Source organism: Ascaphus truei, chromosome 1 (genome assembly GCF_040206685.1).
Source record: "Ascaphus truei isolate aAscTru1 chromosome 1, aAscTru1.hap1, whole genome shotgun sequence".
Lineage (NCBI taxonomy): Eukaryota > Metazoa > Chordata > Amphibia > Anura > Ascaphidae > Ascaphus > Ascaphus truei.
Genome location: NC_134483.1, coordinates 43,175,673 through 43,247,761, shown reverse-complemented (window position 1 = coordinate 43,247,761; position 72,089 = coordinate 43,175,673). Strand labels below are relative to the sequence as shown.

General features: G+C 46.2%; 1 protein-coding gene across 2 annotated transcripts; it reads left to right on the top strand.

Moving 5' to 3' along the window:
- Positions 1 to 24,570: 24,570 nt before the first annotated feature.
- Positions 24,571 to 59,581, top strand: FECH (ferrochelatase). 2 transcript variants are annotated; one of them, XM_075586998.1, is made up of 12 exons: positions 24,571 to 24,777; positions 27,691 to 27,808; positions 29,346 to 29,465; positions 30,501 to 30,649; positions 38,733 to 38,867; positions 40,141 to 40,247; positions 45,626 to 45,724; positions 45,963 to 46,040; positions 49,103 to 49,210; positions 50,738 to 50,902; positions 52,565 to 52,624; positions 53,068 to 59,581. In XM_075586998.1, the coding sequence occupies exons 1-12, from the start codon at positions 24,714 to 24,716 to the stop codon at positions 53,200 to 53,202; spliced, it is 1,338 nt and encodes a 445-aa protein (XP_075443113.1). In that variant the 5' UTR covers positions 24,571 to 24,713; the 3' UTR covers positions 53,203 to 59,581. The 2 variants fall into 2 exon arrangements, with proteins under 2 accessions (XP_075443113.1, XP_075443123.1); XM_075587008.1 differs by lacking the exon at positions 45,963 to 46,040 and having other exon boundaries at positions 24,573 to 24,777.
- The last annotated feature ends 12,508 nt before the right edge of the window (positions 59,582 to 72,089 follow it).

The window sequence follows — 72,089 nt, the reverse complement described above, 5'->3', positions numbered from 1 at the left end:
GAGAGAGAGATATGCTGCAGTACATTGCCTGACTGTCAGCGCAGCTAGATGGCTGAAAGGAGATCTGGACTCAATAGTAGAGACTGTTCCCGAAGGATCATCTGGCTGCGGGTCCCTCCCCAGAGGAGTCAGACGGTGGAATCATCCACGCAAGGAGCAGCGCGCCACGCAGCAGGACCACGTTGCAGAGCCTCTGATTGTTGCTGATTATCCTGGTCAGGACTATGACCAGGGAGGTATTATAAGTGCACCACCGGGCCCCAACACAGGGAAGCACTATCCCTCACACTCACACTATTGTTTGTGGACACTCGGGGGTTAAGTGCCCAGGCACATTGCTACTGAAAGGACAAAGGTTGATGCAATGATTGACAAGTGGGGGGATGCCATGATTGACATGAGGAATGATGCATTGAGGTCTATGTAAGAAGTTATATTCATATGTTTAGTAAATACTGTTCTTATCCTACTGTGTGTGTATTTACTGTGAATGTTGGTTCTGGTGAGGGAACACTCCCACCCCGTTGAGATCCCTCATCGGTGGAGGCACTGCACCATGTATAAGTATACCCCAGGCTCCCAGTGGCAGAGGTTCAGGCCTTCTGTTAGCCACACAGGTGACAGCAGCACGCGTAGTTGTAGTACCCCGGGGGTACAAGGGCTACATTTGGAGGCGCTGCTGAGATGTCAGACCTGGGGTGCCCGAACTCAGTAAAAATGTCGCTAGATTTCACGTTACCTTCCCGCCAAGTGGTGTACGCGTGGGCGGTAAAAAGGTATGTCCCGCCCTCACAAACCCTTGCTGCAGGACAAGTTCCCGCCAACACCTAATCCTAAGAGATATGCTTAATACTAATGCAGTATCCAGGCCTAGAAGAGGCCCAAATCCTGGGTCGCTGCACAGACACCGGCGGATTATGGTGCCCACTGGGGGATGTGAACTGTCCGCAGAGCAAGGCCCATCCAACTTGCGGCTCCACGGGGCCCTCAGCTCAGGGTGTCCTCTTATCTATCATGTGCTAATTGTCGCTCAAGTAGGCGGAGCTCCAACCCCAGCCCCCGTAGGATTGGAGATATTTAACTGCTCGCCCAAGCCATACAACAATTGGGTGGGTCCAAGCATGAATCTCCTTCCCCGCAGCCATACCGCAAATTAGAGCTCTTTTCAGGGGTAAAGCCTACTCCCACTGGTGAGGAGGCTTTTGAAGTTTGGAGAGAATATACTTCACAGGTACTGGAAGAATGGACCTGTCCTGATGCGGTGAAAAGACAACGAATAATGGAGTGTCTATGTCCCCCAGCGTCCACTACCATAAAGATGTATAAAGATTAGTATACGGAGGTTGCGGCACAACAGATGATTGATTCTCTTATAGGGGCCTACGGTAAGGAAGATGACGTGAGTGAGTTATGGACTAAGTACTACAACCTCCGCCAGAATGAGGGGGAAGATCTGTCAGAGTTCATACAACGGATCCAATTGATCTTGTGAGATCTACGCTCCCGCCAAGTCATTAAGGCCTCAGAAGTGAATGAGTATAGGCGCACTCAATTCCTGCGGGGAGACATACCCACACATCATATTGTAGTAATGATCAGATGCTCGCTACTTAAGGGGGACCCCCTACGCTAGAAGACCTACTGGACGAGGAAGAGTCATGAGGCCTACACTAGATTGCAAACGCCCAAGAAAACTAAAGACCCTCGCAAGGACAAGACCAAGGAAGTACCCGTACCCAAAGCAAAGCGAAGCAAGAGCGGAAAGGACACGGCCACCCGGAGGTGCCTGGGTCCGCTCCCAGGTCACCTGGCAGTCCGGGTCCCCGCCCAGACTTCCATTGCTTCAACTGTGGCGAAAACGGCCATGCTGCAAGGGTCTGTCCGAGCCCCAGAAAACCCACTAAGGCCCAGACCTACACCGTAAATGTACAGAAATCACTCTCTTCCTTATCAGCAATACCCGAGGAGGATGAGGGAGAGTCTGAAGCCCCCACAGGAGAGCTTCTCTCACAAGATGCTTACTATCCCCAAGGTACACAAGAATAGATCCCATCCCCCCGGACGCCCTATTGTATCCGGGATAGGCAATATCACAGAAGGACCGAGTGTGTACCTTGATAAGGTCCTTAGACCTTTTGTCCTAACTCTCCCATCCTATGTAAGAGACACTCAAGATGTGCTCAGCAGACTAGAAGGGATAACGGTGGATAAAGGCACCCTTCTGTGCAGCCTGGACGTGGAATCATTGTATACCAGTATACAACATCAAGTTGGTTTACAAGCCACATCATATTTTCTACGGACCAGGGGCACTCTACATACCAATCACAACAAATTCATCTGTGATCTCTTACATTTTGTGCTAACACACAATTATTTCTTGTTCAATGATAAAGTCTACCTCCAGGTACAGGGTACTGCTATGGGGACAACATGTGCCCCCACCTATGCAAACCTGTACCTGGGGTGGTGGGAGAAACACACCATTCTAAGCGATACTTTACAGGAATACACAGATAACATCATATTATGGCTACGCTATATCGATGATGTGTGTATATTATGGAAGGGGAGCCAAACTTCATTCAACAAGTTTGTGGAAATCCTCAACACCAATACACACAATCTAAGACTCACACATTAGATTAGCAACAAAAGCATTGTATTCCTAGATTTATGTATCAGCATTAGCAATGAGGGTGTAATTACCACCTGTACTCACACCAAAAAAACTGCTACAAACAGCTATCTCAGAGCAGACAGTCATCATCCTGTTTCCCTTATTAAGGGAATACCGACAGGACAATTCCTACGTATAAGGAGGAACTGCTCTGAGATAGCTGATTTTAAGCTACATGCAGAGGCCATGAGCCAAAAATTCCTACAACGGGGATATAGCCATAAAATCATCAAGAAAGCTTACCATAGGGCACTCGTGACATCGAGAGAATCCCTCTTGCATGTAAAAGAAAAACCTGAGGACAAGAAAATTGTTCGTTTCATTGGCACCTACAATGCACAATGGGGGAATATCAAAAGTATTTACTCCAAATATTGGCACATACTAATCCAGGACCCAGACCTCAAAGAGGTTTTGAATGATAAACCTACTTTGGTAGGCAGACGAGCTAAAAATCTGAAGGACACTTTGGTCCACAGTCACTTTGTCAAACCCAAAAGTGTCTCCTCGAATACATGGCTTCCACCCAAACCACAGGGAACATACAAATGTGGTTCATGTAAGGCATGTCAATACATAAGAACTAGCAAAACCTATACAAACAATGGAAAGGAGTATACCACACAGGGTTTCTTTAACTGCAAATCAATGAAAATTGTGTATCTCATCACATGTTGCTGTAACCTACAATATGTAGGAAAAACAGGCAGGGAATTCCGCCGCCGGATCCTAGAGCACATTAGCTCCATCAAAAACAGTGCAGACACCCCAGTATCGAGACACGTGAGAGAGTATCATCAGGGTGATGTCAAATCACTGGTATTGCAGGGCATTGACAGGGTTTTTTCTACCAATAGAGGGGGGGACTGGAACAAAAAACTCCTGCAGAAGGAATCCAGATGGATTTTTACATTATCCACACTAGCCCCCGGAGGACTCAACGAGGGGTTTCTATATACCCCATTTCTATGAATAATATACTGCTTGTAAGCTAGAAGGGTAGTTTCTTTCCCTCCAGATAGGTATTCTATATCTATCTATATAGCTAACACCATAGAAGCAGAAGGTGTGCAATACATATGTATATATCCTACTTTACCTGCAAAAGGTTCTGGAGACAAGTCTCTTAGTAGGTGAGAAAATCATACAACATCATACAGAAGTATATGTACATTGATGCTCTACGAATCACCCTAGAACACCCCCAACATACCCTTGTCATGCCACGTCACCACTCCCTTGCTACTAATATATAAGCATCTATTGTTTAACATCTATCGTTTGTTTTGGATAAGGTCTCTGTAAACACTGTATTTTACAGACATTAATCACACAGAGTCTTAACATCATGTTTGCTTTATTTACCATAGAAATACATCTCTACCATGAAAGATCCAATTTAACTTCACTTACCTCACTATATGGATCAATAGGTAAATGGAGATACAGTACCCTCCAATGTATATATGCAGAGGGATATATATGTATATTAGTAATCCTGAACGTAGGACTTAAACATCCTGGGTAATATATCTGTACTTAATTAACCATGTATAAGGGTCAAGGGATCCCTGACCAGTATTTGGTCTGTTTTGAACGGCTTAGGAACAGGATACATACCCTGCATGTGTGTCTGTTTACATTCGGATGCCGTCTGTAGTTATCACTAGCTCCGGCCCTCATACAGGAGGAGGAGCAACAAAGCACTGAGCCGCGCGATTGGCTATGGGGTTTCCCTAGCAGCCAACTAGACAATAAGCCGGCTCAGCAGAGGAATACAGCCTCCTCCCCTACACACAGAGGGGGAGCGTCAGTGTATGACGCCGCGCGATAGGCTGCTTCAGGTATCCAATCAATAGAGCCCTGAGATTTGCTGCTATAGCAACAGGACCCTATAAGAACACAGTTTAATCATCTGGAACCCGCCCCCGATGAAGCCAGTTACGGTGAAACGTACGTCGGGTACGTCTGACGTCACCGTCACGTGACGTCGGCTCATCGGTGAGGTGTGGGTTATACACTGAGTGCTTCGTAGACTGCGTCCGTGGGCAGCAAGAGCACTCAGACCCTAGGGTTGATTCTATTATATATCAGCAGTGAATGTGGCTGGTCTCACAACAGACCAGTTTATTAAGTATTAATAAGAGAGGTATTTATATATAATCATACCTCCACTAAACACCCTATCACACCTCTCCGTCTTTTAAATATTATTGTATGTTTGTTTTGTATGTGGTTATTCCAAACAATTTATTTTAATCAGTTATAATAAAATCAAGTTTTAATTAGGGTGAACCTTCTTAGTGCCACATTAAAGGGATTCTTTCTTTCCTTCTATTCACTGTGTGTATATATGTAGTCATGGTTGTTTATTTATGTGTGTATGTATGTATGTGTGTGTATGTGTTAGTGCATGTGTTCACTGATTACATCTCAGTTGGTGCGCTAAGTAGTAATGAGACCTTATAAAAAAAATAACAAATATGTTGTTTCTTATTCTCACACACATGTACGCATACATCCATCAATACAGATACATTTCTGCGCAGGCATTTGCGATACAATTTACTCACACATACACATGACTTACATGTCACGGCACTATATACATGAAAACTATGGCTCACTTGCACGTGAGTTCACAAAGCAACGCGCGTCACAGTAGAAAATATCACTATGCAGGCAAAAAAATAATTTGCGCGTGTACGTTAATAAGGCGAATAAACGTATCTTTGCATAGTACATTTCTTCACACGCACACTGATTCATTAGCAATTAACATGACAGCGCAATATGGATTACATTACAGTAAGACTTGAATCATTAAATACATAATACTACTTATAAGAGAAACAAATCACAAGCCTTACTCCGTATGATTGATGATATGCAAATTGTGTGGATCAACTCTAATTGCAAGCATTTTATCATAGCATACATATGTTTGTGTGTCATATTAAAATAGGATTGATAATTGTCACAAACGTATATATGTTTGTAAACATGTCATGGACTAATTTGTCTAAATCATATTATATGATATTACAATTAAGCACGAACGTTATTTATATAAATTGCACATTGATCATAAAAAAAAATTATTTCTATTTACCAGGGTTCCATGAATCCATGTTCTTACTGGAATCCATTCAGAATGGATGTCATCTCATCTGCATACATATTGGAATCTAGCATTGAATATTCAGCTACTTCCATGTAGTTGGCCATGTCGTTTTGCACGTATTCCAGGTTTGTCTCAAGGTACTGTGGCTGATCAAAGCAAGTATTTGTGCTTCTGTGTTCACATGCATCCTGGTATTCTTGAGGGCAGTTTGTACAGTTTGCAAAGTTATTTTCATCCTGTGCTTGTTGATACTGTGACCCGTAAAGTAGGTTTGCCTCATTAGAGAATTTGCTCTGTGAAGTCATTACACTTCTGTTTTCTCTCCTTACTAATAGATTACTCCTACGATCCAACATAGTGTGACAGTTGTCGTCAACTATCCAGAATCCAAGCCTCTGACCAGAACGTGACACTATTCTTTGAAAATTATCTCTCATACACAAAGTATGTTTGATAGCATTCATCAATTTCTGACGATTACTGGACTGTCTGTAGAACGCGTAATTTTCGACGATATATTCAAAAATCTGATGAACTGTTGCTTTTTCACCCGGCTGATATTTTATTGCTTTGTATATTATAACGGCATAGGTTTCAGCAGGACGAACTGGAGTGTAAGTAGGAAGCGACATTTCAGTGTTCCAAAAAGAATGTCTGATGAACTATTGAGGTAAGCATGTTTCATAAGATACATGGATACATTTCGTATATTTGTGCTCTCCACTTCAAGGTTAAAAGACAATACCGGCCTTCATTTTTTACTCATATCCCCATTGCGGCTTTATACTTGAACATTTGTTTCACTGTGGGACTTGTCCGGGACTTGCTATACCGCTCGATTGCCTATCGCTAAGGATTGACGCATCAAAGACGCGACCGGCCGAGAGACGCTGCTGGATGACGTCACACGCCAACGTGGACTAACCAGGAAGAAACGCGGCGATCAACCCCTGAGAACAACTGCTGAGAGCTCCGTGAAGGCGCGGGAAGGTTCCCCAACGCTGAGCTACATATTCTGAATCCGGATACCAGCATCCTGAGGGAGGACGTACAATACTTGGTGTCTGCATCCTGCTGTGCCTGCCGAGTGGTAACATGTCCCTAACATGTCTTGCTATTAACCCTTTTTTTTGATGTACGTGCAATACTCACCTTCACATTATAAAAAATTATTTTAATATACTACACAATGTTTTTTTTTGCGCTGTTCTCTTTTTGTTTCTATGTAGCTTGGTGTTTGAACCATTCCCACTGATCAGCAGCATAAAACCTCACCTATCAGGTTGTATTATATAACTTATTCCTAAGTCACTATTTCTATCACAGACCACATTTGAGCGCAAGTCTTTTTCTGTTTTCATTTGTAAGTTTTAGTTATTTTTTTTTACTAACAAACATTATACAATGAAGTTAGGTATCGATATGTATGTATTTGCTAAACATACTATGTTGTGTCACTATGATTACAAAATAAGCGCACAAGTCAAATATTCATTTCAAATTTTATTTCTTTTCAGACAACAATGTTTGCGATCTTGTCAATGGACGTTGAGTTGAAGGTGGCCGTTCGAGACGTGTGCGCACTCTGACACGACCACGTAACATGAGGGGTCTCACTATAGCAGTTTCTGGTGAGAGCTGTTGCATATTTGGAAAGGCCAGCGTTTGTAATGGGTGTGTACTTGGCATAGCCATTGTTTCACATGGCTGTGTATTTGGAAATAACATCGTTTGAGATGGATGTGTACTTGCCACTGGCATTAAATTACATGGATGTGTACTTGGCATAGCCATTGTTTCACATGGCTGTGTATTTGGAAATAACATCGTTTGAGCTTGCTGTGTACTTGCCACTGGCATTAAATTACATGGATGTGTACTTGGCATAGCCATTGTTTCACATGGCTGTGTATTTGGAAATAACATCGTTTGAGCTTGCTGTGTCGGGTGTAATGTACCTGACATGTGTGTATATGTTTGTGTATGTGCCAAAGCACACACCTGATCATTTCCCTTTTTTGGGTTACCTACACTCTGTTTTTTCCATGTACCCATCACAGGGCACCAGTATTTGCGTAAGACATTTCTCTTACTTGTTCCTAATCTTTTTTTTTTTTGACTAGCATAAAAAGGTGGCACCAATGTTGCAGGAGCAGAAGAAGGTGCAAAACTTGCATGAGAAGCTGCGAGGAATTGTGCTGCAGCAGCGGGATTGACGGTTGCAGGAGAATCTGACACCAATGTTGCAACTCCAGAAGCCATATACGTTGCAGGAGCAGAACCAACAAACGTTGCAGGACACTCCGATACCAATTGTGCTGAAGCATTGACGTTATCAGGACACTCCGATACCAATTGTGCTGAAGCATTGACGTTATCAGGACACTCCGATACCAATTGTGCTGAAGCATTGACGTTATCAGGACACTCCGATACCAATTGTGCTGAAGCATTCAACGTTGCTGAAGATTTGGATACCAAGTGTGCTGAAGCATTCAAGGTTGCAGGAGAAGGCCAAACAAATTTACCACATGCAGAGGTGTTGAATGTTGCATGAGAACCCGCTACAAATTGTGCTGAAGCATTCAAGGTTGCAGGAGTATCCGCTCCAAATTGTGCTGAAGCATCCAAGTTTGCAGGAGTACCTGGTCCAAATTGTGCAGAAGCATTCAAGGTTGCAGGGGAATCTGCTAAGAATGTTGCAAAAGCAGAGGTGTTGAAGGTTGCAGGAGAAGCTGCTAATAATTGTGCTTGAGACGACACATTCAATGTAGCAGGAGAAGCTGCCAATAATGGTGTGTGATAAGATGGCAAAGATGCTGCCGGAGAGGAGGACAATGGTGGAGATTCATGTTTTGACTTTGGTGTCGAAAATATTCCAAGACCATGATCAAATGATGAAGAACCAACATCATGTCTTCTCGACAATATTGCACATGCACATAGCTCATTCTGTTTTATCAGACTTTCATCTATCGAATGTAACGAAGAATTGTGTAAGTCGAATGCAGTACTATTCCTGTTTAAAATATTTTTTATGCTGACCAGCTCAGCTACAATTTCCTTTTGCACAGCCATCATTTCTTGGTGACGTTTGTTTTGCGAATTAATAAAATGCTGCTCCGATTTCTGTTGCTTAGACAAGTGTCGTTTTTTCTCTTGTTTCTTTTTGGGAGACTTAACTTGTGAACTAAGTGACTTAGATACCACCGATGAGGAATCAGAAGAAACCAAGACAGCAGTTGTTACATCTAAAATGAAAATGCAAAAAACAAACAGCTTAGACAAATTTAATAATTAACATAATGAGATTTGATAAAGCATGATAAGATCCTTAGAAAGAACATATTGAATCATGAGAATATACCATATTTAACATTTGTTACGGCCAATTGTGCACTACCAAAGTTATGTCACATCAAAGCATACTTACAGATTGATAATCATAAGACTATATATATATGTTGTTATTTAGATATAATGTAACCAAAGACCATGTCTGTATTTTAAACTAATCATCCTCACATTGAAATATAGTATCCTATATCTGTTGTATATTGTCAATTGCTGGGATTTATATTAATTTACTCATGCTATTGTGCCATGCTAATGTGAATGTCAAGACGGGTATTTTGTAGTTGCTATTGTGTGTGATTGACAATGTGTACACACAACAAAGGAAGGTTGTGGTTGTACACATGTCCTATAGTATGCGGCCACGCACAGCAGTCATCATGTAGCGGGACAATGTTCCAACAAGAGAAACTATATGATTGCAGTATCACAATCTAAAAACACTGTGTATATTAATGTTCACATTGAACATGGAATTTAATAAAATATATAGTATTGGGTGTTCGTCAACTAATTTTAAAGTTGAAAAAGACACTGACATCAAACACACACCATTAACCCCTATACACAGTGTGCGTAACGTGACGCAGCGTTTACAAACAACCTTAACAAAGTTTTTTTTTTTATAATGGCTCACCTTCAATTGGTAAAGATGAGGCCGCAGATGCATGTGAGGATAGGGACGATGCAGATGATGAAACAGGTGATGCACGTGTTGATACACCTTTTTTTTTGGACACTATGTACAGTACAGAAAAAATAAAATTCTGCTGGTTACATACACGAAAAGGAAGAATATTACTGTATTGAAAGCCAAATTTATTCGATGTTAGTTCAAATAGTCAGCAAGTACATATGTGAAATTTGTATAGTCAAATACTACAATATAATCTTATTTGTTCATACATAGTATTATTAATCAATAATATTAATGTGTTGCACTTTATGACCATGACCTACAATGTTATGTATTAATTGTGAATTAAATCAACATAACATAAAAAATATTTCAAATATTGGTTTTGTTATGACTACAATAAATTGGCCACAATTATTTACAATCATCAATTGAGGCCTACATGGGAAAAAGTTCTAATGATTAAATGTTGACGTGATGTACAGGCAAAGTAGTAATTGTGCAATTACTTAGTACATGCTGAATATTAGTAATGTACATTTACTGACCTGGGGGAAATGTTCAGTCGTATATCCCAATATCCCGATCCCCAGCCAAACCCTCCACCAATATTGGGTTCATCATGCGAGCAACCTGCTCCTCCATCTCCGTCAATCTTACAGAAGGCCCAGGAGGTCCTCCGCCAGTAGTAGTTGCACTGACACGTATGGCGTGTAATTTTTTTTTTACATTACTTTTTATATCTTGGAAACGTTTCCGACAATTCATATAGGTTCACTGTTGATTTCCACACGCCGAAACATAATTGACCACCTCTTTCCACAATTCCTTTTTGACTCTGTTGGATGTCTTGCCTAAACAAGGCAAAACAAAAGTGTTATGAAATATGTTAATAACATATTAACATTTGTAAAATCTAATTAAACATAGTTATAACGAGCTTGAAATTGTGTAAAATATGTCAACATGTTTGCTAAATCCACACTGCAAGTGCATGCATGTCCGCCTAGCAAGCATGCGCAACCAGAAAAGCAGTATTCCAGACCTTCTAATATCCACTCATGTATGGACGCAAACAGACAATATTGAAACGTTAATCCTACTTCAGCACACATGGCTAAATACGTGCCTCAGTCATACGGACACACTTATTGGGTCAGCTATGCTGATGTTGTGATATCCTGTAAACCTTGACTGTTTGTGTAGATGAAATTATGGAATTATCCAGGGATGACCTATACCCTCAACTGCGGTCTGAAAGCGTAATTTTGATGTGCACGTCTCATAGACCATGTAGTTCAGGGTGCATGCTTCAAAGGGGGGTGGTGTGAACTTACGTGAGGGCCGCAGTAAACAACAAATAATGTTAAAGTTGCATTGTTTGTTTGAGTTTATAATGATGTTGTGAAATTAATTTTACACTTCAATAGTTTCATGTGTGCAATCTCTAATTACCTCAATCAATGTGTAGCTGAAGGTAAATTCGTTATGCATGTATTGTTAGGCGACATTTGGTGACATAATGACTGAAGGGATGTGTTTATATAATGCTTCAGTCCGTAAGTGGAAGCTCATGAAGATTCATGAGCACTCCTGCACTGACATATGCAAGAGGGAGGCCAGTGCTGACAAAGGGGTGTGCCAGGCCTTGTGACAGGACATGAAGGGGCAGAGCCTTAGGAAATGCTTCATAAAATATAATGTAATAATTTAGGTAATTAGAATTTTTTTTGGTATAAACGCATAAACAAAAAAATCCACATTTAATGACTACAGACCTGATTTATGTTACAAAACACACATGTAGTATATTGACTGAACTGCAGCTTTAAATGCCTTACGTTTGGAAAGGTAACAGCTGCCCTGTATAAAAAACAAAAATATTTTTCCGCTGGGTACAGTTCTTTTAATGAAACAAAGGTTTCTTATTGAACATGCAGCTGTGTCTCTGTTCCTTTAACAATAAATGAAATGATTCTTTAACATTATTTAAACGCAGCAACAACAAACATGAAAATGGTGTCTGTAGCCACGCCTCATCCCATATTTAAAATGAGTGATTGTGATTATGTGCATAGATGTCACAGCAGACTGAAGCAAACGCACGCCCTCCAACTCGTGCCTGTGGCACCCTGAACAAGGCATAAATATACATGTGTACCATTACATGAGGGCCGATGCAACAAAGCAAAATAATAGCAAGCTTATACCTACAATATCACATGAATATCCTTATGTGATATACATGTGTACTGAACAATATTCAATAATTCATGTTAAACATTATTTGTATGACATTGGCCTAATTATCTTACCAAGTAATTTTCCATACAGCTGATCATACCGCTGCATTATCTCCGTCGCGAGTACTTTATTTTCTTCATCATTAAATTTTGTATTACGTTTCTTTTCTGTACGCTTCTTCCGTACAGTCTTCTGTTTCACTACTGAGCTGGTCTGCTCATTACTGCACTCCCCTATTTCTAACGGAACTGACTGAAAGGCAGTCGCACTGTCCCCAACACGCACAGACATCCCACCAACAGATACCCCGCCACTCACGCTCCCGACCACCACCACGCTCACGACCCCGCTCACGTGCCCCACCAGCATCACGAACACGGCCACGGTGACCATCACCACGACGCTCACGGCCACGCTCACACTCACCCTCACGATCACCCTCACGACCACGCACACCCCCACGCCCACTCTCACGCCCACTCTCACCCTCACGAACCCCCTCATGCCCACGATCACCCTCACGACCACGCACACCCTCACGCCCACTCTCACCCTCACGAACCCTTTCATGCCCACGATCACCCTCACGACCACGCACACCCTCACGCCCACGCTCACGGCCACTCACACGCTCACTTCCACTACTGTCATCCATAACAACACGTTACACAATCACTGACAAATAAAAAATACACAACGAAATGGCACACCAAAATACAAATATACACACTAACTAACACACAATAGTTCTGCAACAATCACAACAATACACAATCCTTTCTAACTTACTATCAACTGCAGCTCTCGCAACGCAACTTGCCTGTGTGTCTCACTTCCGCACACCAACACAGACACTAATTAGAAGAACAGCAACATTTAAATACGCTTTTGGAAGTTTGATTGTCTCGCGAGAATCTCGCCGTGACGACAACTAAGTTCAAAGAAAGGTCAGATAAACATCGTCACGTATGATCATTTATGAAAAAAAAACAGTAGCGAAAAAATCACTGCGACATTATCGCCGAGTTTCAAAAACGGAATATGATTCCTCATCGTGGCTTTATGAATACCGTCATAGGATCACCGCAAACATCGCCATTTTAAAAATCATGGCGATTTTTTCTATGAATGTTCTGAATAAGGCCCTGTGTGTTCTGCTTCTACAGAGGGGAGCTAGAGAAACAAATGCAAACTATTGCAGCCCACCAAAGATCACAGGCGGTGAGGAGGGGTGCAGAGAGAGCAGTAAAACAACAATAAAAAAACGAAAATGATTAGATATTTTAAAATCTGATTTTGAAAGTGTGATTTTTTTTTTTTTTTTTTCAGTTACAGGCAGGGCTCTGGGGGTGACAGTCATTCTGCTTTGCTCTGCATGAGGGCACACATTGCATGTGTGATTAGATAAGGTGACAATGACGCGGCAAAGATAATACAAAGGTATGGGCGGTACAACCTCCCCTAATTTCTCATTTAATGTTCATAAGGGATGTCAGTACAGTATAATAAACTATGACAATGATTTAGCAAACACTTATGTCTCTGGTTATGTTTCTTTAAGGTATCAATGGTCTTGTTTTAATGTATGAATTACAGTATATCACTGTCTCTAGTTTAATTTGGTCTTATGTGGGCAGGTGCCAGAAAACTTAGGACCTAGGACAAACAGCGAAAAACTGGGACTGTCCCGGCTAAACCAGGACATCTGGTCACCATACCCACAGGGTTAATGGAAGTTGCAGAAAGCGAAGAAAAACAGAAATGGATGAGGAACACAGAAAAATCATAAAACCATATATTATGTACTTCCTAAAAACCTAAATATACATCTAATATAAGAACAGCACCCATTGTTTCCTTACAGGGGCCTGGCGTAAAGCTCACCATGCTTATTCTGAAGCCAGGGTCACGATTGATGTGTGAATGGCCCCCGATAGCATTAACTCAGCCCCCTTTCCAAATCACTCCAAGTCCTATAATATTTCCTTCACTTTATTGGAAAAGGCAGCAGAATACAGGTTCTTGTGAATGGTGTGTTGTAGTGATTTGTAGTTAGAAGCAGGTAGAAAGAAATGGCCTTGCCATAGGAGAGTAACAGGGATGCGTGCTGTACTCGCAGTCTGTAGGGTGGAAAAGGAAGTGAGGAGCAATGTGGGTAAAAGGAATAGTCTAGGGACAGACTATCTGTGAACAAAACGGGGGAGGGCAGACTAGCCCATTCTGGTATGGATCTCAGAGGCTGCAGTAGCAACTCACTGATTACATGGCCAGAGGCAAGAAATGCAACATTGTTACATATCACACAGGCACAGTGTGTGTGTGCAAACTCCATGCAGCTGAAAATAAGAACTGACAGGCAGAAGCTGCAAAGGAAAGAGGGGGGTGAAACAGGGATGTGGTTCTTGTTCTATGACAATGCTACATTTCAATATAATATATATTATAGATAGTAATAGAAAAAAAAAGATACATATTTTTGCATTTACTTTGCAATTTTCATATAATAATATTTTTTTTTCTTATATAACTTTATTTAGAGTTTTGGAGTCACTTCCCCCAATAACTTACAATCTAATTTTGCTGCTTAAGGCACAAGGAGATAAGGTGACTTGTCCAAGGTCACAAGGAGCTGACACCTGCTTCCAAGACATTGTTATGATCACCAAGTTACTCCTTTAGCCCATATACAAAGGAATTCATCACCTTTTCTTCTTCTTCGATGCCAGAGCACCCTGTAACACTGTGCAGGATCTCTTCCAGCTTTGGGCACAATCAGACTACAATTTAAACTACATTATCCTGTGTTTAAAAAACATAATGTATTTTAGGTATTGCACCTTTTATGTGCTTTGTATATAGATGCTTTTTAAGAGTATGTTGCAGTGGTGGAACAATAGCCATTATATTAGGTTCAGCTGACCTTAAGGGTGGCTATTTACTTGTGGTAATGTGGGGCACCCCTGTGTATTCTGGGGTACGCGGGTCCAAAAACATGCGAGTTATACTATTTCGTACGTTGCAAAACTGATAGGGTAGGAGAGTCTTATTCAAACAAATCCCCCTTTCCTTTGAAAGAAAAGTGGAAGTTTGAGTGTATATATAAAAAGATGGTGATACTGTACTCAGCATTTGTAATTAAACAATTAGTGGTAAATGTATCCCTAGCCCCACTATTCAACTTCAATCAAATTTATGTATGCCATTATTCTAATGGTCTTAGACTAGTAGAGGGTAAATAATTAGGGTGACCATTCATCCCGTTTTTGCCGGGACAGTCCCGGTTTTTGCTGGGCTGTCCCGGTTGCCCGTCCGTCTCTGGAATGTCCCGGTTTGTCTCCCTGGTTCGCGGGGGAGTCGGCGACGGGGGCCGGGGGGTGCGCGGAAGGAGCGCGTGGCGGCGGCGGCGCCAAGGAGGAGGATGATGCAGCAGCCGGGTAGTATTTTTTTCATGTTAGAATGCCGGGGGGGCTGGGCTTAGAGAGTAGAAGCAGGGGATTGGTTGGAGGTCAGAGGATCTTGGGGGCGGGGCTTAGTACCGGGCCGGATGGAGTGAGCTGCTTCTCAGTGAGAGAGAAAGGTGTGTGTGTGTGTGTGTGCTCTGTCTGTCTGTGTGTGTCCTTTCTGTCTGTGTGTGTGTGTGTGTGTGTGTGTCCTGTCTGTCTGTGTGTGTGTCCTGTCTGTCTGTGTGTGTGTCCTGTCTGTCTGTGTGTGTGTCATAGGAGGAGCTGAGGGGAAGGTATGAGGAGGGGGAGATATGAGAAGCTGAGGGGAAGGTATGAGGAGGGGGAGATATGAGGAGCTGAGGGAAAGGTATGAGGAGGGGGAGATATGAGGAGCTGAGGGGGAGGGATGGGGAAGGTATGAGGAGGGGAGGGATGGGGAAGGTATGAGGAGGGGTGGGGAAAGTAAGGAGGGATGGGATGGGGAAGGTAGGAGGGGTGGGGAAGGTAGGGGGGAGGGGAAGGTGTAAGGCCGCCACCCACGGCGCCCGCTTCTGCCCTTACCTGCGGCGTCCGGTCCCGTGGTCTTTCCTCTCTCCCATCGGCTCCCGCACATGCGCGCCGCCGGGGCAGACCCCCGCGCGCGTCAACGGCTTCTGCCTTCCTTCCTGGCATGCTCCCGCCTCCCCTTCAGTCACGCGAACGCCACTATGTCCATCTCCACTGCCGCCAATGTACTTGTTCCTCCCACACCTGCCCTGCATCCTGCCTCAGCCTATCAGCGCTCTACCTTCATCTGACATCACCGCTGGTAGTTCTCATTGGCTCCTATCAGTATTTAGTGCTACCAGCCCAGAGCTGATTGCTGAGCATAGTCAGTCTCTGGTTGTGCTTGCTACAAGCTACTTCGCAGTCTACTCTTGTATTCCGTTACAGACCCTTGCTTGAACCTGGACTTCCGACCTCTGGCTGTAAGGAATCCGCTCCTCGGTTTACTGTTTGCCTTACCTTGCAGACGTGTGCAGTCCTGGAACACTTCCCCTGATATTTACTGCAGCCTTGATTCACTCACCAAAGCAATACTGCCACACGCCCCTTCTGCCATTGGTTCTCTGACCTTTAAGTACTGCTTTCCCACAATGCTCCCTGCCGAGCATAGTCCTTCCTGGATGTCTCTGTGTTCTGCCATAAGCCTTGTCTTGTCTGTCTCCTTGGTTCCTGAGACCGGCTGCTAGTGTCACGCAGCGGTCTGTTCCTGTGCTGAAGCGGAGTACTCTCCTTGTTGTCTTCAGCTCCCTGGTTCCTGTGACCGGCTGCTAGTCTCATGCAGCGGTCAGTTCCTGTTTCCTGTGCTGAAGCTGAGTACTCTCCTTGTTACTTCAGCTCCTTGTTTCCTGTGACCGGCTGCTATATTCACGCAGCGGTCTGTTCCTGTCGCCTGTGCTGAAGCGGAGGTTTCCCCTGTGTTTCTTCAGCTTCCTGGTTCCTGGGGCCTGCTGCTCTTTCCCTATTGCAGAGGCCGTGTCCTGGTTCCTGCGCTGAAACAGAGGATTTCCCAGCCCGCTCAGGACTCTTGCGCTGAAGCACTGGTTTACCAGTGCAGCTAGGCGGTGTGCTACTCTGGTCTGTCTACCACCTCCTGAGACCAGTAACATGGGCCATGGTCGCCGCACGCGCAGAAGCCACTCCCGCGCTCCTAAGCTGAAGCGGGGCTCTCCTGACTACCTGTTGCCGAACTCCTGCTTGAACAACGTTTACCCTGATGTCTCCAGTCCTGACCCTGGCGTGTCCACCGATGATGCTGTCTTCTCCTATCCTGATCCTGCTACGTACAACTACGAACTGTGCAATCCGGATCCGCCTGCGCGGTCTAAGGTCGGTGCTTTTACAACCCCACCTCAGCCACGCGGTCCGACCCAGGTTTGTGGCGAGCACAGCCGTGACACTGGCACCCTCGAACCCCGGCTCGCCTTACGGACTTCTACCTTCTCCTCGACCTTGGCTTTGGTCTTCGACTACTCTTGATCTCTCCGACCCGGACTCTGGCAAGTACCTCTACGATTCTACACTCCTGCCCCAAACCAGGCTATCCACACTACTCTGCTTACCGGACCCGCTCACGCGGCTGTAGGGCGGTGGTTTTCCTGTATCCTCACCTCGGCCTTGCGGTCCAGTCCGGTTTGTGGTGAGCACTCCTATAGTCCCGTGACATTATGCTCAGCCCAACAGACCTGGACTCCGCCGAGGTGGGTCGACGCTTAAGCGAACACGATGGCCTGTTCAAAGAAGTAGAGACTTGTCTCTCTCAAAATAACCAGCGTATGGAACTGCTCCAAAGCTCCTTAGGTACCATTTCGGAACAACTCAAATCTCTTCTGTCCTATCCTGATACCGCTGCCGCTCCTCCTGCTCCTATCTTCTCCCCACCGGCACCTCAAACTCACCCTTCTGAACCTCGCCTACCAACTCCCAATCGCTATGCGGGAGAGCTTTCAGCATGTCGTGGTTTCCTGGGACAGTGTTCCATCCACTTTGAGCTTCTACCCTCTCATTTTCCTTCTCCCCGTTCCCAGGTCGCGTACATTAACTCGCTGTTGACCGACGAGGCCTTGGCCTGGGCTACACCCATATGGGAGCAACAGCCGGATCTGACTTCCAACCTGGACCGCTTCTGTGCTGAATTTCAGAGGGTGGTCGATACACCAGGTAGGAGGTTAACAGCCGCATCTTCTCTCCTCAATGTTATGCAGGGAAATCGCTCTGTGGCTCGCTACGCACTAGAATTCTGCACTATTGCGGCAGAAACAAGGTGGAATGATGAAGCGCTCGCCGCAATGTTCTGGCAGGGCTTAAATGACTCCCTCAAAGATGAACTGGATGCCCTGGAGCGACCTACAGCATTGGAGGAACTCATCGCGCTCTGTATCCGTATGGATCAGCGGCTCCAGGAGCGAAGAGCAGAGAAAGGAAAGTGTAAAAAAGGTAACCAACCACTTCCTTCCCACATACAGCTCCATTGGAGCCTGCCGCCGTATCTACTGAAGAACCCATGCAGCTGGGTGGGACTCGCCTTTCGTTGACTGAAAGACTACACCGGCGTCAGGCGGGCCTCTGCCTTTACTGCGGAAATAGTGGACACCTGGTGAGTACCTGTCCGTCTAAGTCGGGAAACGCCAGCCCCCAGTGAGTACTGGGAGAACTACACTGGGTATGGTAACCTCTCCTTCCTCTCCCAAACTACCATCTAAGATACTCCTTCCTATAACCCTATCAGGAGGCTTCGGGGACATCACCACACAGGCCTTCCTAGACTCCGGTTCTGGTGGAAACTTTGTCGATCAGGGTTTTGCTGAGAAGAACCAGATTCCTCTGATAGCCAAGGATCGGCCCGTGGGCCTTGAAGCCATTGACAGTAGGCCTTTGCAGCCCGCATTTATTTCACAGCAGACCATTCCCCTCCGTCTCAAGATGACTGGTCACCATTCCGAACATATTCAGTTGGATGCCATCCACACGCCGGCTGTAGACGTGATATTGGGTCTCCCCTGGCTCCAACACCATAACCCCCAGATCGACTGGCTCCAGTCACAACCCATTACCTGGAGAGACCGGTGTCGAGACATTTGTCTGGATTCACCTAAGGCTCTAGTAGGAGCCACACGTCCGGAATCTAAGAATCCCCTCCTTCCGGACCACTACTGGGAGTACAGAGACGTCTTCGACAAAATTCAGGCGGAGGAATTACCACCCCATCGCGCCTACGATTGCCCGATCGATCTTCTTCCTGACGCGATTCCCCCCAGAGGTTGTACCTACCCGCTTATCCCCCCCCCCCCGAGACCAAGGCGATGAAACTTTACATACAGGAGAACCTCCAGAGAGGCTTCATTCGTAAGTCTTCTTCTCCGGCAGGAGCAGGCTTCTTTTTTGTAAAGAAAAAGGATGGCACACTTCGCCCTTGCATTGATTATCGTGGCCTCAACAAGGTGACTGTCAAGAATCGGTACCCACTTCCCTTGATTGCCGAACTTTTCGACAGGTTACAAGGCGCCATTATCTTCTCCAAGCTGGATCTCCGGGGAGCCTACAACTTGGTTCGGATTCGTAAGGGAGATGAGTGGAAGACGGCTTTCAACACGCGGGATGGGCACTATGAGTACCTCGTGATGCCCTTCAGTCTCTGCAACGCGCCAGCCGTCTTCCAGGATTTCATTAACGACGTCTTCAGAGATCTTCTGGATCAACACGTGGTGGTCTACCTAGACGACATCCTTATATTCTCCCAGAATCCCTTGGAACATACACGGCACGTCAAACAAGTACTTCAGAGGTTTGCGGGAGAACCATCTGTCCGCCAAACTTGAAAAATGCCAGTTCCACCAGTCATCCACGTCATTTTTGGGATACATAATCTCAGACACTGGACTCGCGATGGACCCTACCAAGGTGAATGCTGTCTTGGATTGGCCCCGACCCCTCTCCCTGAAAGCGGTACAGAGGTTATTAGGCTTTGCCAATTATTACCGCAGGTTCATAAAGAATTTTTCCACTTTGGTCGCACCCATCACAGCCCTCACTCAGAAGAGAGCCAACCCCGCACTGTGGTCCCCCGAGGCCATCATGGCTTTTCAGGTTCTCAAGGAAGCCTTTGTCACAGCACCTATCTTGGTGCATCCTGATCTGGCACAACCCTTCACTCTCGAGGTGGATGCTTCAGACATAGGGGGAGGGGCGATCTTATCCCAGAGGAAGAACCCACAGGCCAGATTGCATCCCTGTGCATTCTTTTCGAAGAAGTTCTCCGCAGCAGAACGGAATTATGGCGTCGGTAACCGTGAGCTCCTCGCGATCAAGATGGCCTTGGAGGAGTGGCGTCACCTGCTGGAGGGCGCAGAGTACCCCGTCACCATCCTTACGGACCATAAAAACCTCTTATATATTGAGACTGCCAGCCGTCTGAGTGCCCGGCAGGCACGTTGGTCCCTCTTCTTCACCCGGTTCAACTTCCTTATTTCATTCCTCCCAGGTTCTAAAAATGTTAAAGCGGACGCACTGTCTCGTCAATTCTCTGTAGAAGATAAAACCGAGGACCTTCAAGAGACTATCCTTCCTCCTAAATGTGTCCTGTCGGCCAATACCTTTGACGCACTGACGGATATCACCAAGGTTCAAGATCAGATTCCTCAGGGTCTCAGGGTGCCAGTTGGACGACTCTTCACCCCCCCTACCTTCCGCCAGAAGGTAATGCAGTGGGGGCACGCGGCCAAGACGGCAGGTCACCCAGGGATCAAAAGGACTATCGACCTCTTGCAACGAACCTTCTGGTGGCCAGGCATGCGCAAGGACATTCAGAATTTCGTCTCGGCATGTCCCACCTGCGCACAAAACAAGATACCACGGAATAAACCTCTAGGACTCCTGCAACCCCTTCCCAATCCCGATCAACCATGGGAACATCTCTCGATGGAGTTTATTGTCGACCTCCCCAAATCTAAGGGTATGGACACGATACTAGTAGTGGTCGATCGCTTTTCTAAACAAGCGCACTTTATCCCACTCAAAGGCCTTCCCAGCGCTCCTAAACTTGCCGAGATATTTGTGAGGGAAGTCTTCAGGCTCCATGGGTCACCCCAAACCATAGTCTCTGATCATGGGTCGCAATTTGTCTCAAGATTCTGGGGGGCCTTCTGTAAAAAACTTATGTGGCGCTTCACTTCTACTCGGGATACCACCCACAGACCAATGGTCAAATTGAACAAACCAATCAGTCCCTGGAGCAGTTCCTTCGTTGTTTCATATCTGACTCTCAGGACAATTGGCTCGACCTACTCCCATGGGCAGAATTCGCTCATAATAATCTCAGGAATGAGTCCACACTACAGTCTCCATTCTTTTCTAATTTTGGCTTTCATCCCTCCACCCTTCCTCAGTCTGGACCTAGTACAGGAGTTCCGGCCGCAGAAGACAGGATTCGGGATCTTCAAGCTTCCTGGTCTAGGATTCAGGAGAATCTCAGACGGGCCACGGCTATGCAGAAGAGACAGGCTGATCGCCATCGTCAGAAACCACCCAATTATGCCCCGGGTCAGAAGGTATGGCTATCCACAAAGAACATACGGTTAAAAGTCACATCCCCGAAGCTGGCACCCCGATTTATCGGTCCATTCTCTGTATTGGAGAGGATTAATACGGTTACCTGCCGACTGAAACTACCTGCAACTATGAAGATTCCCTCTACCTTTCATTGCTCTCTATTAAAACCATTCATACCCAATCCTCAGATTCGATACGGCACACCTCGTCCCAGACTGGTCAATGGACAAGAAGAGTTTGAGGTACAGTCCATCTTGGATTTTCGTATCTCAAGAGGAGGTCTTCAATATTTGGTACATTGGAGGGGTTTTGGACCCGAAGAGAGGGCATGGATTCCGCAAGACCAGGTACACGCTCCCAGGCTGGTCCGGGCATTTCATCTCAAATTTCCGCTTAAGCCTGGTATGGATCGTCCGGAGTCCAACCCTGAAGGGGGGGGGGGTACTGTAAGGCCGCCACCCACGGCGCTTGCTTTTGCCCTTACCTCCGCCGCCGGGCCGCGCGGCGCCCGGTCCTGTGGTCTTTCCTCTCTCCCTCCATCGGCTCCCGCACATGTACGCCGCCGGGGCAGACCCCCGCGCGCGTTGACAGCTTCTGCCTTCCTGGCATGCTCCCGCCTCCCATTCCATCGTCGCGCGAACGCCACTATGTCCATCTCCACTGCCGCCAATGTACTTGTCCCTCCCACACCTGCCCTGTATCCTGCCTCAGCCTATCAGCGCTCTACCTTCATCTGACATCACCGCTGGTAGTTCTCATTGGCTCCTATCAGTATTTAGTGCTACCAGCCCAGAGCTGATTGCTGAGCATAGTCAGTCTCTGGTTGTGCTTGCTACAAGCTACTTCGCAGTCTGCTCTTGTATTCCATTACAGACCCTTGCTTGAACCTGGTCTCCCGACCTCTGGCACCCTCGAACCCCGGCTCGCCTTACGGACTTCTACCCTCTCCTCGACCTTGGCTTTGGACTTCGACTACTCTTGATCTCTCCGACCCGGACTCTGGCAAGTACCTCTACGATTCTACACTCTCCTGCCCCGAACCAGGCTATCCACACTACTCTGCTTACCGGACCCTCTCACGCGGCTGTAGGGCGGGGGTTTTCCTGTATCCCCACCTCGGCCTCGCGGTCCAGTCCGGTTTGTGGTGAGCACTCCTATAGTCCTGTGACAGAAGGTAGGAGGAGGGGAGGGGGAGATATGAGGAGCTGAGGGGAAGGTATGGGGTGGGGCAGGGATGAGGAGGGATGGGGCAGGTATGAGGAGGGATGGGAAAGGTATGAGGAGGGATGGGGAAGGTATGAGGGATGGGGAAAGTATGAGGAGGGGAGATATAAGGAGGGGGGAGAGGGTAGGTATGAGGAAAGGATGGAGAGGTATGAGGAGAGGAGAGGAGGTATGAGGGGCAGGTATGAGGAGAGGAGGGGGAAGTATGAGGAGGGGGGGCTGTGTGTGTTTGTCACTGTGTGTGTGTGTCACTGTGTGTGCACGTATATTGGGGAGGGAGGTTGAGTGTGGGGAGGGGAGAAAAATTTGTGGGGGTGGGGGTGTAAGAGAGAAGGGGGGAAGGAATGGGTGAGAGGGGGGGGGAGGAATGGGTGACTGGGGAGTATGAGGTGGGGTGAGAGTGAGGAGGTGTGTGAGAGGGGGGGGTTCTCGCAAGGCCGCCGAAACGTGGGTAGAGGGCCCCGGTGAAAATGTTCTTCCTGGGCCCCAGGAAAGCTGTCTGCGGCCCTGCATGGCAGTGATGTCACTGACTGCCACGAGGAGAACAAGAGACCCTATTTTGCAAAGTGTAAGGTCAGGAAGGTCACATTTTTAAAAGTCTTAATTTTAATTAATGCCTAAAAATTTTTATTTAATTTTAATTTGTCAATTTATTATTTATTTAATTTTAATTAATGTCTTCATTATTTATATATACACACACACACACACACACACACACACACACACACACACACACACACACACACACACACACTGCAGAGCCCACCTCCTATACACACAGACACACACTGCAGCCCCCATCAACGGGACGCATTATGATACCGAGGCATCACGTGATACCACATTGTCATGGCAACATGTCACCGCCTGACGTTAGTGTCTCGTTGTCATGGCAATGTGGTGCGTCACGTGATGTAATTTGTTTTATAAATAATTTTTTTATTGTGTCCCGGTTCTTCATTTTGAAAATTTGGTCACCCTATAAATAATGGATATTGAAGCCTTGTGTATGTATGTACATCTTTATTTATATAGCGCCATCCATGTACATAGCGCGATACAGAAGTAACACACGGGACATAATAGGAATAAGCACTTCAATACATTAGGAAAAGGAGTCTGCTCTGAAGAGCTTACAATCGAAGCAAGAAATTATCAGGACCAAAGTGCAATTTTTCACACTAAAACTCACTTGTAAATTAAAGTAATGCAAGTATACATGGCACAGTTGTTAATGCATGCAACATTTTGAAATATTATATATTTTTAAGTCTTTAAATGTATTGTAAATTAAATTACAATAAGCTTGTTTCCCTTCTACTCCTAAATGTTTTCTGATCTGGCCCCTTTCAAGAACTGATTGAAGAGCCCTGCTCTAAACCTGCAAAGGCTCCTGTATTACTTCTTATCATATAAGGGCTGTCCGAGAGTGTGTGGATTGATATGACATCTCATAGTGGGTGTGTGGATGGATATGACATCTCATAGTGGGTGTGTGGATGGATATGACTTCTTGTTCTCATAGTGGGTGTGTGGGTGGATGTGACTTCTTGTTCTCATAGTGGGTGTGTGGATGGATATGACTTCTCATAGTGGGTGTGTGGGTGTGTGGGTGGATGTGACTTCTTGTTCTCATAGTGGGTGTGTGGATGGATATATGATTTCTCATAGTGGGTGTGTGTATGGATATATGATATCTCATAGTGGGTGTGTTGATGGATATGCTGACATTCATGGTGGGCGTGTGGATGGTTATGACAGGCCCCCCAGTGGGAGGTCCTGTGCACAACACCAGCCTCATGTGCAGCCCATGCTCCGTGTCTCATGCAGCAGGGAGGTGTGTGATCGGCTGGGCTTGTACAGACAGCACTGGGAGAGGGACACTGTATCCGGCTGCAGCAGGAGACTAAGGGAATGCTTATACTTCACACAAACATGGCTGCTGCCTTCAGAGCTGCACACCGGCTGTTGTGTCACAGTAAGTCCTCTTGCATGTGTGTGCTTCCTGTGTTTGTTTACTGATCCCTGGCTCGCTCATAGTGTGACAGGGATGTGCTGATGTGATCACCATGACACACACACAAACACTTTGTCTTTCTGTCGCCTCCTTGCAGACACAATCCGCCCACCATACTGAGCATGTTAACCTTGTCATTTCCTGATCAAACTCTGCTGTTACAGGACCTGATTCTCTCCTCCCCCCCCCCAGTTGTAAGATCACTCCCACCCCTTCCCCCCCAGTTGTAAGATTCCTGCCTTGCTTCCCCCCCCCCAGTTGTAATATCCCCCCCCCCCCCAGTTGTAAGATCCCTCCCCCCCCCCAGTTGTAAGATCCCTCCCCAGTTGCATGCACTAAGGACCCCCGATTGCATGCTATCAGATGCCCCGGTTTTGCATACTGGTTTTGGAAATCTTCCCCCCTCCCTTATCATGTTATTAAATAAACCGTATACATGTTCTTTACTGATCACTTTTAGAACAGATGTGAAAGTTATCTAACAACTATGAATCGCCCCTACCCTATTTACTGTCACTAAGGCTTGTGTCTGTAGCTGCAGTGAAAGGGTTAAGCCAGGGCATGATGCCCTGTGTGTCTGTAGGTGTTGATTAGTATGACAGTGTGAGGATACCATGTGTTTGTTCTCTGGTGATTCAGCCTGCAGATGTGATGCAGAAAGAAGTGTTTTGAATCTGCTATATGCATGAACATCCTTACATCCTGTAGGAGGCACCCTAAGTCGGTTGCCACTAGACTACTGCACCCACTTGAGCCTCAGGCTGCGTCCCCGCTGGCGCTGAGCGGGCGGTGCTTGCGGCGGTTACTTACATATATAGATATATGTAAGTCCCCGCTCACGCTGTGCGCGCTCGTGCACGGGCTCACCCGCGCTTGGTGCTTAGATAAACAAAAAAAATTATATTTTCCCGTGCGCTCAACTACCCGCAATGCCCCCCCGTCCGCGTGGTATTGCAGGACACCCGGCGCTCATGCTTGGAGTGCTTTCCAAGCATGAGCGCGCTCAGCACCAGCGGGGACTCGACCTCATAGGCGTTATTAACAAAAGGCTTGTGAGTTCATGAGCAAATTACCCTCAAAAGTGCCATGGGAGAGCTGCCACTTTCTCTGTAGGATTAGCTAAGGCAGTGCTGTCAGTTACACAATGGAGCCCTTGCATAACAGCACCAGTCACACTCACTGATCTGCTGCCTGTCACTGGAACTACAGTTGTGCAAGGAAAGAACAGGTGGAAACAGTGCTGACCTTATTACCAGTGCATACCCTAATTAATACAACTTGGGGACTAATTTTTTTTAAAAAATTTAAAATCGGATGATAAAGAAGCTTTGGGAAAAAGAAGAGTCCCTGACCAACTCCGTAGCTTCTCATTTGAAGACATCAATGATTTTGCTGCCTCAAAGTCACGAAAGAAAATGTTTTCATATTAAAATGAATGTGATGTGCAAACACATGATCCTTCTAGCTTTACACCATCCTCTTTGTATATAACAGTGCTTTTCATGCATTTCAGTTTCATGTTTATATTTCAATGGTCCCTTCAGTCAGAATCATCTAATCGTCTAATTTTGGGGGCCTGTTAAACTTGACATAGCTTAGGGTCTAAGAAGGTCAAAGTCCAGGTCCCAGATCACAAAAGGGTGCTAAGGTTTAGTGCATCATTACTCCCATTTCGCTTCGCACCCTTTTGTGTATCTGGGCCTGGAAGAGTCAGACTTCCTAACTGGAGAGATTGGATGTTTGTGTCAGTGGGGTTAATTCTGTATCTACCAACAACATACATATTGGTTCCACAGAAAATATGCTTTTACGTAACTACTTATCAAATATAACTATAAACTCAAACACATGTTTTTATTAATTTATTTTTAAAGACATGCACATTTATATTTGTGCAAAAGACAGAATCTAAAAATGTGAAGCTTCTTCACCTAATAAATAAAAAAAAAAACACAACAAACCAGTTTTCCTTTTGTGTGATACATTTTGCGCTTCACAGCCAGGGGTCAGCAAAGAATTTGAAGAAACCAATGTTTCCAATGTTTGTTTATTTATTTTTTTACCTGTTTTTGGCAATTTACTTTTTTTTGTTTCAAGCTGATCTGGAGCTAGTTTTACAGCCAGAAACTTGAATAATTCACCCTATGCATTGTGTAGGCGCTTTTATACTCAAATGCTGCATCAGAGAATTTCAATTGTTCTGCATGAAGTCGATACCAGTGTCTTTCTAAAATAATCTGCCCTCATTAAAAATACCACGCTGAAAATCTTGCTTTGTTCACAGTAATAAATCATGTGAGATACCTCCAAATACTTGAATGAGATTACAAATGCTGGTTTTCTACCTCCGAGATCGCATTTTCTAGTGACAGAAATGTTACTGTTAAAGACCCAAAAATTTTATTTTCTGGAGCGGTTCTTTATTTAAAAAATTTTTAAATGAATAAATTAAGTGTAATAATGTCGCTTTAAAAACAGTATAGAATATATAAATTTGTTAGATTGTATAGGAATTAATGCTGTACCACAGTAATGGTAATAATAACTTTATTTCATATATCTCTTTACTCCCAATGCGGGCTCAAAGCGCTTCACCATTGCAGTATACTATAGTTAGTGCACGGTAGGCAGCATGGTGCATAGGGTTTTTATAGACTGTGTAAGTAGTAGTTTGCCATACTTCGGATAATAGGGTTACGGTTCACAAAAGTTGTCAGAATTTTTTTTTAATGGGGCCCTTGAAAAACACGATAACCCTTTCACTGCCAAAAGGGCCAGCAGTGCAAAGGGTTAAGGTATTCTTTAGTTCTACAAGGCTGAAAACTCACGGTGTTAGATCTTTGCTTGGAATGACCAATGCTTTTATCTTTGTAGCTCTGAAAAATGAGAAGAAGGCTCTGGGGACGCGGCGGTGGAATTCAAATGCTGCAGCTGCTGCTACTACTGCAACACAAACCAGTGAAGCCAAACCGCGTTTTCAGCCCGATAAGAGGTAGTTCTTCACATGTTACTCATGGGTTGGAGCAGGGGCGCGCAAACTTTTTTTGTTGGGCCCCCTCTGCCTCTTATGCTCCGGTGGTGCCCCCCCCTACCTCGCGCGGCGTCATTTGATGCCGCGTTGCCATGGACACGAGTCCTGATGCCGGCAGAGACAAGGTAAGTTTATAGTTGCAGGGGCCTCACGCGATCCCCCGGCATTTAATTGCCGTGGGGGAAGAGCGCGGGGCCCCTGCAATGCCGCCCCCCTCCCCCCCCCAGAAAAATCTTGCGCACCCCACTTTGTGCACCGCTGGGTTAGAGTACCTGATCCAAGTATAGGTCGTGTATCCTATGTTTCTGTGTGTCTGTTGTACAGATAACGTAAAATCTTTTATACTTTTTTTTTATTATTATTTTTCCATATTTTAATTTTTTTTTTTTTACCAGTTTGACACGTATTCAGCCGTGGTTATCAAAATCCGCCGGCCCTAGGCACTTGGCTTTTGTGGCCACCTCCTTACTTGCCTTGCCGCCTCCCCTCCTGAACCGCAGCATCAAATGACGGTGCGAACGTCACATGGCATTACGTTGCCATGGTAATGCAACAACACGCCGTGACGCCCGCGGTGTCATTTGATGCTGCGGATCAGGAGGAGGGGGGTGGCAGGTAAGGAGGTGGCTGCAACAGCCAAATGACTACCCATCAGGCCCGAGAGTGTGGCAAAAGTATATGGGTGCGGACATTTTTGACGCCCCCAAATTTTGCCAGCCTAGGCCCCGGGCCTAATGGGAAGTCCGCCACTGAACGTATTACAATGTTATGACACCCATTCTGAAATATCGCAACTAAAAAGCGGACTGATAAATATATGAAGACCACTATGGTTGGGCTGTGTGGACAGGAAGTTGGCTCTTTTGTTCAGCTGCAACTTTTTGATCGTTCGTGTAGTGCTGTATCTACTCCGCTGCTTTCTCCCATGTGCCAAATTCTAGCTCAATGTTTTTCAACAGGGGTGCCCCGGGCATCCCTAAAGGGTTCCCTACAATTTTCAGGTTATTTGACAATTGTACCAAATACAGAACAATTTACAATGCATCTGATCTCAGACGCGCTATTAGACTGGGTTGGGGTCCCTTACAATGCATCTGATCTCAGACTCGCTATTAGACAGGGTTGGGGTCCCTTACAATGCATCTGATCTCAGATGCGATATTATAGAGGGTTGGGGTCCCTTACAATGCATCTGATCTCAGATGCGATATTAGAGAGGTTGGGGCTCCACCGAATTTCACAATATAATTATAGGTTCCTTAATCAAAAAAAAGGTTGACAAACATTTATTTACTTCCCCCCTATTCCCTCCTATTCATTTGGGTATCAGATCTGTCTGGATCCAGGTCTTGTATTTAATTGATAAAATTATACTTTAATAATCATAGGGGGGCTGCTATCTATCCACGAATACAGGGAAGTCTTGCTACAATAAGTGTTCATTATGAAACACAAATGTGTGGCATCGCTCTAATATGGAACCTTATATGCCACACAGGAAACCCAAAACTGGAATCCTTATGCTGAACATGGGAGGTCCTGAGACTCTAGAAGATGTCAATGGCTTCCTTCTACGGCTGTTTTTGGACAAAGACCTTATGACTCTTCCAGCACAAAGGTAGGAAAGGAATGATCTGCTGATGTTGCCTAGAAGTCTATAGAACTACAGTATAATCATATTTAATAAAGGGAATGTCTAGTTAAATAATGTTTGAAGTCTATTTACTGTACCTGGATAATTCTATAAAAAAATGTTGCATATATATGTAACCCCTCTTTATTTTACCTCAGATTATATGGCCTATCACTGAGGTGGGAGCCTGAGTCCTATGGGTTACTGTTTAATTTTTATAGTTTGTAGTACATTTTGTGTGATACTGTAGTGACTAGACACAACACAGTGGTATTGAATTATAACAAGCTTTATATACTTTACTCATATAGCTATAATATGTGGTGTTACCTTTCTCATATGAATCAGTACGGTGACTATTAATCTCAGAAGCACTCCATACACATATATACTTAAACGAACTATACTAACAGTGTGAACGATGCGCAAACAAATAATAACTTTTATCTCTGTCCGGCCTCTCAATCATGGGGTACTGGCCTGTAGATCCTTGTGTGCTAGCACAATCGCTGGAGCTCATAAACTGTGTGTGTGTTGCAGGCCTGGTGCTTCACAAAGATCAAACTGTGATGGCAATATAACTGCAGTTTATATCATTTGTGGGTTAGTTCATCCACTCCAACCTGGTGTAATTTCTGCACAGCTGGGCTCCCTAATCTCTCTGTAGTAGCCTCTGTCTGCCTGCTTCCCTCTGCACTGCCAGGTTCTGGTCTCTGCTGTGCCCTGCTGCATGCACTGGTCCAGTGGGGCAACTCTCTATCAAAAGCCCGCAACGCATGGTCCAGTGGAATGTAATTCTTAAAAGGGCCATGTCCTGGTCTGATAGCAGATACAGGGGGTTACATATAAACACCACTAGCAATGAAAACTGTTTATTAAATATTAAGTTAGAGGGCCTAGTTAACATCTCTTATGTAATAGCTCCTTTTTATAATCATTTTGGTTGACAAATGTAAAAAGAAAATGAAAAAAAAAAAACCCCTATAGTGAAATAATGAAAAAATGTTTGTATATTTTCAGTAAACTTGCGCCTTTCATTGCCAAACGCCGCACACCAAAAATTCAACACCAGTATAGTAAAATTGGTGGTGGATCTCCTATTAAGATGTGGACTGCCATGCAGGGCGAAGGCATGGTGAAATTGCTGGATGAACTTTCTCCTGCAACAGGTACATGAAAACTCACACATTTACAGCTATACATTTCTGTTAATTTAATGTATTCTTTTAGTTAGAGTTCTATATAGAATGATGGATAAGTGTTTGTGTGTGTGTGTGTGTGTGTGTGTTTTTTCTATTTTATTTATTATTCAACACCAGGGAGTATACAGTATCTCTGGGAACTGAACCTCCCATTTATTTCAGCTCTGGGGACCACCTGCTTCCGGAGATACTTGCCTCTGAAGTAGGTGCCAGGTAGCTGCTCTGGCTGAGCAGACATGGTTTTAAATGTAAAGCCCCCACGTCACATGGGCCAATAGGAAGCCGCACCGATGACGTCACGGCTTCCCTTTGGTCCGCAGGGCGGGAAATCTTTTGAAGAGCGGACATATTGTGACCCCTTGGTAGCTGAGGAGAGCAGCTACCCGCACCTACTTCGGAGGGAAGTATCTCCGGAAGCAGGGGTCTCTGTAGCTGAAATTAACGGGGTTCACCTCCACAGTCCCCCTGCTTAAAAAAAATACATTATAACAATTGCAAAATAACAAATTGTTGCTTTAAAATCAATATGTTAAAAAAGATCTATTTATCTATATATCCCCTATTTCCCCCACCCCTCCCCATGTATCAACTTGTGATTGTTTCAGTAGGAGGTGTTTATTGGTTGAGCAAATAGGATAAATCGAATTGTTGTGTCTCAGAAATTTGTGTAGAAACTGTATTACCAAATAATTCCATCTGACACAAGCAGAAAATAGTAAGTACAGTGCATCAAAGTACTCTTTGCATAGACCTTAAAGCAGCAGTCCAAGCTGCCGGTATTTTATTTTTCCTTTTAAATGTGCATTAACACAATCCATAAAATAAGTAATTGTCTAAGTTCCCAATCAATCCGTTCTCCTGTGGTCAATCGGCGAAGATTCGGCTCCGGGGCTCACTAAATGGCTGTCAGTGCAGCAGAAGAGAACTAAAGGTGCAAAGTTCTGTGGGGAAGATCATGTGACCAGGCAGCCACTAGATACAATTGGTGCAGTGCTAGAGAGAGGGCAGGGCTCAAAAAGGGGTGTGCCAGAGCCTGTTTCAGAAGAGGAAGTGGATGTGACTTTGTAAATGGTTGTTATAGAAACAAAAAATGCTTGTTACATTATAATACATTGAAAATGTCATTTACAGTGGTTAACAAATGCTACACTTATTTTCTCATAGAACAGAACGGATTTATAAAAAAATAAAGAAAAACCCACATGTAGGATATTGCTTGGACTGCAGCTTTAAGGCAGTGGTTTGAAACCTGTTTTTGGTTAAGTTATCTTAAGGGCAATTCTGAGGAACCACCAACCATCTCTAATAGCCACTCTGTGATCAGATGCATTGTACATTCTTCTGTATTTGATACAATTGCACTGAACCCTTTAGGGATGCCCAAGGATTCCTAGAAACTACTGCCTTGAGGTGATTAGGGAACTATAAACCTTTTACATACAAAGTAACAATTGCGCACTATACATTTTCAGGTCCAGTACTAGTAAGGTTTTCGGTGCCTCCAGTGCATTGGGATACAAGCAGTAGGCAAAGCAAACTGTGTGAAACCCCTCTTGTATACTTGGCATCAGTATTAAGTGTCACAATCCTCACACCTATTTGTCTAGGAGAGTAGAGACGGAAAGCTATCATGGGTGCACCTACACGTTTCACACATGCTAGGTTGACTAACAGCATTTGCACTGGCATAAAGTAATTTATGCTGGTTAGTGACCGTACCTGACAATAGCTAGTCTCCTACGCCAGGGGCGCTTAACTCCAGTCCCCCCCCCTTCCCCAACAGGTCAGGTTTTTAGGATCTTGGCTTCAGCACAGGTGGCTCACTCAAACAGAGTGAGCCACCTGTGCTGAAGCAGGGACTGATTGAGCCACATGTGCTGATGCAGGGGTAACCTAAAAACCTGTTTGGGGGGGGGGGGGCCTGGAGGAGTCGAGTTGCACACCCCTGTCCTAGATTTTGGCAAGCAAGTGAGCATGCAGTTGCTCGCTCTCTAGCTTCCTTTGCCAGATTTTTTTTTTAAACTGTCATTTCCCAAATGCATTAAACTTGCAGCTTAACATCGTGTACAGGGTTTTTGTAAAGCTGTATTGTCACTTTTTTACCCCCATAAATGTATCATGTATCATGTGTCCGGCTTGAAGTTTGCTATTCGGGTCACAGTACAGAATCACTAAGCAAACTGGTATTTGTGATCCCAAAAGGGAGCCACAGCTGACTGGGGGGGGGGGGGGGGGGGGAGGGGGGATTAGCTGTTCAAACAGCACTGACTAAGTAATGCTTCTTACTTGTACAGTATATCACTCATACCTTTTATCTGTGATGGTTTTATACTGTGTTTTGCAAACAGAAGATGGTTTTACATAGATAACTGAAGGATTTCTGGCACGGTAAAGAGACTATCATGTGAATGTGATGTAATGAATCTGCACCATGAAAAAATGTATCTGAACGTTTCAAACAAACGCAGGGAAACCCCAGTATGTCTCTTCTGCTGAGGAGACGTATTTCGCAATCGGGGATATTCCATAAGACTCCTTCCGCCCGCGAAAAACTTCTTACAAACGACTCAAGACAATGGGTTGTGAGGTGCTTCGGCGCCAGAAGGTGTCTCGTGGAATAGCCCCATTTAATAAAAATGGTCCAGACTCCCCAAAGGAGAGAGATTGATCAATAAATTGGTACGAAGGACCGTGAGGGGAAACTATCCCTGTCGCTTCAAGTATTCCTGAGACATCGGAAGTACAGTAATTCAACTTTTTTGTGGAGAGTTCTTTAACAAACAAAAAAAAATGTCAGGTTGTGAACGGTCTTCAAGAATATATATATATATTCTGCAGCCCAGCTTTGTGTTTCTATTGACGTAGTCCCCAAAATAGTGGACCTTGGCCACAGGTTTGTTACCTATTTCTCATATATAGCTCTTTAGTATATTCTGTCGGTGTTCTCCCCCCGTAGGAACGGTGCTCATTGCGGAGTCTTTTTATTATTTGCGCAGGTTTGCGGTAGTATATTTAGCATTATCATTTTGCTATAATTCTGTCTCTTGCACTCACTTTCTTTAGTACTGTACTGTATGCTGTTTTTATCATTGTAGAACATCAGAGAATGTGTTCCCCCTCCCCCTCCCTATCAGTGACACTATATAACTTGCAATACCTTATGACATATGCAGCTCGGGAAGGGGAATTGGCTATAAGTTTTGTGGAAAACAAATTCAGTAACCCTGCGCTCCTCCCCAAACATAGATTTCTATTTCTGGTGTGTGTGGGGTTTTTTTTTTGCTGATATTTTCCTCTCGGGCTGAGAATTTTCAGTGTTTTGCATGCTAACTGATATTTGAGGATTATTGTAAATTTAAAACGAAAAAAAAGAATCTGCATTCTCCACTTTGCCGTTTTTTTTCTTTTTTTTTCTTCTCTGCAGGATATTTTGCACCTTTTAGCTCTTTCCTGCCTGATGAGCCTTTGCAGAGCATCACGTCCCCCTCTGACCGGGCACGGGCTAAATGTCTATTTCACAGCCTGCATTATTTCTTATACAATCTCCTCCTTTTACCAACATGTTGGTTTTCAAACCAGTTTCTACAGACGTGTTTCACATGATCTTTAAAGCTGCATGGGTAGATAAGCCAGGGCGGGTTTTCGTTGCAAGCTAATGTGAAATTGAAGGGAGGGATCCCTTCAAAAGAAAATTCTGTAAGGATTAGATAGGTCTTTTGAAACCACATTGGTGGAAGGGGGAAAGTGGCACAATTTGAAATGCATGTATTTATTTTTGTGTGTAACCTGAGGTTAACAGAAGTTCACTGGGGAATTATTTTTAAAATTTGCAACATGTAACAAGCTAACCATTGGTTTTGCTAATAACGGTTACATATATTATATATGAAAACTATAACTGTTAAATATAACGATGCCTTATGACCGTGCTGGGAGGTTTAGGGGTGGCCAGGCTAGATGGTGGACATTTTACTAATTCAGAAGAAACTTTTAAATGGTTCAAAAACAGGTTCAGAGAAAACATTGTCTTTTGTAATTTGTTATTACTTGTATTTGATTTCGTTTGTAGTTTACCTATTATTATTTATTTTTTTACATTTTAAAACGTCCCGATTTGAGGAGACCGTTGAAAAACACTATATTTTGCTTTATAGAAAGGGTTTAATTTCTGAATCGACTACTTATCGCTAAAAAGATCCAGGTTGTGGCAGCTGACCCTGTTGCTTGTTTAGTAGTAAACTTGCTTGTATCATCGGGTTACTTTGATCGCTGTCCAACCTAAAGTGTATTCCCAGTCAGTGCCCTAAAGCACAGGTTAATGCCTCATTATGTAAACCTTCTATGACGTCACGCGGGCCTGTCACTTGCGTGAAACATGCACTGAGTCGGGAGGCATGGCGGACGCTCACCAGGCTGGTTCGCCCTCTGGCTGAACCGCTCACATGGCTGTTGTGCAACCCCCTCCCCCCAAATGAAATTGTATTTTCAAAAAATGCCCGCGCGTTTGCTCTGCAGCGCTCGCGCACACTATGGGCGGCCTAATTGAGGAACACACATTTTGTACTCGCGGCTAGCGATGTCGCACCCGGCCCCTATAATCGCGGCCTAAGCGTTAATCGAGATCGCTTGAAGCGACAGAAGTTACGTCCTATTTATTTCTGTCCGAGTGAGGGACGTAATGTAACCCTCAGGGGGGGGGTTATTCATTAAAGTGCGACGGTGCTGATCGTGCACTACTGCACAGAAACTCTTATTGACTGGAATGTGAGTCTACTGAGCAGATCCTGTACGGGTTAGTGCACCCAATGTGCCATTAATGCCCATTCAAGTCAATAGGAGTTAATGCTGGATTGGGCGCGCTAAAGCGTACTGGCCTTGGTTGGATCTGCTTATGTGCTGTATTACCAGATTAGTACCAACATACTTTAATGAATAAGACATTACCTGACGAGCCAAAAACTCCTAATGCCCTTAAGGGCACTGTCAAATATATTAAGCCGTGTTTCTCACTGTTAACAATGTAGTAATATCCATTTACTTGTTATATGTTTACTCATTTGGAAGGTAATGTATTGCTAACTGTGTGTTACCTACAGTACTTCTCAATCTATTAAATATAAACATAGTGCTTAATGTGAGCGCGCCTTGAGCACATTTTTCTAAGGTGTCTGTGGATCACAGCCGGATCAGAACTCCATGAATTTGAGATGCACGGCACAGGGAGATACAGGGTAGGTATAGAAAGTCAGCGCACTCAATATCACCAAGAACTGGAAATTTATTTTGCCAAAAGTGGAATCTTGATGAAGGTCCGGCTGGGGACTGAAACGTTGATTCTCGTTATGGCAAAATCTCCAATCCTTCACGATAATTGAGTGTGCCAACTTTCTATACCCAATATAAAAAAAAATCTACATCATCTCCAAAAAATTTTTTTTATTGACCGTGCAAGGAAATATTTCAGAACCGTGAAATGAGGTGAATATTTTACCAGAAAAACCCAATGCTACATCCAATGTGCAAAATATATCATAAATAGTATACTGTATAGTTAAATACTTCAATAATAATATTGTCATGAGTAAGGGTCATTTAGTTAAACCCTTTGGCCAAAGCGTTATAAGCCTGCAAGCCGCTTCAAGGCATAACCAAATTTGCAGAACCCACCACATTATATATAATGTTCTGGGGTTAGAGCAGAGATTCCCAACCAGGGTTCCGCAGACGGACCGCGGGCTGCCAGCACTCACTGTGCGGCCCACTATGGCTTTCCCCCCACATCCCTCCCCCCCCCTCCCAGAGCCCACTCAGGATGGCAGGGTAGGAGTGTGCTCTAGCAGTGTGACCCGTCACTTCTGGTGACTGCTGCCAGAGCCCGTGCGTGCAGTCCTGCCTGCTCTGCCATCCTGCTGCTGCCTCTGCCGACAACCGCAGGATACCAGCGTCTCCCCCTGCCTGAGGTAGGCATATGGTGGGGGGGGGGGAGATTATGATGATGATGGGTGCTAGCGGAGATATGATGAGGGGTTCTGGGGGAGGTATGATTTAACCCGTGCAGCCCGATTTTTATTTTTTATTTTTTTATTTGTATTGGGGCAGTGGGGGTCTTTTTAATATGTATTGGGGCAGCGAGGGCCTTTTTAATATGTATTGGGAGCAGGTATTTTTATTATGTATTGCGGGGTGGGGTTATGTATTTAGGAGGGTGGGGTTTTTTTGTATGTATTTTGTAGGGGGGATTGAGTGACAGTGGGCTAATCGGCGGAAGGTAGGGGCGAGTGGGAGGGGAGGAGGTAGTGAGTGAGGAAAAGAGGGCGTGAGACGGAGGGGAGAGAAATACATGGGTAGAGGGTGGGAAATAGAGGGGGCTCGGGAGGTGCCAAATGAACCTAATATTTGTCAGCTAGATAGGGCTTCCCCGAGATTTTTCGAGATACTTCAAGGGTTCCTCCAAACAAAAAAGTTTGGGAATCACTGGGTTAGAGCTTGCTGGGCTTGTGTGTTTGAATATTTTACCAACACGCTATACAAATGATCATTAGACACAGGCTGTACAAATGCAGATTGTTACTATTACTGTTTTCTACTTACATTGAAAGTACATTCTCTTTGCTATGTAAGGCTGCGCGAATAGTGCCTGCGACGGGACGGGTGACATCACCCGTTTGTGGCGCTTTGCGGGCTTACTGGCTTTTGATTGGTTCAGGGGCTGTCACATGAGGCGACAGCCCTTGAAAAAGAAAAAATTGCCAGCTTCCAAAATTCGCAACGCGACGTCGCGCTTACTATAAGCGCACGCGGCGGCGGCAATGCATTTGGTTTTGGCCGACGTCGCCCGTCGCGGGCACTATACGCACGGCCTACAGCTGGGGCCATGTTACAGCAGACCGAGCGAACAGACTGCCTTAAGGCAGTGTTCGCGTCCATGCGGAGTGCGTGCGGAAGTGGGAGGGGTAGAAATCAGTACAAATTGATTTCTTGGCGTGACAGGCCGGTCACGTGAGCGGTTCGCCCAATGAGGGCGAACCAGCCCCGTGACGCCCCTCAGCACGCCGCTCACTGACCAGCCTCCGCACGGGCGAAGGCACCATGGCCCCAGCCTAAGAATGGAGAGTTAGATCGCATGTTGCAGGTATTATTAAGAGGGAAAGCATATAAACGTAGTGTTCTGTCCCTTTTCTGATGTTTTGAAGAGGGTAGAAAGGCCCAAGAGGAAAGCAGGGGGAAGGGGGACAGCACTTGTGTTGTAGGTTTGTGCAGCTGAGTGGAAAGTAATATTATTAATTGTGAATATTCCTTTCAATATGAACATGTCCATTCTGAACTACTATATATACGGTATGTATATATGTCCATCTATACATTAGCTTTATAAAAACCTGCGCCACACCGAGAAATACTGCAGCTGCTAACTACTCTGGTTGAAAGCTTCCAACACTCGGTTTCTAGAATACTCTCACAGAGCTCTACACAATGAGTTTGCATTTTTAATGCTCTCTTTATTTGAACCTATAAAATATATTTAATATTATTTGCATTTATTTTTAAAACTACAATCCATTTCTTCCCCCAGAATCCTACAGTATATGAGTTTAACGCCTATAACATTAGAATGTTGCCCCCCTGGTGCATGTCCTACTATGGTTTATTTAAAAATAAGGCAAGGACTAGGCTCTGGTTAGACACTTCCATATTTCAAATGTATCTACTGAATGGAACATCATATCCAAACAGTATTGGAAAAGGCAAGAGGAGACCTCTTAATGTAAAAATGGCGATCGATGCGGACTGTTGCATTAAACTCCTTTTATTTTTTTTTGAAGAATCTGCAACAAATTACTTTTACCCATTGAGCAGTGGAGGTTTCAAACAATAAAGTTGACTAGAGTTTTTTTTCTGCATTGAAGGATGTATTTGCATGTAATTGCCCCAATTCTCATTCTGCTTATGCTAGTGGGCTGATGGTATTGCCACAGATACCTGATGATATTATTATGCCCGTACATGCTTTGCTCTCTTCTAACACCCATATATTTTCTCCTGGTTACAGCACCCCATAAATATTACATTGGTTTCCGCTATGTGCAGCCACTTACTGAAGCGGCTATTGAAGAAATGGAAAATGACTGCATAGAACGGGCCATTGCTTTCACACAGTATCCTCAATATAGCTGTTCTACCACGGGTAAGTGGCACTGTGCTACATGTGAGTAACGGTATCCATGGCACAGGACTTATGCTCGGACCCTTCAGCTAGTTCTTCAGACCTAGTAAAATCAATCTATCGGGACTGAACCCTGGAGCTAGGTCGGCTGATCCGGGTTACTGGGAGTTATTGCTAACCAGAAAGACGCAAAAGATATAACGTCTTTTATTTCTACTAAAAGCCCATGTGGCGTTGGCATCTCATTCTATCTGCTCCATTTCAAGTGACGTAGAAATATTCTCTTTACTCTGGTTAGAGAGTCTCTTACTTTGAGACCAATAGGGCAACTATTATCTGCTATGCTCTAAATATATACAAAGCATCTGGCTTCCAAGTGGGACATAACCATGAGAGAGACAAAAACCGGTCCTGATTCTAACCCGCAGGCAAACTCTGCCTCTCAATATACATCTTGACATGAGCAACCAATATTAACATCTAACCAGATGGAGTCCTGAGACAGTTGTTATCTGTCCTGACTCATCTCCATCTATTATTGAAGCTGTTCACCAATATTTGTATTTTATGTGGTATATATCAGAATATATAATCCTTTAGTCTTAATCAGGTTTCTCCTGAGCAAAGACATTTATTGTGTGTGTGTGTATATATAGCAACTAACATTTTTTTAAATTGTATATAGAGCTGTAAACCAGTCCTGTTTTTGCCTTTCTATTGTATTAACAAAACTATACTATCGGGCTATAACCCCATTATATTTTGGCACTACTATTATTCTGTTTAATGAAGAGGGTCTCAAGTGATTACAAAATCTGGCAACTTTTATTTTTTATTCTGTTAAAAGTTAAGTCTTAACTACCCAATCATTCCAGCTGGAGCTGAGTGCTTATAAATAAGAGCTCTTCTCTTGCTTCTGAAAGTATTGTTTCTCAGTTCTTCTTCAGAGGGGCCAGATGAGAAAACATTTTAAGGAGTAGAAGGGCCACCAGCTTATTATAATGTAATTTCAGGTACATTTTGATCGGAAAGGTACTGTATTTCAACATTTTGCAAGTACTTAACATCTGCACCATATATGTTTACATTACCTTAACTTACAAGTGAGTTTCAGTGGGACAAATGACCGTTATCGGCATAGTATGAAATTAGCCATAGCAGGGAGTCAAACGGGCACATGCGGGGGCCCTTCACTGTTGAGGAACCTGGCTTATGCTGTGCAGCACAGTGACCTAATATGTATGCCCTGTATTGAATGCAGTTACTGAGATCATGCTTCTGTTTTTGTTGTTAGGAAGCAGTTTGAATGCCATTTACCGGCATTATAGTTCAAGAGCAGCCAAACCAACGATGCAGTGGAGTATTATTGATCGATGGCCTACACACCCTCTTCTTATCCAGGTGAGACTGGACAGACTACGAGCCATATACAGGCATACCCCGGTTTAAGGACACTCACTTTAAGTACACTCGCGAGTAAGGACATATCGCCCAATAGGCAAACGGCAGCTCGCGCATGCGCCTATCCACGTCCTGAACAGCAACACCGGCTCCCTACCTGTACCGAAGCTGTGCGCAAGCAGGGAGACTATAGAGCCTGCTACACATGCGTTATGCACGTATAGGACGATTGCCGTACAGTACAAGCATCGATAAGTGGGAAAAAAGGTAGTGCTTCACTTTAAGTACATTTTCGCTTTACATACATGCTCTGGACCCATTGTGTACGTTAATGCGGGGTATGCCTGTTGTGTACAATATACTAAGCAGTCTTCTGCCATAAAGCGCCTTCCAGCCCATTCAAGTCCAACGTGTTGTAAGGTATCTCGTGGCAGAAGACTGTTTGGTACATTCAGTTGACCCTTTCCATGCCGCGTAATGACTCATTTGTCATATTGTTATAAAGGGTTGTTACCATCATATAGAATGATTGTTTAAAACGTTACACCAGGGGTAGCCAACTCCAGTCCTCAAGGGCCACAAACAGGTCAGGTTTTCAGGATATCCCAGCTGCAGCCGAGGTGGCTCAATTAGAGGCTCAGTCTCCAACTTGGTACAAGGAAGTATATAGGAAAGGGCGAAGGTTCTAGAAAGGAGAACCCCAGCTGAGTAGAGTTTCTTACCTGAGATACTTTTACTACTTGTGTGTGTTTGTTACCCGTCCTTGTCCTTTTGATTGGCCATGGATAATAATGGCCCAAAGTAGACTGGGTGGCTATAAGGGACGGTACTCCACAGTCTAATACAAGTAACACACCCAAGTATATACACCTCCCTCTGAGTGTTAAGAGTGGATACTCAGAGGGAGGGGCTTACTAGGGAAGTATCATTTCATGGAATAACAGTGATGTAAAGCAACGTACAACTATATCAACTATATTGTGTGTGTGTGAAGTGTCCTCGTGCCTGGGGACCTGAATAAAGATTAGAGTTATACAGCTCAACCCCCTTATAACGCTGTGCTTGTGGTCCAAAGAATCACATTGCGTTATAAGCGGATCGCGTTAGAAATAATGTACAATTGTATGCGTTGTACAATAAAGTATTTAAGATACCAATAATCGTGTTGTAAAGTATTCATAAATACGGAAATTGGGAGCCATACTAGCATCGCTTTATAAGCGGATTCGCGTTGTTACAGATCGCGTTTAATAACTGGGTTGAGCTGTACTATAAAAGTTCCTTGCGCCTATCATTTTCACCCTTGCTACCTCATCGCTCACCGCCTGATTCCAGCACCCGGAATTGAGGTAAACTATACTGAGTAGCTAAATATTGCACATCGATGTAATCTCACTAGGAGCCGGGCAAGGAGTGCTGTACCCGTTTATATTTGGGTTCCATCTTATTGCGACTGCCAGTGGTTTGAGGAATAGAGCGAATAAGAGGGGAGACAGCGGGGAGGCGGGGACAGCCTTGTCTTGTCCAATTAGCTATGGTCAGTCTTCAAGTGACCGGGAGCATTTAATCCTAGCGTTTTGGGGTTTGGTACAGTCTCGTTACTGCAGTGGGATAATTCACAGAGAAGCCAAAGCATTAGAGCACCTTAAATAGATACCCCATTCTAACCTATCAAAGGTCTTCTCAGCATCGAGGGATGATGGGATATTTTTTTTGCATGGGAGAAGCCTGGGGTTATAGAACTCTTAAGCTCCTTGATTGCCACTGTAACTTCCTGATGTTTAATGCGTTCATGAAGATTGGCCTTTTGGGTTTTGGTTAATCTAGGTAGTGGACAAGAGTTTAAGTTGGCCGACAAGTGGGAAGATGTACTCCTCCTTGGGGTCAGCTTTTTGTCCATCGTATAACTTCTGATTAAAATATTTGGAATTGCTTAATGATGAGGGCAGGATCATGTTAGGGAGCCATCGGACATCCTAATGGCATGGATGTCGTGCATTGAGGAAGTGCCTCAGTTTTCTGGCCAACATTGTGTGTGCCTTATTACCTAATTCGTAAAACTTCTGGGATGACGAGTGCATGGCTTTCTAGCTCAAACATCCTTATTTTAAAAATGTATGTGGGTAATAATTTGAAGAAACCTGTTGGAAGAGGGAGAGTATTCTTCTTCTTTTAAATAAATACATCTGAAAAGGGCAGTTCCCCTGCATGGTGTTTAAGTCGTTTATAATACTGTACTGTAAAGACCCTGTTTTCACAGTAATTCTGTTTTTTTGTTTTTGTTTTTTTTTACTGTATTCTAGTCCTAAAAATTAGCCCAAACCCTAAATTAGTCTGACTGCTAAACCCCTCTCAATTAGCTACATTAGTAGACCCCAAAGAATCTTATCTAAGAAAATGAAGACAAGACATTTTTTGCTTCTGATAAGATCTGATAACAGTTGCGTGCTGGTGGAGTGTGGACAGTAAGAGTAATGAGCAGGAGTGGGCTTGTGAACACTACTGCAGGCTTTAGGCATATTAAAGTAAAAAGTTAGGGATGAAAATAAGGTTGGTAATCTGCTTTTAAAGTGCTGTCAAATTGCACTCACTATAGGTCATATTGGAAGGTACGGCACCTGTTTAAAGTACATAAATGTTGGCACTTTTTTATAGCCACATGTATGTTAATTGCAGGTTGTGCAGAGATGTTAGAATCTTATACTATATTAGTGAAAGCACTGTATGCCTGCATGCATGCATGCCTGCCTGCCTGGATGTCCGGTGTCCCTAGGGGCAATCTCATTGGTCCCTTGGCCCGCCCCCGCACACCTCTCATTGGCCTCACACACTCACACCACCCCCTTGGCCCGCCCCCCACACCTCTCATTGGCCTGAGGCGGAGTGACGGGCCAAAGGTCCAAAAAAAAAAAAAAACACACACACACACACACCTCTCCCCCTCTCCCCCTCCCCGCTCCAAATCACCTCTCCCCCCTCCCCGCTCCAAATCACCTCTCCCCCCTCCCCGCTCCAAATCACCTCTCCCCCCTCCCCGCTCCAAATCACCTGTCCCCCTCCCCGCTCCAAATCACCCCTCCCCGCTCCAAATCACCTCTCCCCCCTCCCCAGCGGCATCACCTCTCCCCCTCCCCGCTCCAAATCACCTCCCCCCCTCCCCAAATCACCTCTCCCCCCTCCCCAGCGGCATCACCTCTCCCCCTCCCTGCTCCAAATCACCTCTCCCCGCTCCAAATCACCTCTCCCCCCTCCCCAGCGGCATCACCTCTCCCCCTCCCCGCTCCAAATCACCTCTCCCCCTCCCCGCTCCAAATCACCCCTCCCCGCTCCAAATCACCCCTCCCCAGCGGCATCACCTCTCCCCCCCCCCCCCCGGCGGGGGAACGCAGCTGCCACGCGGCGCCTAAGATGGCAGCGGCTGGAAGGACCCCCTTCCTCCCTCGCGGCGCCGAGTCAGACGATGGCGGCGCCCGGAAGTACAGGTAGGTGTCGCTCCCCCACCTCCGGCGCCAAACGGAACTGAGAAAGGGCGCATCAACTGAGGTGTGTGTGTGTGTGTGTGTGTGTGTGTGTGTGTCACTGTCCACTGCCCCCCCCCTCCTGTCCACTGCCCCCCCCTCCTGTCCACTGCCCCCCCTCCTGTCCACTGCCCCCCCCTCCTGTCCACTGCCCCCCCCCTCCTGTCCACTGCCCCCCCCCTCCTGTCCACTGCCCCCCCCCTCCTGTCCACTGCCCCCCCCCTCCTGTCCACTGCCCCCCCCTCCTGTCCACTGCCCCCCCCCTCCTGTCCACTGCCCCCCTCCTGTCCACTGCCCCCCCTCCTGTCCACTGCCCCCCCCCTCCTGTCCCCCCTCCTGTCCACTGCCCCCCCCTCCTGTCCACTGCCCCCCCTCCTGTCCACTGCCCCCCCCCTCCTGTCCACTGCCCCCCCCTCCTGTCCACTGCCCCCCCCCTCCTGTCCACTGCCCCCCCCTCCTGTCCACTGCCCCCCCCCTCCTGTCCACTGCCCCCCCCCTCCTGTCCACTGCCCCCCCCCTCCTGTCCACTGCCCCCCCCCCCCCTCCTGTCCACTGCCCCCCCCCCTCCTGTCCACTGCCCCCCCCCTCCTGTCCACTGCCCCCCCCTCCTGTCCACTGCCCCCCCCTCCTGTCCACTGCCCCCCCCTCCTGTCCACTGCCCCCCCCTCCTGTCCACTGCCCCCCCCCCTCCTGTCCACTGCCCCCCCCCTCCTGTCCACTGCCCCCCCCTCCTGTCCACTGCATCCCCCTCCTGTCCACTGCCCCCCCCTCCTGTCCACTGCCCCCCCCTCCTGTCCACTGCATACCCTTCCCCCCCGCTCCTCTAACCCTTCCCCCCCCCGCTCCTCTAACCCTTCCCCCCTCCTCTAACCCTTCCCCCCTCCTCCACCCCTTGCCCCCCTCCACCACCCCCTCCTCCCCTTCCCGCCGCCCTTCGCCTTCCTGCCCGCCTTACCGCCTCCCCACCCCCGCCTCTGCCTTTCACCCGCCCTTACTCCGGCCGCCTCTGCCTTTCACCCACCGCCTCACAGCCGCTGCACGCACTCAACAGACACCCACCACACTCGACACATACCTGCCGCCACACACACCTGCTGCCTCCCGCCCCTACGCACCGACATCACTGTCCCACCGCCTCCCACCCTAGCAGGACCCCCACGCACAGACAGCACTCACAACCCACGCGCCACCCGCCGCCTCACACCCTAGCAGGACCCCCACTCACAGACAGCACTCACAACCCACGCGCCACCCGCCGCCTCACACCCTAGCAGGACCCCCACTCACAGACAGCACTCACAACCCACGCGCCACCCGCCGCCTCACACCCTAGCAGGACCCACACTCACAGACAGCACTCACAACCCACGCACCACCCGCCGCCTCACACCCTAGCAGGACCCCCACTCGCAGACAGCACTCACAACCCACGCGCCACCCGCCGCCTCACACCCTAGCAGGACACACGCCTCACATTTTTACATCACTTATGGCACCAAAATATACATTGTACTGTGGTGTGGTTACAATAAACCATTTTTATACAACATCGTATTACATTTTCTTCCATCTTTCTTTTCAATATTATTATCCAACCTTTACAACAAATACTCACCTATTGTTCCACAATTTATAAATAATACTACCTATTACGCATTTACATCCCGGGCAACGCCGGGTCTCTCAGCTAGTATATAAATAAGTATGCAACCAATTCAGTGGCACAGGAGCTGTGACCGTATACTATAATTCCTCAGCATGAGATACCTCACCCGCACCCTGCAGACCTGCACCGTGTTAGTAATGACTGTCTGCTCTCTTTCCTATTTGCATTAAGTTCTCCATTCTTAAAACTTGCAGTGTTTCGCGGAAAACATCCAGAAGGAATTGAGCATGTTTCCAGCGGACAAGCGGGGAGATGTGGTCATTCTCTTCTCTGCTCACTCATTACCTATGTCTGTAAGTATGTTTTTTATTTATTTTTTTGGTGATCTTGGCTTGTTTCTTGGTTGGACATCTGTGTCATCGGAAAAATCATTACATTGCGTTTGGCGCTACAGGGTCAAAAGCACTATTCTGATAATGCAGAAAGGTAGAATATATAAAGGTTATAAGGCGCTTTAACTTCAGCAGTGCTATAATAAAATGGAAATAAAATGAAAAACACTATTATTGAATTGTAATCTTTTCACTGCAGGAACTTCTTCTTTACTCAAGTCTTCTCTTTTTGGAACAAGATAGTGCACAACCCCAGCGCGATACCCCACACTATACTGTGAGCAGTGATTTAGTGTTGATAATTATGGTGATCTGAAAGTATAAAATAAACAATATCCACAAATTAAACTATTACAAGTGTTCAATGTCCACCTCCTATGGTGAAGTCCTGCCGCCTGGAAGTCTCCAGGATTGTCCAAATCCTTTCTAGAAAATAGTCCTCCTTGGCGCTGGTCCTCCGTAGCCAAACAGTAAAGTTTTACAGTTTGTCATCAATAAAGTATTGAACAATTCTTATAGAAAGTCTGCTCTTATAGACACTGTGATTATAGAGCGTGAAGGAAAACAGTGGTCTAGATTAGCGGGGCACGCCCCTCGGGGGGGGGGGGGCGTGAGATTTGTCTGGGGGGACGCGGGCGGTTGCAGAGGTCTTGCGCTCCTCCCCAAGGCATTTCAATTAATGCCGGGGGATCGCGTGAGGCCCCTGCAACATAAAACTTACCGGGATTCAGACGCGACTCCATGGCAACGCTGCGTCAAAATATGCCGCGGGGTCATGTGACGTCAAATGACGCCGCGGGGTCATGTGACCCCGGAGTGTCATTTGACGCAGATGCTAGGTAGGAGAGGAGGCGCGAGACCGGGGGATGCCAGGCAGGGGGGCACAGCATCAAAAGTTTGAGCTCCCCTGGTCTAGATTATTCTGTGACATCCTTGGTGGGGGGAGGGGGAATTAATATATGATCATTATTTGACCCCTTATGTGCATATAGTACATAGAAACATGTCGAGATATTCTTGGATGTAGTTAGAACATTTTTATAACTAAATAACCAAGAGGAAATTGTTAATGTGAGTTTTACCAGGAAGTAATACATTGAGAGTTACCTCTCGTATCCAAGTATGTCCTGGGCACAGAGTTAGGAGTTGGAAACTCATTTGGAGACAATGCAATGCAGGATTGCATAGGGCAGTACCAGCAATTGCATATGAGAGAAGAAAATAATTGACACAGCCTTCTCTATTTGGAGGTTATTTATGAAAGATGGCAAATGGGGAATTCTGCTTTAACCGCTCAGTTTTATGCGTAAAAAAAAAAAAGCTGTATTTTTTTTCCCTTGTAGGAAAGAACACACAATGGTTAGGTGTAACATGATGAAATAGAAACACAGGAATAACTGTAGTTGTATATAAAAAAAAAAAAATCTTGTTGCATCAGTATGTGTGTTTTTAACTCTTCTATGGGGGAATACGAGCACAGGTAACAGGATTGAGGCACATGTTGGCGCCTTACAAAGAAACAATAAGAGTAACTTCATGCATGTCTTGTCTAGATAAATACTGACACCTTGTGGCAACATTTGCCAGATTTGAGCAGCAAATGTGCTTTATGTCCAGGCTTCATAAAGCAGCAATCCCACCCACGCATCTGTATGAAAACCAACCTGCAGGAGTTTAACGCTTCGCTTTTGTAGTATCTTGCGTAACATCTCAGACCCTTTCTCCTAAATGGAGTTGCAGCTTTTACAAATGACAAACGTGATGGAAAGGGCCAGGATAAAGGCAAGAGATCAATGCGGACTGACTGCAGCTGTAACTTAGCGCAGGGGCGGCCAACTCCAGTCCTCAAGGGCCACTAACAGGTCAGGTTTTTTAGGATATCCCTGCTTCAGCACAGGTGGCTCATTCAGTCTGTTGATTGAGCCACCTGTGCTGAAGCAGGGATATCCTGAAAGCCTGACCTGTTGGCTCTTGAGGACTGAAGCTGGCTGCCCGTGCGATTGCGGTTACTTCCAGTGGGCTGGATCAGCATGATATAGTTGTGTGGAATTTTTTTTTTTTAATAAACTTTTTAGATGTAAAGCAACAATTCCCTCTCCTCTCCCTCCTCTCCCCCCCCCCCCCCCCTCCATCGCTTTAGGGTGGCTTTTATATATTTATTTATACATTTTTACACTGGGTGTCTCCGGAGCTGAACTGTGTTATTTTTTGCTCCGGGTTCCTGAGATACTGTTTCAGTTGTCTGTTTCTTCTCCTTTTTGGGAAATTGGAAATGGGTGCCAAATCTCACGGGGCCTGCAGGCCAAAAGGAAGCCGCAGCGTCAGAGCGGGGGTGAGGTTGCGGCTTCCAATTGGGCGGCCGTTTTTAAAATTTACAGCAAGTAACACGGGCAACTGAACGAGTATGTTTCTCAGGTAGCGGGGGGGTTGAGGGAATTTAAAATGGCGCGGGTTTACTTAATTCAAACACCAGTTCTGATATTAGGGCAATAACACGTGACTGTTTTTGGTAAGCGTGTGCAACTACATTGAATTAGCCAAGCATGGGGGACAATTGAGCAGTAAAGTTGAATAAGACGAACGTTGCATTGGCACTGACTGATCTTGGAAGAAAAACAGGGGAGATAGTTTTTCATGGTACCTGCAGAAACAAATTTCTATCTTTTTAGGTTTTCTTTAGTTATATATTTCAAAATGACTATTATAACTTATGACATGACTCGTAGGGGGTCTACTTACCAAGGCAGAAGTGGTGCAATTCTGGGGCAGAAACAACCTTTTTTTTTATTTCAATGGGCGTTTTTTCTTTGATAAATATGTAGTAGATTTCTTTAAATGTTTTTAAAATTGTTCATCATATCAGTGCATCAAACCGTGTAACATATATTCTCCCTGCCAACCCTTTATAAAATAGGTCTGTATCTCTGTAAAACAGAGCGAGACACATTCACTGGCCTCTGATAAGGGGTATCCGCCCTCAATCCCGTGGTAACTGCTATTCAACTCAATGTCGGCTAACAGTGGATCGAGTCCAGATGCACTTTATCAGAGTTTAGTGAATTAGGCCATAGTGACTATACCATTAATCGCGGTATCTGCCATTTGAACAGGTCTATGCCCTTATTAGTGCTTTTTGTCTCGTAGAGTAGCTAGTCGGTGAAGCTCAAGAAGGCCATGTTCTGTCACACCGTGACTGATAAGAGAGCCGTGTTTTTCATCTCAGCTATTTTGTGACTATACACCAATCTTCAACATCTCGAGCATAGGTACCTCGTACCTGAGTGAAATACGCTATCACGTACTTAAATAGGCTCACATTTCCTCTCCTGCTTTTTACAGGTCGTCAATCGAGGAGATCCATATCCACAGGAAGTTGGAGCCACTGTGCAAAAAGTTATGGAGAGGCTTGGTTATTGCAACCCCTACAGGCTAGTGTGGCAATCCAAGGTATGTAACCATATGCCAGAGCGGGCACTGAATGTAACAATGTGTTCATGATCGTAAATAGTGAAGATCTCCAGCGTCGGTGTGTGTGTGTACGAATGCATTGAAGAGCATTATTTTTAAGCAGGAATCTTGGCTTCTTTTAAATATTTTTTTTTTTTTAAGACAGAATGGAAGCCAGCGGGTCCCCCAAGCATTTTAGCTCCAGGAATCACCTGCATCCCAAGATACACACGTGAAGGCAGTGCCTTTCTATCAGTCCCCCTCCGTGGTTTAAATCTCAAGGGTCCCGCGTACCAATAGAAAGCTACAACTTGTGGCTTTCTCTTGGACGGTCATTTAAAACCCAGCACAAATCTAGGAAGTAACGCTGTTAGCTTTACGGCCAAGTATCTTGAGAACCGGTGGATCCCTGAGCTGAAACTTAGCTCTGGGGACCCCCTGGTTCTGATCCTATAAAAGGGGGGATCAAATGGCGCGGTGTCTGCTTCAAGAAAATCTACATGTATACAATGCTGTGGCAGAGATTTCGGACTGCAGTTTCAGAAGGATTGAAGGAATATTTATGCTGACAAAATAGGAAGGAGGGGCTTTATAAAATAAATCCCTTGTACTTTAATAAGAAGGTGTAATAGTATGTTTGCAAATAAGCAAAAGCGTATTTAAATAAAGTAGTATTTATTTGTATTTATCCGCAAATAGGAGATTGTGTGTGTGTGTGTGTGTGTGTGTGTGTGTGTGTGTGTGTGTGTATATGTTTATATGCATACATACACATCCCTATATAACCATGGATAACCGTTCTGATTCAGAACTTTGGGTAATTCACTGCTGCGTCATTTAAACATTCTAGCATGGTGGAACTAGATAAATTAACAGGTGTTTCCCACAATCTTTAAACCACTTGGGTGTTTATTTATTTATTTTTTACATGAAATTAGATTTTCATATTGTTCTTTACTTTTTATTAAATCCATTTATTTATTCACCTCCCCCCACCCCCCCAACGTTTCTTTTAATTGGTCTTTAAAGTGTTCAATAAAATTGAGGTAATGGAGCTTCAGAGGTGGCCCACACCTGTTATTAACATATTTATTTAAGGTATACATGGCTTATGCTAAGGTATGTGATTTTTATTTGAAATGCTTTACAAACCTGCTCCAAACGACTGCACAGTTGTTTCTGTACGATCAACGAGCCTGGGTCTGTTTTTGTTCTTCTTAAGAAGAAGAAAACAAGGAAATGGTCACTGTGGCTTGATATTCAGGAAATGGATTACATGTCGGACATATTCCACCGTTTCGTCTGAATATCAAGCCACAGTGCCCATTTCCTTCTTTTCCTCCTTGGATCCACTTACCATAGGGTTAGCGGCAAGAAAACCCCTTGGATCTATATCGCTGGTATTTATGTACTCAACCCTCCAACTATTCAGCTCTTAAATGAGTGCTCCTATATAGGATTTTTTCCTATTATGAAGAATGTGATGAGATTCAAGGTAAATCCTTCTTTTTATTTTTGACGTTGCAGGTTGGGCCGATGGCCTGGTTGGGCCCACAAACTAATGATGCCATTAAAGGCCTCTGCGAGAGAGGAAATAAGAATATCTTGTTGGTTCCCATTGCTTTCACTAGTGACCACATTGAAACGCTCTATGAGTTGGATATTGAATATGCTCAGGTGTTAGCAAATGAGGTAAAGTAGACTTTTCTATAACATATGACTTTTAGTAGCTGACTTGGAATCGGCTGATGCAATGGAGTCTGTGTATGTGGCAGCGAGGTGCTATTTATCACACTTCTAAGCCACTCAACGTTCAGTTACCGCCGGATTATAATTCACTTTCAAACTATGGCAGGGTGCATACTGTATTACACATTTCAATATGAGGAATATACAGTAATATCAGAATACCATGCCAGATCTTCAAAAGACGGTATTTCACACATTTTGGTCCCTTGAAAATGTTTGTTTGCTCTAAATATTTAGAGAAATTGCAAATATTTTCAGCATCAACATATTGATCTGTTCAGGGGTGAAATCTGATCTTTTTTGTACGTGACCTATGCTTTGCGTTTCCCTACACTTTGCGGGGGCGGGGGGGTGTTCATTAAAGTGTGATATTGGGAGTTGTGCGGTAAAGCTCCAATCGACACTGATTTCAATGGGAGTTTTGTTTCTGTGCAATCACAATTTAATGAATAACCCCCTTTATCTCCATAGATGTGTGGTGTCAAGAAAAGTGTATTGTACCTAAGAGTATCCTCATTTTATAGCGTATGACATTCCCCTTGCTGGCTATAATTTGCCTGTTAAAACTCTTAGTTCTAACAAGTAGGAGACTTTAATATTTCCAAAACCGAGGACCTTCCCTGTGGTAACATCGTATGTGTCCTTCAGGGGACCCTAGCTCATAAAAGCTGAATTGTTTCTTTTTTTCATGTTGAGATGTAAAGGGCAAAGTGTTACCCTATTGAAGGGCAATATTCGCAGTGCATAGATCTCAACATATAATATCCGTTAACTAAAAAAACAAAGTGTATATAACTGTGCGTGTGGGTATCTGTAGAGTATTTCTTGCTTTGTGTAGATCTCGGGATACCAAGCCGTGTTGCATAGTAGAGGAGGTTGAAAAAAAGGACACGTCCAAGTTCAACCTATGCTAAATTTAGACGACAGATACTTTATCCTATATTTGTACCTACAGTATCCTGATCCTGAGGAAGGCAAACATAAAACCCCAGTGAAATTTCATCTAATGATGTCTCATAAGGGGAATAAAGGATACAAATCATATTTATAGAGGCGGCCACTTTACACTTTGAATATCCTATTATGTCGATCTTGGGTGTCAATGTCAATCACTACCCAGTAAAGTGGCTAAATAAAAGTAGTGGTGTATTTTTGGAAAGTTTAAAGTAATGTCTATAATAATAGGAAGGGGGAGGAACTTTCTAAGATAACGCTCTTCAAAAATAAATTAATTTGGAGTAGTACGTTTTTGTAAATGCATAAGTAACAGTACTTGGTGTAGAAATAAAGTACTGGTACTCTGATCCCCCTACTCCCTTCACATTTCAACACCTGGCCCCATCTTTCCTGCCAGAACCACCCATTTCCATGTCAGATCATGCTGTCCCTGAGCTGAGCCTCCCTGAATGTTTGTTTTATAAATAAGTGGAATAAAAGCAAATCTATTGAGACAAGAATGCTTGACAATTAGAAACTAGATTTTGATGCATCATTTTCACATTTTGGAATAAACCATAAATAATCTATTCAAATACGTCCTGGTTTTCAAGTGTGTAAGAACGATGGCGGATAAAGTACATTTCTCTTTTCTTCCTCTGTTTTTAGTGCGGAGTTGAAAACATCAGACGGTCAGAGTCTCTTAATGGAAATCCATTGTTCTCCAAGGTACCAGTATTGTTAAACTTGCTTTAATGCTATCGACTGCATCCCTGTGATTATTGGTTCCTACTTCTAACCACTGCAACAATGTGTGAAAATCTATTCTTTTTAAGTGGGCAGAAGTCTAGCTCAGGATAAACAATGCAGAGCTTGCACAGACACTATATACACCTTGAAGAATTAGAAGGGGCAGCCTGCGGTTTAAAGTCACCAGATTCCCATTGCAAAGCCAATTCCCACTAGTGTACGAGACTGATGAGTGGAAAACAACACAGTGCAATCAATTTGGAAAAAAGTTCCAGATTTGCATTTATTTGCTGTACGTTTCATCTTCACTATTATCTTTTCGAATATTGGTTTTCTTCACTTACACCCATCTTATCTTTCTTATCTTCCCCTCGCCCCTTTTTTATTATTATTATTTTTTTTTTTCCCTTAAACTTCTTTAGGCTCTCGCCGATTTAGTCCTGTCGCATATCAAGTCCAAAGAGATCTGCTCCAAACAGTTAAGTCTGCGATGCCCTCTGTGTGTCAATCCCGTGTGTGGAGAGGCTAAATCCTTCTTCACAAATCAGCAGCTGTGAGCGGACATAGGAGAAACGACTTCCATTCTGCAGGAAGCAACGGCAAATAAACACAAACCTTGCATTTCTTTGGGGTGATTTATAGAGCAGCAACACTTGATGATTTTTTTTTTTTAATGTAACTCCCTTACCATGTTTTTTTCTTCCTTACATGTACACCTTTTTTATTTCTATGAATGACTTTGCTTTAGTTTTTTGGGGGCATTGGCTTTTTGAGGGGAAATGGTGCCTCTGTAGAAATGGATACGCTGTGATGTTGTTGAGTCTCTGTACAATTCCTGGGGCTCGCAGCTTCTCCTTTAGCTCCTATGCTGTCGGGGGGCCCTGCTCCGCTGGTTGCAGATTCCTCTGGCTGTAAGTGTTCTGTAGACCAGAGGTGCTCAACTCCAATCCTCAAGCCTTCCCGCACCCCCCAAAACAGGTCAGGTTTTCAGGATATCCCTGATTCAGCACAGGTGGCTCGGTTGCTACCTCTGCTGACACTGGGATGTCCTTTAAAACCTGAGCTGGTGGGAGGGCTTGAGGACTGGAGTTCAGCACCATGACTATAGAGTATCTAGCCAGCAGATTGTTGCAGTGCTGGTGTGCTGTACCTGTCCTCACTTCCTTTTACAGCGGCAATACGGGTTTCATTTTTGTTTTGTTTATAACAGGATTGAAGCAGGTGTCTCTGGAGCTGAACTGTGTTCATTTCAGCTCCGGGGACCCCCTGCTCCCAGGGATGCTTACCTCCATAGGGGGTGCCTGTATGTCTTTTCAGTTTAAATGTCACGCGGGCCAATAGAAAGCTGCATCGGATAACGTCACAGCTTCCTATTGGCCTGCATGACTCGGGAAATTTAAGCCGCCGTTATGTTAAGCACGCCGTTTCTCTGACTTCGGAGATACCGGCACCGCTACGGAAGCACGTATCTCTGGAAGCAGGGGGTCCCACAAAGCTGAAATGAACACAGGTCTACTCCGATGGCCCCCTACTTCAATCCTGTAATCGCAAATGAAAAAAGAAGTGAAACTCGTGTTGCTGCTTTAACTGACCGTGACCACTATTGGGTGACACAGTCCTCATTGTATGACTGTCTGTTCCCTTATGCAGATGTAGCAAACATTATTACACGCTAGCCCTGCCCCTTTTTTCACGCGCACCTAATTAAGACAGTGGTGTCTGCTCCGGCTGGCGCGTTTGTATATCCTGCTACAACTTGGGGACAATAACGTGTGCTGCATCTGTAGCTCGTAACACCAGTAATAATATTGGGCCCGAGTTAAAATGCAAGACTCTTCGACGTGTGCAGTCATACACAGCATTGCTTTACATAGCAGCATATTGGTTTTCAGCCTATGCAGTTTCTAACTCGCTCACACGGTGTAAAACATCACAAAGGTTGTTCACTTCCTGTGCCGACATTTACATGTCCGAGAGACGGGCGAAACCGTCAAAATACGTTTAGCGGAATTTCCTGCGCTTTCCATTCAAAATCTGTTCCGCGGTGTAAAATCCACCAGCAGATTGTTCCAGCTGCAATCCGTGTGGATGAAACTAAAACCGCCATTGGATACAATCCGCTGGTGGATTTTAAGATTACAATCCGCGGAGATTGGATTGTCGATAATAAATTTTTTTTTTTAAAAATCCGTACAACCCGAATCGCCCTTTTTGATCCGCGGACTAGAGGAAGCCGCCGATTCCGCGGCGCATCCAAATCCGCCCCCAACACCCTCCCAAATGTGCCCATTTCTAGCCCTGATGACCCGCAGGATATGAAAGGGAACAGGGGAGCGGGGATATGTAAACGGCAACATGAAACAGAACATTTCAGGTACAAATATACAAACTTCATTAGTATTTTTTTGCTTGTATTTACGCTTTTATTATAATGGGGAATACAAAATATCTATTTTTCAGCTTGTAACTATTTTGTACGCTTTCCCTATAATAATAATAATACATTTGCTAGATATTTGGTGCAATATATATAGGTCAAGTCGATCAGCTTCCATGTGAATAAGAAGATAATGCTTTTAAATATATTCAGTCATATGTATGTGTATATGTTTGATCACATCATCTCCCCTGAGAAATGTACTTTACAACCTAATATGACATCATGTCTTAAGTTTTGAATTTGATTACATCTTGTAAAATGCCATCATGTATTAACCGGCTTATCTACTAAACCGTGACGGCACTTAGCATGCTATTCTGGCTATTTAAATGCACTGCTGAGTGTGTATATATATATATATTGGTGCTGCCTTGATTTAGTGAATGTGAGGATAATCTGGATTTAGAACATGATTATTATTTTTTATTTTTATTTTATTTATTATTTTTATCCATGGTCTGGATGCTGGAGGCTGCGGCATATAAATCACATTGTGTGACCTCGCCACAAAGGAAGGTTCAGTTCCCCTTGTAGAGAGCGAGATGCACGGAGTCAGATGGGCAGAAGGCACCTGCTGCATTGAGCCAGTCTCACAAATAACTGGTTTCTTATCTTTCTGAAACAGCTGAGCATGGAAAATAGTGTGATTATTTCCGATTGGATGGTGCACATGCTGCAATGTCTCGCCCTGCTGATTATCACTTAAGATGATTCCCATTTTGATCCAGCGAGCAGCCCACCCACACTGTATTGTAACTTACAATATAACCCTGTCACTCCAGGACACACTAGGGCTTAGTGCAAGGTGTTGGCAACAGTGTAACACGGGGGTGGTCAACTCCAGTCCTCAAGGGCCACCAATAGGTCAGGTTTTAAGGATGTCCCTGCTTCAGCTCCCCGAGCCTGGGATATCCTGAAAACCTGATCTGTTGGTGGCCTTTGAGGACTGGAGTTGGCCGCCTCTGGTGCTGCACAACCAGTTCAGTTGCTGTGACGGATAATGAAAATGTCAACACTTTGTACCTTTTGCTCTCGCTCGCTCTCTCTTTCTGTCTCTCTCTCTCTCGTTCTGTCTCTCTCGTTCTGTCTCTCTCGTTCTGTCTCTCTCGTTCTGTCTCTCGTTCTCTCTCGTTCTCTCTCTCTCATTCTCTCGTTCTCTCTCTCTCGTTCTCTCTCTCTCGTTCTGTCTCTCTCTCGTTCTGTCTCTCTTTCTCTTGTTCTGTCTCTCTTTCTCTCGTTCTGTCTCTCTTTCTCTCGTTCTGTCTCTCTCTCTCTCTGTCTCGTTCTCTCTCGTTCTGTCTCTCTCGTTCTGTCTCTCTCTCTCTCGTTCTGTCTCTCTCTCTCGTTCTGTCTCTCTCTCTCGTTCTGTCTCTCTCTCTCGTTCTGTCTCTCTCTCTCGTTCTGTCTCTCTCTCGTTCTGTCTCTCTCTCGTTCTGTCTCTCTCTCTCTCGTTCTGTCTCTCTCTCTGTCTCGTTCTCTCTCGTTCTGTCTCTCTCGTTCTGTCTCTCTCTCTCTCGTTCTGTCTCTCTCTCTCGTTCTGTCTCTCTTTCTCTTGTTCTGTCTCTCTTTCTCTCGTTCTGTCTCTCTTTCTCTCGTTCTGTCTCTCTCTCTCTCTGTCTCGTTCTCTCTCGTTCTGTCTCTCTCGTTCTGTCTCTCTCTCTCTCGTTCTGTCTCTCTCTCTCGTTCTGTCTCTCTCTCTCGTTCTGTCTCTCTCTCTCGTTCTGTCTCTCTCTCTCGTTCTGTCTCTCTCTCATTCTGTCTCTCTCTCTCATTCTGTCTCGTTCTCTCTCTCTCTCGTTCTGTCTCTCTCGTTCTGTCTCATTCTGTCTCTCTCTCTCGTTTTGTCTCTCTCTCTCGTTCTGTCTCTCTCTCGTTCTGTCTCTCTCTCGTTCTGTCTCTGTCTCTCGTTCTGTCTCTCTCTCTCTCGTTCTGTCTCTCTCTCTCTCGTTCTGTCTCTCTCTGTTCTTTCAGAATAACGAATACCAACGTGCTTCCCTCCCGAGGCTGTTAAGTTTACTAAACCTTTGGGGACTTTAATGGCCTGTTTTTATTTAGTTTTTTGAGGGGAAAAAATAGTCCGGCATGAAAGTTCTTCAAAGATAAAATTGTGATTGTAGAAAACTATTCCTCGTGTGGAGCTGTACATGATAACTTAATGTATGAAGAACTAGTCAATTAGAAAAGGTGTCACATTCTTCAAGGCATCTATAGCGTTCCAGGAACAATACAGCTGGGAAAGATATATAACATAGTTTAGAACACAGAATTTTTTTGTTTAGTAAGGTTAATATTAGACAGCCTTGCATCCCTGGTAGGGACAATTTCATTTTAAGACACCAAAAAAAAAAAAAAAACATCTACGGTCGTTATAACAAGTTATGCAGGTCCATTGCATTTCCATACAAAATATGGACGTAGAAAATATGTAACAGGGATTTCCTACTAACTTACCCGTCCACATGCAAGAATCAGACTTGTATATCTTTGCTGCTTGCAACTACATGCAGCCTGTAGGGAAGAAAATGAACTGCACGCCTCTTATTCTACTGTATGTGACAGAAAAGGACCAGAAGGGAAAAATAGATCGTGGTTAATTTACATTTAACCCTATAGTTAAATAGAACTACAGTGCTCTAGTCTGTATATTGCAAACCCCTAGGCTTAGGCTGAGTCCCCAGTCTTCACTGTGGCACGCACGCCCGGCGGGGGGGCGGCGCGTGCACAGCGCTACACCGCGATCTGCGGTCTGGGGGGAGAGGGAAGGTTTGCGACGGGAGGGGGCGTGGCTGTGGGTTTGCAGGGGCGTGGCCATGACGTCCCGCGGCTGGTTCGCCCTTATTGGATGAACCGCCGACGGGGGCGTGGCCACGCGCCCGTCGCAGATGTCAAGTTCAAATTCTCCTGCCTCCCTGAAAACCTGTCGCGCACCGCTGGGGAAAGGTGCGTGACAAGGTAGGGATCCGGCCGGACTGGGGGGCGGGGCTTGATAGCACAGCACACGCCGAGCCGTGCGCTGTGGCGGTGACTGGGACCGCAGCCTTGGGCTACATGCAGCCCGTGCAAAATAAACGGCACTTCTGTTATTCTATGTGACCGGGTTAGGCTCCTGGGAGAACATGCATCTGGGATTTAGTTTCTGTGTACGCACACATGTACAGTATACGTTCTGTATACGCACACATGTACAGTATACGTTCTGTATACGCACACATGTACAGTATACGTTCTGTATTTGCACACATGTACAGTATACGTTCTGTATACGCACACATGTACAGTATACGTTCTGTATACGCACACATGTACAGTATACGTTCTGTATACGCACACATGTACAGTATACGTTCTGTATATGCACACAATGTATGTGCCTTAATACTCATCAGTTTTTTGTTTTTATGAATGGTGATCTGTGTGATTTTGTTTGAATCTGCTGTCAGAAACTGGAAGGTACTTTACGGTGGCAATCAAGTGTTAAATATGTGACCTAGGTTGCCTGCTATGACATTCATATATGTTCTTTATTAAAGGGGTAGTGTCTGTTGGCTCAACAAAAATATGACCCTTTAGTAATGAACTGACACATCATTTACTTTCTTGGAACAAATGTGATCGCTCACAACGTGACAATGTAACTTTTTAGAATCGTGTGTTAAAACTTCTTTTAATAAAAAAAAATATAACACACACACACTAACCAACCCTTTCCTTTTAAAGAAAATGTGGTTTATTTTATGAAGCCCAACTCCCTTCCTTTATATCCATGCATAAATATTGTATATCTTATGTTAAAATATGGCCCATGTGGCTTTACTACAATATCTGGCCATTTTTATTTTGGCAGGCACAGTACCACTACATGCAGTCCTCGTTTTACAATGAATGGCTTATCCAACACTGTGCAATGCATACCTATGTTCATTTTTATAACGCCAAAACGGCTTATCCAACGTTCTTACGACGCTTTGCAAAGTTGTATGTTTATGTGTATATAATATATATATATAATGTTATACTATATTATATATTATGTTTTATATATATATATATATATATATATATATAATACAGTATATACACTATATAATTTATGTGTGTGCTGCATATCTTATTGCCTGCGTAAAATATTTGGTGTATTTTAGTGTTAAAAATGCCTTCAGGAACGGAACCTTTCATTTAAACAGTGTTCCTATGGGAAAACGTGTTTCGCTTTACGATGTTTCGCTATCCAACGCCATTTGGAGTAACGCATTGTGTCGGATAACCGAGGACTGCCTGTACTTAAGTTATTTTGACCAGTGTACGCCATGCTGAGATTTTATTCTCCTTTTTCTCCGTCACCGTCCAATGAAAAAGAATTACAAACGGCTCCAATTGTGTGTGAAGTGTTTTTTTATTTTTTATTATTTCTTCCCTTGACTTGATGCCAGCGCACAGAACTCTTCTATCTTATTGTCATCATTTCTAAACCTAAATAAACATAGTCCTACAATTCATATTCCACTGGAATGTATTGTCCATTCAAACGTGTGTGTGTGTCTAACAATTTAGATTTAATTTTAAGTGGTAAACAGGGCTCTGACTACAGCTGACACACAGGCAACTAGAAAGTCCAGTTGTCCAATGCATAGCAGGCTCCTTTGGCATTGAAAGGTTTGGTGCTACAGGCAATACAAGGTCTGTAACCAGCCTCGCGCTGATTTAGACCAAAACAGGTTGACCCCGCTGTCTGTGAGTCTGTTTATTGGTCATGCACTACTTTTTAATCCAAGCTTGGCTTTAAAAACGGCAAAACTGCAGTTTTAGGCTTGTAGGGATCCATTGTACAGGGGATAAGCAGCAAACACTGACACACTGAGTGTTCATTTGCATGTCACTACCCAGCATCCTTTGCTGCAGTGGAAGCACGGTATGCGGTGTGATTATGGGGAAAGGCTGGTTTGTGGACCTGTCTCAGATGTGACTGCTCACAAGTGTGCTTTACCATTGCTTTGTGCAACAGACGGACACACTAATGCTTGAATGATTTGTATGGTCTTAATATTGCACGCCTTTTTGAAGTTAATGTTTACATTTGAAAATGAAAATACTTCATTTATTGCTGACTTTTTAATATCAAATTTCATAGCGCCGTCTTTGTACTTTTCGGACATGTTATTGTCTCATCCGATACCACTACTAATTGCTCCGTAGTGCAGTGTGGCAAAGTTAATACTAATGAAATGACCTACAGTAAAAGTTAATAATACCGTTGTGATCCAGCACTTTCATTAAGCAAACCATTATGTGTGAAAATTAGATGGTGCAAGATTGAAATCTGTTTTGAGCGTCTCTTTCTTAACTGTTTAACTACATGTGAAAGGTGAGCCAGGAAAAAAGATCTAATGCTATTTAATATTGAAATAATAGTGATATTTGTGCATTTCCCTATGACTTTAGCGTTACATAAAAAGGACTTCCATTTCACTGTACAATGATTTTTGAATACACTGTACAAACATGTTAACATTGATTTTGAATTATAATGTTGTTTTAACAAAAACAATTTGCTTGTGGTGTATTTTTATTTTTTTAATGTATACTGTACCAAATGTACAGTAAGTACCCTTTCCATAGACAATAGATCTCTGATGAGAATAGAAAATGCAATCCCCGGGGCAAAAATGGGTTAAAGATACTGATATACCAGTCCCAATGTTCATGGAATGTCCAAAACAGTCAAGGGGTGTAGATCTTGCATTATCTCTTCCCAAAAATGCTTCTCCTCGGGTATAAGAGAAAGAAAACAGACCACTGCACAGCAGACACACTCAGCAGAAACTTCCTCTCTACGATTTTAAAATGCCTACTTACAGCATGCTCTGATAATGATTGTAGTGGATTTAAACTGTGCTTTAGCCACCGATCGTCTCCCTGGATCCACGCAATCCCCAGCACGATCTCCAATCCAAGTCCTCACACCATACACCAGCACGTATTCCCCCAAAAATGAGATAGATATGGCGTAGTACAGTGGGGACACTTTAATAAAACCACAAGACAAAATAAATCACACTTACAATGTGTCTAGTCTTATCACTTGATACTATATTGCCATCCGCAGCTTGAGTCTGGAGCTCGGCGTCTGGCAGCAGGGGTAGGCTACCCTCTCCTCACGGCCGCAAATCCTTCCGACAACTCCCCTGATTACGTCACTGCCACGTCAGAGACTCCTCAATACCAGATGACGCAGTTGGGCTCCACTCCGCGTTTCGTGACTTGGAGTGTCACTTCCTCAGGGGTTTGGAGCTTTTCTGATTGCAGTGGCTATATATATATATATATATATATATATATGTAACGGGTATTCCACCCCACCCAATCTCATATATATAGTGTGGGTGAGTAGAACATGTGGTGTTACCGGTGTGGTGCGTATACCTGCAGGCTCACAGGAGGTCTGAGCCTCCGCTAATGAGAGCCTGGGGTGAATCCTCTGGAACGGATCTTCTTCAGCGCCTCCACCTATGTAGGATTCTAGGGAAGTGTAGAATGACCCTACATAGGAACCCAATAAGAAACTACACACACAGTGATTATATATATCTACTTTACTTACAAATAATATAATAATAACCAGTGTCTCTCTCACGAGGAGACACTGACAGTGACGTCTCGCAGGACGATTCCCCGACACCAGGTGATCCCACCCAGTGTCCCAAGAACCCCACCCAATGTCCCGTACTCCTACAGAGATAGTCACTGGGTGACTGCGCAGTCACTAAAACCTCTAGGCTTGTTGGTGCACATGTGATGACATAATACCTTCCGAGCACTCCGGTGCTCGGGTCAGCAACAAGCTTCTCAAAGGGTCAGACGTGCGATGCATCCGTCTGATCCTATCCAGGTGATATTCTCCAGGAACCCCAACGAGCGTCCCACCGCTTCACGGGAACACAACCGTCTCTCGGTAACACACCGTCTCACGGGAACAGCAGCCGCCGCTATCCCTATCTATCCCTAACTAACCCTAAAGTGACAGGAACCCTAACCTAGGGCCTGTCCCTGATGAACCGCAACCTGAGGTGACTTGGGGGAAACTCCTAGGGCCTGCGGGGTTAATAACCTGCCCCACTCCCTTATCTACCCAAGTCCCTAATCCTCCCTAACATCTAGCTACTCGCTACTCCTAACAGCCTGCAGCAGACACACCGCTCTCACTGTCAGCCTGCAGACATTCACACACGCTGCACACACTGCGCCCAGCACATGCAGCGACACACACACAGCTGGCAATCGTACACAGCCACCTGGATCCCGCAGCAAATCATCCACTGCACACACGCTGTGCCTATTTGCCAGTGCGCACAGCACTACCCGCTGTGGCACTGCCAAACCTGCACCTTACTACATACACTAAGGGTGACCTCCCTATCTAGGGCCGTCCCTTTTCAGTTACCCACTAACCTGGTGGGGAGTTGGGGCCTACCTGGAGGGTGAGGGTACCTATCTGGATGCAGGAGCTGCACTCACTCCCCGCATCCTTCCTTCCCCTTCAGCTCCGCTGCTCCAACTGACGTGACTCATGCAAAGCCCGGGAAATGTATCTCTTTTCCCGGGCTGAGCTTCCTCCAGCCCTATTGGCCACTATCAGGCACCTGGTGCCTGTCTCCCTATGCCTCCTGGGAATTGTAGTTCCCAGGGGGCTGCTACACCATTGGGGCCGAGTGCGCGCTTCTCCTGCGCCTGCGCGAACTACCAATGGCCACCTCACTGTTTCCTGCTCTGTCTCTGCCCTCGCGCGACTCTTCCCTGCCTCTCGCAGCCTCCCTGCGCATGCGCGAGCTAACTGGGCCGCCGGGGTCTCACTGCGCATGCGCGACTTGAAGCGCAATGGCGGCGCCCTGCTCTGCGGCCGCCGGGACCTTAGAGACGCGATCGCGGCCTTAGCAACGGCCCGATCGCGTCCCCGGCAACCGGCCGCAGGCAGGAGAAGCCGCGCTGCTCCCTGCTCCAGCCCCCACCCTTGGAAGCAGCCGTCGGGTTTTTCAGTACCCGCGATCGAGCTGCTCCAGGGAAGGGGGGTCTCCAGGAGCCACGGGAGCTCCAGGCTATATTCTCCCCCTGGTGGAACTCCAACGTCCTCGCTTGGATAGCAGTTGTAATCTTGCACAAACATTACATTGTGAAAATGCAGTACACAGAATACACAACACATGTCAAATTTATACTTCAGGTTACATTGCACTTCACACCAATAACCCGAAGCGTGCTGAGACCATGTGTGGGGTGCCCCGAACTGAACATGTGGGGGTACCTCACTTTTGCGTCCGTGAGCCTCCCCCAGAAAAATTTCTTGGAGAGCCCACTCTAAAGCGACAGCAACTGGCTCTTCGCTACTTCCTCCCCCTGGTGGAAGGAGTAGCACAGTGTCTCTGAAGCAGACCTTTACCCGGTCATCCGCGGCAGGGATGCGGTAGACCAGGAGGCCAGGACCTTTCCCGCGGTCCACTACCTGAGGAATGGGGCGCTCCTTTTTGGGCTTGAAGGAGGCAGCTTCCCCTGAATCTCTCTCCACACAGTCTTTGTCTCCAGATTTTTGCGAGGCTCCCACTGAGAAGCGAGCACTGGACAATGTTTCGGTTTCACCTGGCAGGGGGGAAAAAGTAGACACCTTACCCCTGCAGTGATTCACGGTGGCCAACAGGTCCTCGGGGACGCTGTCAGTTCCCACCTTGGTGGTATCGGGACCTGTCCCCAACTCTTCTGGGACAGTCCACTCACTGACTCGAACTTCGGGAGCGTTGGATCCCAGTCCTGGGACCACTTGTGTCGGAGCACACGGGCTCACACTCCGCTCAGGAACCGTAGCTTTGGCCTTCTTCACGGCCACCTCCATCGGAGTCTGTGGGGAACAAGGGGGTTCCTTACCACTCGGCTGGCTGACGATGGGCTTCCCTTCTTCCGGAAGGATCGGCGGTAGACACTGGTCCACTCTCTTGTCTGGACAGCTACCTTCTAGTGAGGACACCTCCGCCAGGACGCGATGAAGAGGGGAGCCCTTCGCCCTGGTGACCAGACTTAAGGAGCCATCGTGCTCCGCGATCACCTGGAGGCTCACCCCCGACACCCCTGGGGCAGTCGACTCACCCTTGTCGGCGTTAGGTACTGGTCCCCATTCTAGGACCGATGGTACCTCTGTAGTAGGTCTGACTGACCATCGTAGGGCACACGGGCCCACAGCAGGGTCCGCAACATCGGAATACACCTCTTCCAGGGTACACGGACCCTCAGCAGACTCTGTATCCTCTGCATCACCGCTGGGGTGGTTCGCCGGTAGGCGCATCGCCACCGATGGGACTTCCACCTTTTCCCCGGAAGATATCATGACAGTATCCTCCGCAAGGTAGTCACCAGATTCTCCTGAAATGCAGCCAGTGGTTGTGGGTACGAAGCTGGCGTGCTCCGGTACCTCCACTGCAGTCGCGCTCTTCTCCGCCAAGGGTTCACTTGGCTCTTTAGCTGGCTCTGTAGACTGGGGTACAATAGGCATCAAGAAAATTGCACCGTAACAATCACATTGAGGTTCCCACGCCAGTGCTCCCCTAGAACAGTCACAGGTGGGGCTAAAGCACTGTGTACACGGCTCCCCATCTACCTCGGTGATCCTGAAGTCTAGTGGCACTTGGGACATGATGGCTCCCTCGTCATAGGCTTCTTGCAAGCAGGGGCACAGTAGCATAAGGAGATCTATTCCTGGCGCTCGCCAGGGCACATACACATTAGGGTGTATCCCCTGACAGTCTACCTCATCCTCATGCATCATCTCATCCTCAAAGATCAGAGTGTCTATCACAGCGTCCATGTATGATTGAAGATAACCGTGCTTGCTCCCCCTGGTGGAATCTAAAGGAAGGGCACTTTCTACAAGGGAGTGGTTTTCGCTCTGCACTGAGTCACTCACATCACAAGGGAGGGGCTCTGACTTTCGCGCCAAACCCGGACAGATTGTTGCGATATCTGTCTGTGCAGGCATGCAGTCAGCAGCACGTGCGCTCTCCTGATTTGGCGGGAGACGCCATTTTGCTGGGTCGGCATAGACTAGGGGGTACCCTTCTGAGGGGCCCCCGGGCATTAACAGTGCGGATGGTGCCTCTGCCAGGCATATATCCTCAGTGTGAGTCACTACAAAAAGAATGGTTTTCCAGGTGGACGTGGAATCTTGTTCCTCCTCTAAGACACATGTCCACAGCCACCCAGGAATTTTACACATATACTCCCGGACTTTAACCGCGGGTATAAGAGCGGGAATGCCTCCTACCGCCACTACCTGGCCAGGTTCCATATACTGCCGCAAAGCCCAGGCAAGGACCTCATCTCTGGACTTCACAAACATAGCGACAAAAATAGGAACGGGACAATTTAGAAAAAATGGACAGGGCACCCCAGGTGTCTCTCAGCAGCGCCTCCAAATGTAACGGGTATTCCACCCCACCCAATCTCATATATAGTGTGGGTGAGTAGAACATGTGGTGTTACAGGTGTGGTGCGTATACCTGCAGGCTCACAGGAGGTCTGAGCCTCCGCTAATGAGAGCCTGGGGTGAATCCTCTGGAACGGATCTTCTTCAACGCCTCCACCTATGTAGGATTCTACCCAATAAGAAACTACACACACAGTGATTATATATATCTACTTTACTTACAAATAATATAATAATAACCAGTGTCTCTCTCACGAGGAGACACTGACAGTGACGTCTCGCAGGACGATTCCCCGACACCAGGTGATCCCACCCAGTGTCCCAAGAACCCCACCCAATGTCCCGTACTCCTACAGAGATAGTCACTGGGTGACTGCGCAGTCACTAAAACCTCTAGGCTTGTTGGTGCACATGTGATGACATAATACCTTCCGAGCACTCCGGTGCTCGGGTCAGCAACAAGCTTCTCAAAGGGTCAGACGTGCGATGCATCCGTCTGATCCTATCCAGGTGATATTCTCCAGGAACCCCAACGAGGGTCCCACCGCTTCACGGGAACACAACCGTCTCTCGGTAACACACCGTCTCACGGGAACAGCAGCCGCCGCTATCCCTATCTATCCCTAACTAACCCTAAAGTGACAGGAACCCTAACCTAGGGCCTGTCCCTGATGAACCGCAACCTGAGGTGACTTGGGGGAAACTCCTAGGGCCTGCGGGGTTAATAACCTGCCCCACTCCCTTATCTACCCAAGTCCCTAATCCTCCCTAACATCTAGCTACTCGCTACTCCTAACAGCCTGCAGCAGACACACCGCTCTCACTGTCAGCCTGCAGACATTCACACACGCTGCACACACTGCGCCCAGCACATGCAGCGACACACACACAGCTGGCAATCGTACACAGCCACCTGGATCCCGCAGCAAATCATCCACTGCACACACGCTGTGCCTATTTGCCAGTGCGCACAGCACTACCCGCTGTGGCACTGCCAAACCTGCACCTTACATACACTAAGGGTGACCTCCCTATCTAGGGCCGTCCCTTTTCAGTTACCCACTAACCTGGTGGGGAGTTGGGGCCTACCTGGAGGGTGAGGGTACCTATCTGGATGCAGGAGCTGCACTCACTCCCCGCATCCTTCCTTCCCCTTCAGCTCCGCTGCTCCAACTGACGTGACTCATGCAAAGCCCGGGAAATGTATCTCTTTTCCCGGGCTGAGCTTCCTCCAGCCCTATTGGCCACTATCAGGCACCTGGTGCCTGTCTCCCTATGCCTCCTGGGAATTGTAGTTCCCAGGGGGCTGCTACACCATTGGGGCCGAGTGCGCGCTTCTCCTGCGCCTGCGCGAACTACCAATGGCCACCTCACTGTTTCCTGCTCTGTCTCTGCCCTCGCGCGACTCTTCCCTGCCTCTCGCAGCCTCCCTGCGCATGCGCGAGCTAACTGGGCCGCCGGGGTCTCACTGCGCATGCGCGACTTGAAGCGCAATGGCGGCGCCCTGCTCTGCGGCCGCCGGGACCTTAGAGACGCGATCGCGGCCTTAGCAACGGCCCGATCGCGTCCCCGGCAACCGGCCGCAGGCAGGAGAAGCCGCGCTGCTCCCTGCTCCAGCCCCCACCCTTGGAAGCAGCCGTCGGGTTTTTCAGTACCCGCGATCGAGCTGCTCCAGGGAAGGGGGGTCTCCAGGAGCCACGGGAGCTCCAGGCTATATTCTCCCCCTGGTGGAACTCCAACGTCCTCGCTTGGATAGCAGTTGTAATCTTGCACAAACATTACATTGTGAAAATGCAGTACACAGAATACACAACACATGTCAAATTTATACTTCAGGTTACATTGCACTTCACACCAATAACCCGAAGCGTGCTGAGACCATGTGTGGGGTGCCCCGAACTGAACATGTGGGGGTACCTCACTTTTGCGTCCGTGAGCCTCCCCCAGAAAAATTTCTTGGAGAGCCCACTCTAAAGCGACAGCAACTGGCTCTTCGCTACTTCCTCCCCCTGGTGGAAGGAGTAGCACAGTGTCTCTGAAGCAGACCTTTACCCGGTCATCCGCGGCAGGGATGCGGTAGACCAGGAGGCCAGGACCTTTCCCGCGGTCCACTACCTGAGGAATGGGGCGCTCCTTTTTGGGCTTGAAGGAGGCAGCTTCCCCTGAATCTCTCTCCACACAGTCTTTGTCTCCAGATTTTTGCGAGGCTCCCACTGAGAAGCGAGCACTGGACAATGTTTCGGTTTCACCTGGCAGGGGGGAAAAAGTAGACACCTTACCCCTGCAGTGATTCACGGTGGCCAACAGGTCCTCGGGGACGCTGTCAGTTCCCACCTTGGTGGTATCGGGACCTGTCCCCAACTCTTCTGGGACAGTCCACTCACTGACTCGAACTTCGGGAGCGTTGGATCCCAGTCCTGGGACCACTTGTGTCGGAGCACACGGGCTCACACTCCGCTCAGGAACCGTAGCTTTGGCCTTCTTCACGGCCACCTCCATCGGAGTCTGTGGGGAACAAGGGGGTTCCTTACCACTCGGCTGGCTGACGATGGGCTTCCCTTCTTCCGGAAGGATCGGCGGTAGACACTGGTCCACTCTCTTGTCTGGACAGCTACCTTCTAGTGAGGACACCTCCGCCAGGACGCGATGAAGAGGGGAGCCCTTCGCCCTGGTGACCAGACTTAAGGAGCCATCGTGCTCCGCGATCACCTGGAGGCTCACCCCCGACACCCCTGGGGCAGTCGACTCACCCTTGTCGGCGTTAGGTACTGGTCCCCATTCTAGGACCGATGGTACCTCTGTAGTAGGTCTGACTGACCATCGTAGGGCACACGGGCCCACAGCAGGGTCCGCAACATCGGAATACACCTCTTCCAGGGTACACGGACCCTCAGCAGACTCTGTATCCTCTGCATCACCGCTGGGGTGGTTCGCCGGTAGGCGCATCGCCACCGATGGGACTTCCACTTTTTCCCCGGAAGATATCATGACAGTATCCTCCGCAAGGTAGTCACCAGATTCTCCTGAAATGCAGCCAGTGGTTGTGGGTACGAAGCTGGCGTGCTCCGGTACCTCCACTGCAGTCGCGCTCTTCTCCGCCAAGGGTTCACTTGGCTCTTTAGCTGGCTCTGTAGACTGGGGTACAATAGGCATCAAGAAAATTGCACCGTAACAATCACATTGAGGTTCCCACGCCAGTGCTCCCCTAGAACAGTCACAGGTGGGGCTAAAGCACTGTGTACACGGCTCCCCATCTACCTCGGTGATCCTGAAGTCTAGTGGCACTTGGGACATGATGGCTCCCTCGTCATAGGCTTCTTGCAAGCAGGGGCACAGTAGCATAAGGAGATCTATTCCTGGCGCTCGCCAGGGCACATACACATTAGGGTGTATCCCCTGACAGTCTACCTCATCCTCATGCATCATCTCATCCTCAAAGATCAGAGTGTCTATCACAGCGTCCACGTATGATTGAAGATAACCGTGCTTGCTCCCCCTGGTGGAATCTAAAGGAAGGGCACTTTCTACAAGGGAGTGGTTTTCGCTCTGCACTGAGTCACTCACATCACAGGGGAGGGGCTCTGACTTTCGCGCCAAACCCGGACAGATTGTTGCGATATCTGTCTGTGCAGGCATGCAGTCAGCAGCACGTGCGCTCTCCTGATTTGGCGGGAGACGCCATTTTGCTGGGTCGGGATAGACTAGGGGGTACCCTTCTGAGGGGCCCCCGGGCATTAACAGTGCGGATGGTGCCTCTGCCAGGCATATATCCTCAGTGTGAGTCACTACAAAAAGAATGGTTTTCCAGGTGGACGTGGAATCTTGTTCCTCCTCTAAGACACATGTCCACGGCCACCCAGGAATTTTACACATATACTCCCGGACTTTAACCGCGGGTATAAGAGCGGGAATGCCTCCTACCGCCACTACCTGGCCAGGTTCCATATACTGCCGCAAAGCCCAGGCAAGGACCTCATCTCTGGACTTCACAAACATAGCGACAAAAATAGGAACGGGACAATTTAGAAAAAATGGACAGGGCACCCCAGGTGTCTCTCAGCAGCGCCTCCAAATGTAACGGGTATTCCACCCCACCCAATCTCATATATAGTGTGGGTGAGTAGAACATGTGGTGTTACAGGTGTGGTGCGTATACCTGCAGGCTCACAGGAGGTCTGAGCCTCCGCTAATGAGAGCCTGGGGTGAATCCTCTGGAACGGATCTTCTTCAACGCCTCCACCTATGTAGGATTCTACCCAATAAGAAACTACACACACAGTGATTATATATATCTACTTTACTTACAAATAATATAATAATAACCAGTGTCTCTCTCACGAGGAGACACTGACAGTGACGTCTCGCAGGACGATTCCCCGACACCAGGTGATCCCACCCAGTGTCCCAAGAACCCCACCCAATGTCCCGTACTCCTACAGAGATAGTCACTGGGTGACTGCGCAGTCACTAAAACCTCTAGGCCTGTTGGTGCACATGTGATGACATAATACCTTCTGAGCACTCCGGTGCTCGGGTCAGCAACAAGCTTCTCAAAGGGTCAGACGTGCGATGCATCCGTCTGATCCTATCCAGGTGATATTCTCCAGGAACCCCAACGAGGGTCCCACCGCTTCACGGGAACACAACCGTCTCTCGGTAACACACCGTCTCACGGGAACAGCAGCCGCCGCTATCCCTATCTATCCCTAACTAACCCTAAAGTGACAGGAACCCTAACCTAGGGCCTGTCCCTGATGAACCGCAACCTGAGGTGACTTGGGGGAAACTCCTAGGGCCTGCGGGGTTAATAACCTGCCCCACTCCCTTATCTACCCAAGTCCCTAATCCTCCCTAACATCTAGCTACTCGCTACTCCTAACAGCCTGCAGCAGACACACCGCTCTCACTGTCAGCCTGCAGACATTCACACACGCTGCACACACTGCGCCCAGCACATGCAGCGACACACACACAGCTAGCAATCGTACACAGCCACCTGGATCCCGCAGCAAATCATCCACTGCACACACGCTGTGCCTATTTGCCAGTGCGCACAGCACTAGCCGCTGTGGCACTGCCAAACCTGCACCTTACATACACTAAGGGTGACCTCCCTATCTAGGGCCGTCCCTTTTCAGTTACCCACTAACCTGGTGGGGAGTTGGGGCCTACCTGGAGGGTGAGGGTACCTATCTGGATGCAGGAGCTGCACTCACTCCCCGCATCCTTCCTTCCCCTTCAGCTCCGCTGCTCCAACTGACGTGACTCATGCAAAGCCCGGGAAATGTATCTCTTTTCCCGGGCTGAGCTTCCTCCAGCCCTATTGGCCACTATCAGGCACCTGGTGCCTGTCTCCCTATGCCTCCTGGGAATTGTAGTTCCCAGGGGGTTGCTACACCATTGGGGCCGCGTGCGCGCTTCTCCTGCGCCTGCGCGAACTACCAATGGCCACCTCACTGTTTCCTGCTCTGTCTCTGCCCTCGCGCGACTCTTCCCTGCCTCTCGCAGCCTCCCTGCGCATGCGCGAGCTAACTGGGCCGCCGGGGACTCACTGAGCATGCGCGACTTGAAGCGCAATGGCGGCGCCCTGCTCTGCGGCCGCCGGGACCTTAGAGACGCGATCGCGGCCTTAGCAACGGCCCGATCGCGTCCCCGGCAACCGGCCGCAGGCAGGAGAAGCCGCGCTGCTCCCTGCTCCAGCCCCCACCCTTGGAAGCAGCCGTCGGGTTTTTCAGTACCCGCGATCGAGCTGCTCCAGGGAAGGGGGGTCTCCAGGAGCCACGGGAGCTCCAGGCTATATATATATATATATATATATATATATATATATATATATATATATATATATATATATATACAAATATAGCTGTATGCTCATCTGCATGTCTTAGGCAGGTCTGCAACCCCACCTTTCCCCATTATCACCCAGCATACAGCACTTCCACTGCAGCAAGGGATTCTGGGAAATGACATGCAAATGAGCACACAGTGTCACTTTTTGCGTCAATAACCATTTTTAACATGGTTCCCTATAGGCTTAAGCTTGCTGCATTGTCACAGCTTTGAGCACAGCCAGGGTTAAGGTGCATACCCAGAAAACCACCCACAGACAGCTGTTTCGACCTTGATGGGTCTCATCAGTGTGGGGTTGATTTTACTGGGAATGCAAGAGAGGCTTATGGGATAGGCTAAACCATAATACTGAGTTAAGTTATGGTGAGTAAAAAAAGTGACAAAAACCCTCCACAGGAAAGCAAATATGCAAATATAGCTGTATGCTCATCTGCATGTCTTAGGCAGGTCTGCAACCCCACCTTTCCCCATTATCACCCAGCATACAGCACTTCCACTGCAGCAAGGGATTCTGGGAAATGACATGCAAATGAGCACACAGTGTCACTTTTTGCCTCAATAACCATTTTTAACATCAAGGTCGAAACAGCTGTCTGTGGGTGGTTTTCTGGGTATGCACCTTAACCCTGGCTGTGCTCAAAGCTGTGACCATGCAGCAAGCTTAAGCCTATAGGGAACCATGTTAAAAA

Bases quoted from the DNA above. Each gene is read 5' to 3' on its own strand.
- FECH (XM_075586998.1), top strand. From the start codon at position 24,714: ATGCTTATACTTCACACAAACATGGCTGCTGCCTTCAGAGCTGCACAC. The intron at 24,778-27,690 runs GTAAGTCCTCTT...TTATCTTTGTAG, and splicing joins ACACCGGCTGTTGTGTCACA to CTCTGAAAAATGAGAAGAAG. The intron at 45,725-45,962 runs GTAAGTATGTTT...TTTTCACTGCAG, and splicing joins CTCACTCATTACCTATGTCT to GAACTTCTTCTTTACTCAAG.